The 72089-nt window shown below is 45.0% G+C and overlaps 1 protein-coding gene across 1 annotated transcript; it reads left to right on the top strand.

Annotated features, from left to right (window-relative positions):
* The first annotated feature begins 59389 nt into the window (after positions 1 to 59389).
* On the top strand, positions 59390 to 71354 carry ECRG4 (ECRG4 augurin precursor). Its single transcript, XM_033175559.1, has 4 exons — positions 59390 to 59596; positions 65763 to 65810; positions 67750 to 67907; positions 70954 to 71354. Exons 1-4 carry the CDS (start codon positions 59518 to 59520, stop codon positions 71113 to 71115), a joined length of 447 nt encoding a protein of 148 aa, XP_033031450.1. The 5' UTR covers positions 59390 to 59517; the 3' UTR covers positions 71116 to 71354.
* The last annotated feature ends 735 nt before the right edge of the window (positions 71355 to 72089 follow it).

Below are 72089 nucleotides of genomic sequence, written 5' to 3'. Positions count from 1 at the left end.
TATTTCAGAGCTTTAAGATTTGGCTGTCCTGCTGGATTTCAGACTTGCATAGGTCCTGTAGCCCCTTCATTTTTGCCACTTTCTCGCATTTGAAATGGGTCTATTTACCCAATGTCTGTACCCTCATTATATCTAGGAAGTAACTAACTTGCTGTTTGATTTTTCAGGCTCATAGGTGGAAGGGACTTGGCTTGTCTTGGATGAGACTTTGGATTGTGGACTTTTGAGTTAATGCTGAAATCAGTTAAGACTTTGGGGGACTATTGGGAAGGCATGATTGGTTTTCAAATGTGAGGACATGAAGTTTGGGAGTGGGCAGGGGTGGAATGATATGGTTTGGCTGTGTCCCTACCCAAATCTCATCTTGAATTGTAGCTCTCATAATTCCCATGTGTTGTGAGAGGGACTCAGTGGGAAGTAATTGAATCATGAGGGCAGGTCTTTCCCATGTTGTTCTCATGATAGTGAATAAGTCTCACAAGATCTGATGGTTTTATAAAGGGGAGTTCCCCTGCACATGCTCTTTTGCCTATTGCCATGAAAGATGTGTCTTTGCTCCTCCTTTGCTTCCACCATGATTGTGAGACTGCCCAAGCCATGTGGAACTGTGAGTCAATTAAACCTCTTTCCTCTACAAATTACCCAGTCTTGGGTATGTCTTTATTGGCAGTGTGAGAACAGACTAATACAGCAGGCCAGAGGGATCAGATATTACTTAAGAGATGACATGGGATTGTCACAGAGGGTCGTGACTGAAACTTGTCAAGGTTCTTGGCATTTTGAACAAAGAATTGGACAAAACACCCAGCAAAGCAAAGAAAGAATGAAGCAACAAAAGAACAAAAGCAGGAATTTATTGAAAATGAAAGTACACTCCACAGTGTGGGAGCAGACCCGAGCAGTGGTTCAAGGGCCTGGATACAGAATCTTCTTGGGTCCAAATACCCCTTAGAAGTTTCCCATTGGCCACTTCATGCTCACCACATGTAAGTGAAGTGGTGGCCTGCAATCAGTCTGCCCAGTTGCAGAAAGCAGCCAACCAGAGGCCAAAGTGAAGTTACAAAGGTCACACTCCTCTGCAAACATCTGATTGGTTGCAAAAAGCAACCAATCAGAAGCTAGGGTGAAGTTACAAAGTTGCAAACCAAAACTCCACCCACAATCAGTCTGATTTGTGGCAGATAGTCAATTTCCCATCTGCCTCACAGAAAAGGTCAAAGGGAATAGTCTCTGGTCCTTTTGTTACTTAATTTGGAAAGTTAGGGGTTTTCCTTTCAATTTAGTTCTAGGAAGTTGGCATGAAACAGCCTTAGGTTCCTTGCCTCCAGATCTATTCTCCTGCCTCAGGATGAGGAATTTGATCAGATATTGACAGTGATCAGATATTGAGGTGGGGAATTCTTGGTAAAATGACTTAGTAGGCTTCTCACTAAAATTGAGCTGTGCAGGCATGAGGAGAAGGCCCAACAATGAGGGTTAAATCAGGCACAGAGGAGCTGACTAAAGTTCGGTGAAGGAGAGAGTCTTTGTCACCTTCTTCTTTCTCAATCAAGTTCATCACTCTTTGCCAACAAAGTCATAGGGAGTTTTCACCCCAACTCCAGCCCCCAAAAGGAATATTTATTCTGGCAATAAAGTTGCTGATTTTTGCAACCATCACAACAATGGTCAAATTACCACTTTTGCTAACAAAGCTATGGACAAGGGGGTAGGGAAGTAGCCCCAGGCAATAAGGCCACAGACTCTTACACAAACTCTAGCACTTTTATTAAGAATGTGTCTTCAGGCCTGGTGGGGTGGCTCATCCCTGCAGTCCCAGCATTTTGGGAGGGCAAGGTGGGTGAATCATCTGAGGTCAAGATTTTGAGACCAGCCTGGCCAACATGGGTGAAACCTCATTTCTATTAAAATACACAAAATTAGCTGGGCATGGGCATGTGCCTGTAATCCCAACTACTCAGGAGGCTGAGGCAGGAGAATTGCTCAAACCCAGGAGGCAGAGGTTGCAGTGAGCTGAGGCTGTGCCACTGCCCTCTAGCCTGGGTGACAGAGTGAGACTCTGTCTCAAAAACGAGTCTTCACTCGTTGTCCATCTTTGTTTGACTTTTAGTACCCTAAGGTTGTTATTTCAGACAAGCTTGTCAGTATTATATTAAAGGTTGTTATTTCAGACAATCTTGTGCAGTATTATATGCATTCTTACAGACAGAGATTGCTGACCTCTTCACACTGCCATGATTCGAAGACCCTCTAAAGGCTCTTGGTCAGAGTCTTTTACATATCAAAGCATGTTGTGAATAACCAAATGGACAACATAGAATTGAGTGTTTTTAACCTCTGTGGCAGTAGAACTCTGCCCCACTCTTTTTCCAGGAGCGTCTGATTTATTTCTCAAAGTTTAATGCAGAAGACTTACATGGAAAGGTTAGTAAGACGCAGATTCCTGGGCTCCCACTCCAGAGGTACAGGTTGTGTAGATCTGGGCTGCATACATATGACTTTAAACAGTAGTCTGAAAACCACACCTTGCCCTTTGTTCCATAGAGTGCATCCGTTCATAGGCTCCCACACCTCTCAATAAAAAGGCATTTACTTCTTTTCACTTAGTGTTTAAAAAGCCTGATAGAAAAGAGATGGTGCTATATGTTCACCAAGTCTGTTTTATATTCTTCCTTGATGGGAACATGTAAAACTACACTTACAAGTCCCTTGCAGCTGGCTGGGACGGCATGACTACATCTGGTCAAAGATATGTGAATGAGACAGTAAAGTGTAAAGGAGTTCCCAGAATAACTCCAACCAGCCTGTACACTGGTAGTATGCACTGGGGTAGAGCCACAGAAGTTCTGCCATTTGCAGTCGGAGGAGCCTGGCCCCTCCTCTTCCTGGGTGGAAACTGGAATTCAATCTGTGAGGCAGGAAGCATGTATTAGCCGGACTCTCATTCTGCTGAGAGTCCCTGTTTCCCTTTTTGCCTGATAAATCCCATTTTTCTCACTCTTCAAATTGTCCATGAGCCTAATTTTTCATGGTCATGTGACAAGGACCCTATCTTTAGTTGAACTAAGGAAAAGTCTTGCAACATGAGCAGGAGGAATGAGTGATCACTTTCCAGCCATGGCAGTAGCGAGCCCACGTTCAGTTCTTCAATCTCTTGCCTTCCGTTTGGTGTGAACGGTGGTGGCTTCCTCATATAAAGATGGCAGAGCTACAGGTTTGACAAAAGTCTGGATCCTGAAGACTCGCACAGTCAATAGCTGCCTGTGGAGGATAAAGGGCTTTGGGGGAGCAAGAAATAAGCTTTTAGTGCTAAGCCATTGAGATTTGGAGTTGTGTGTTACCACATCATGAATCTAGCATATTTTGAGTTGGGGTTATAGAAAGGGCAACAGTGAAATTACCTTCTGAAGCAGCTCAAAGGATTGAGGAAAGAAAATATGATTAACAGGAAACCTACGATCTCAAAAAAGAAAACTTAGCATACGCCAGCGTCATTTGATCCTGCTCCTTCCATGGTGAGGTAATAGTCGCAATCCACAGGCCTTTCCGGCAGTTGTTAAGGTCTGACCTTTTAAGTGGAAAACAATGCCTTAGGCCTAATCTAAAGGACAGATGCAAAAAACAAAAAAGTCAGTTAACTCAGCCCATCTATCCAGAACCTGTATTTGTGAATGGTTTTATTTTCAAGATGAAGATAAAAACAAGAGTCTTTCCATTTTAATCTTCCATTTAATCTCCCATTAACCAGCATATTTTGTTAATTATAATCTATAGCCTACCCCTTGGGTCTTTCATTATTTGAGATTTTACCATGCAATGATTTTAACAATAAATAAACACCAAGGAGGGAGAAAATAGGTGGTATACTTCATAATACAAAAAAATAAATAAATAAAATTAGTAAAATTGCTTTCAGCAGGGAAACACTTTAAACTCTCTTTCTATCTAGGAAAGGCAACAGTTCAATTAAATATAACTGGCTGTATTTTCTGTTTAAACAGTGAATGTGAGTCAAAGATTCATGACTTCCTCAAGCTTGCTTCACACTGCTTGCCCGTCCCCCACCCGCATCTAGCACCAGTCTGTCCTTGGCCCACCCAGCAGGAAAGAAATGTGATGTATGTGTGTTCTATCATGGAATTAATCAGCAGACAGTATGTCAGGGTTAGGTTGGAGGAAATTAAAGGCACACTTGCAGCTCATAGAAAATACTGTGAACCCATTTGGTGAGAGTAACAGACATGCTATGAAAGTCAAATGGCCAACCTTTCCTCCCTTTGCCTTTGTTAACATTGACATTTGCATGAAAATTGAATCCTGGTTTCCTGGGGGCTCATCTGCTCCTGCAGCTTTCCCTTACTTGAAGGCTTAATCTTCTGTTGGTGACATGATAATCAGTTCTCCAGCAAGCAATTATGATGTCACAAAGAGGCAATTATCACTTCAGGTGAGAAAATAAACAGCCCACACACATGATGACTTGAAATCTTTACGATTATCTTAATGTAGTTTTTCTTTTAAAAGATTTCATATGAGAAAATGACTATAAGCCTAGATAAAGAACCCACAAGGTAATGGTAGAAGTGTTCATTCTAGGCCCTAAGTTAAATATTTGTACATGTTCCCCAAATCCTTACTGAACATTTCTGAGGTGGCTTCTCCCTCTTCCAATGTCCCCTGCAAAGTGTGGCATACTGACTTCCATGGAGACCCATCTGTTGGTCCTCAGTGCAAAATGAACAAAAGTTGATCTAACTGAATATAATATCATGGAATGGTAGCATTAATCAGGAGGAAAAACAATCCATTGCACAAAAATTGGAGAATGTATATAAGTAGAAAGAAATAATTAAAAATTGTTTATAATCCTACCACCCAGAGGAAACCATAGTATTTTAGTTCTAGTCTTTTCTTTTTTTCTTTCTTTTTTTTTTTTTTTTGAGATGGAGTCTTGCTCTGTTGCCCAGGCTGGAGTGCAGTGGCGCGATCTTGGCTCACTGCAAGCTCTGCCTCCCAGATTCACACCATTCTCCTGCCTCAGCCTGCCGAGTAGCTGGGACTACAGGCACCTGCCACCACGCCTGGCTAATTTTTTGTGTTTTTTAGTAGAGATGGGGTTTCACCGTGGTCTTGATCTAACCTCGTGATCCGCCCGCCTTGGCCTCCCAAAGTGCTGGGATTACAGGCGTGAACCAACTCTCCTGGCCTAGTTCTAGTCTTTTCTTTCTTCAGTGTGTTGGGGTGTGTGTGTGCGCGTGTGGTTTGTCTTACAGTAATTAAATCCCAAAGTACACCCTGTTTTGTCATCTGCTTTTTCATTTGACCATTTGTTGTGAACACCCTTGCATTACACTATTATATTTTAAAGAAAGGAAAATAGTAGTCTTAGGATAAGAAGCTCTCTAGGCAGGCCATTTCTTTTTCTTTTAAAAAAGTTTATTATTTTATTATTTTTTCCAGCTTTATGGAGGTAATTGACAAATAAAAACTGTCAATAATCTCCATAAAAATTGATGTATGTATACATTGTGAAAGGATTACCACAATGAATATGCATCATCTCACATAGTTACTTCTGTGTGTGTCGTGAGAATGTCAGCAGTGTTTGAACAAGAGCAACTCCACCTTGCCTAGGGGCTGGATAAAATAAGGCTGAGACCTACTGGGCTGCATTCCCAGAAGGTTAGGTGTTCTTAGTCACAGGATGAGACAGGAGGTTGGCACAGGATACAGATCACAAAGACCTTGCTGATAGAACAGCAAGCAGTGAAGAAGCCAGCCAAAACCCGCCAAAACCAAGATGGCGATGAGAGTGACCTCTGTTTGTCCTCACTGATCATTATACTCTAATTCTAATTTATTAGCATATTAAAAGACACTCCCACCAGTGCCATGACAGTTTACCAACGCCATGGCAATGTCCAGAAGTTACCCTATATGGTCTAAAAAGGGGAGGAACCCTCAGTTCCAGGATTTGCCCTCGTCTTTCCCAGAAAACTCATGAATAATCCACCCCTTGTTTGGTATATAATCAAGAAATAACTATAAGTATACTTAGGCGAGTAGCCCATGCTGCTGCCCTACTTATGGAGTAGCCATTCTTCTTCTTCTTCTTTTTTTTTTTTTTTTTGAGACAGAGCATTGCTCTGTCACCCAGGCTGGAGTGCAGTGTGTGATCTCAGCTCACTGCAGCCTCTGCCTCTCGGGTTGAAGTGATTCTCCTGCCTCAGCCTCCTGAGTAGCTGGGATTACAGGCACCTGCACCACGCCTGGCTAATTTTTGTATTTTTCGTAGAGACGGAGTTTTGCCATATTGGCCAGACTGGTCTCAAACTCCTGGCCTTATGCAATCCACCCACCTCAGCCTTCCAAAGTGCTGGGTGTGGACCACAGTGCCCGGCCAGAGTAGCTATTCTTTTCTTCCTTTACTTTCTTAACAAACTTGCTGTCACTTTGTAGACTTGCCCTGAATTCTTTCAAGTGTGAGGCCCAAGAACCCTCTCTTGGGGTCTAGATGTGGACCCCTTTCTGGCAACAAGACTACTTGAGATCTATTCTCTTAGCATATTCCTGGTATTCAATATATGATTGTTAACTATGGTCACCCTGCTATATATTAGGTCTCCAGAATCATTCATAACTGCAAGTTTGCACCCTATGACCAACACCTCCTTATTGCCCCTCACCCCCTGGCTCCTGGTAGCACCCTTCCACTCTCTGCTTCTGTGCTTTCAACTTTTATAGATTCCACATGTAAGTGAGATCATGCACTGTTTTTCTTCCTGTGCCTGGCTTGTTTCACTTAGCATAAGGTCCTCCAGGTTCATCCATGTTGCAACAAATGGCAAGATCTCCTTAGTATTCCATTGTGTGTGTGTGTGTGTATACACCCACATATATATAGTGCATATGCATATGTATGTGGTATTATTATATATCTAATCACAATTTCTTTCCTCATACACCTGTCAATGGACTCTTAGGTAGTTTCCATTCTTGACCATTGTGAATAATGCTGCAATGAACACGGAAGCACGGATTAGCGAGGCCATTTTCAATGTCACTAAAGAGACAAGGTTTGATTCTGGCCAGTCAGAGTGTTAAATGCACTGGGTCATTTGGCTAATGACTGGGCAATTGGGTCAAGGCAGAGGTATCCAACAGTGACCACCTATCAAGTAGGACAGACTTAGAGTAAACAGAGCCACTTAGGCCAAGAGTGACTGTGCTGTGACTTCAACCATTGCAGTCCCAGGAGTAAGCTCTGCTCACTCAGTCCTCATGAGCACAGGTCCCTGTTCTCCATGAGTGCTCTCTTTTCCAATACATGATCACGAGGTTTTAACTGTTAACCTTAAAAAGGCTTCTGTACCTGTTGACTTCCCTTTAGAGTATAAATACCTTAAGAGGCTCCTCTGAAAATTATCTACAGATTCTCAAAAGCTAGCGTGAAGAAGTAGAGAATCTTGCCTATAAGAAATTATCCTATTGGCTCTTCCAGAACTTTTTACCATCCAAAGCTGCCTGACACAGCTCGATTAGAGAAGAGGAAGTCTCAGTACCAACCACAGTCAGGATCATGAGACACAGAAGGAGGAGGAAAGAGAACCCACTAGTCCTGGTTTCTGAGAGTGCCGCTCATATACAGCGAAAGACTTAGGGAGTGAGAAATCCTGGGGCAGCTTCAGAAGGCAGGAAAACTGGAGAAGAAAGGAAATTTATACAATTGCTATTGTGCAGAATAAGTTGGGTCATTTAAAAAAATTTTTTTTTTTTTTTTGAGGAGGCAAGGGAGGGCTGAAATTACTTTTAATATATGCCAGGTCCAAAGTGTTTCTTTAAATCTAATGCTCAGATGAGACCGAGCCATGTGGGACCTTGGGTCACCACACACACATCATGGTTCTATTATAGTATCTTTCAAATTTTCTTATTTGTTCACAATTCTGTTTTCTTATTTGCTCACAATTCTATTTTCTTATTTGCTCACAATTCTATTACTTCCACTGGACACTAATCTTTTCCAGAACAAGGCCTTTTTTGTTACTAATGAACCCCTCTTCCTCTCCCCATTGAGCACCTGTATTAATTAGGAGAGTTCAGCTGGCTGGAATAAGGACTCCCCAAAATTCAGTGTGTTAAACAAGCTAGAAGTTTATTACTCTTTCACATATTTGTGAGGAGGTAGGCAGTCCAGGGCTGGTTGGGTGGCCCTGCCATGCTCAAAATAGAGTTCACGGCCGGGCACGGTGGCTCAAGCCTGTAATCCCAGCACTTAGGGAGGCCAAGACGGGCGGATCACGAGGTCAGGAGATCGAGACCATCCTGGCTAACATGGTGAAACCCCATCTCTACTAAAAAATACAAAAAAACTAGCCTGGTCGAGGTGGCGGGCGCCTGTAGTCCCAGCTACTCGGGATTGGGAGGCTGAGGCAGGAGAATGGCGTAAACCCGAGAGGCGGAGCTTGCAGTGAGCTGAGATCTGGCCACTGCACTCCAGCCTGGGCAACAGAGCCAGACTCCATCTCAAAGAAAAAAAAAAAATAGAGTTCATTCTGGGTCCAAGGTAGTTAATTCAGTTCTTACCATCACATACATATCTGAACCAGCAGGAAGGAGAGAAGGTTGTGTCCTTACTTTAAGGCACTCCACTTCCAGCATACATTCCCTCACTCTGACTGGCTTGTCTCTATTTCACATGTAAGGGTTTCATCCCTAACTTCTGTCTTGTCATTATATCATAACTTGCTTTAAAGTCCCTAATGTAATTTCCTGTATCATTGTCTCTTTTGGTCCCTGTCAGTACTTAGCACCATGCTCAGTACCCAAGAGCACACAAAAAGTACTTGCTGACTGAGATATCGGGCTGTTTGCAGAATGTCTGCACCAACAATGGTGCAAGAGCAATATGCATTCAGTAGAAACCTTACTTTGCTTGGATTTTGAATTTTGATCTTGTCCTGGGCTAATGATATGTGGTACAATACTCTTACATGAGATATTCAACCCTTTACTATAAAACAGGCTTTGTGTTAGCTGAGTTTGCCCAGCTGTAGGCTAATGTATGTGTTCTGAGCATGTTGAGGGTAGGCTAGGCTGAGCTATGATGTTCAGTAGGATAGGTGTATAAAGTGCTTTTTCAACTTAATACTTTCCACTTACAATAGGCTTATTGGGTGGGACGTAGACCCGTCATCGTCAGGTGAGGAACATCTGTACACTCAGACATGTATGTTCTGTGTTTTTTCTGTCTCCTCTGAGGGGATGACTTTGTCGCTCAGTTGAAGATATGGCGCTTTGGATTAAGGCATGCATTCTATGGGGTAATTGTCTTAGCTCTGGGAACTGTATCTGGCAGTCAGACATTAAGAGACTAACCTAATTATGTTTCCAGATGTGAAGATACGTACCTGCCCATGTCATCCTTTCCACAGGCATTAGCTACCTATTTTTCCTGATAGAGAAACTCTGGGGCAGAGCTTTCCAAATTAGGTTTTGTATTGTGGAGCTACAAGGAAATGATTTTTACATTTGCTTTATTCTTTAAAAGCAGAGAAGAAATACCCCACTTTGATTTTTCAGATCTCCAGCATAAGCCTGTTCTATATTTGGGGAGAGTTACTGTTGAGTATACAGTATCTGTTTTTCCAATAGTCCATTTGAGATGATACTGTTCTTTTTACGTTTTTTTTTTTTTGGAGACACAGTTTCACTCTTGTTACCCAGGCTGGAGCGCAGTGGTGTGATCTCGGCTCACTACAACCTCCATCTCTCAGGTTCAAGCAAATTCTCCTGCTTCCTGAGTTGCTGGGATTACAGGTGCACATCACCACACTGGCTAATTTTTAATGTTCTTGAATTTAACCATAATTATTCCACAGAGGACCATTGGAAGTAAAATTTGTAGACCAGGTTCAATATGCCAGCTGAGGCCACATGTTGGGAAGACACTGTGAAGTGACATCAGCATGGGCTTTGGAATCGAAGACAACTGGTTAGTAATTCTAGTTACGCCTTCACTAGGAGAGGAACTTGGGAAAACCACTTAACTCTTTGAGCCTCAGTTTCTCCACTATAAAATGTTGACAATAATATCTACCTTATTTTACGGATTAAATAAGATGAAGTGTGTGTAACCAGAACACAGTCATAAAATGACTTTGAGCTTTCCAGTCACTGCCCTGAGTTACGTGACATCAAACCTCTTTCTCCAGCTGGGTCACGCTTCCATTCATAACTTGGGCAGATTCTATAATTTGAGGGTCACTTCCTGTTACAAATTTTAGTTAACTTCAAGGTAGCACCTCCATCTCATATCCGTTTCAAAACTCTCCTCCCCTATCACAGGTCTGACCTATGTCTCCAGAACTCAGGGCAAGGAGTGGGGAGTGGGCTTTGTTCTTCCACTTTCTGTTCTGGGGAGAGGTGGAAGCAGCCATGAGGCTGCTCTGGTGTAACCTGGGGCTGTCTCTGCTCCCTGTGAATGAGTGTGTCATCTCAGCCCCCTCAGGGTCCCTACAGGACTTCCTTTGACACCTGATCACCTGCCCTGGCTCACCCATGAGCCTCTCTCCAGGCTGGGCATCTTGTTATTTAGCCACTACCTGTGGAGCCCACTCCCCGTGTCCCTGGAGTCACCACGTCCTTCCTCCCACCGTCTGGCTCTGGCGCTCCTCTTGTCTGTCTCACTTCCTTTGAAGTTAACATCTTCCATCACCTGGGAGAGGGGAGATCTTTTGACCTATGACTCAAAATCTAGAAGCAATATAGGAAAATATTTATATATTTGATTATATACCATTTTTAAAGAGAAAATCCATTTGACAAGAAACACCTCAAGCAAAGAAAAAAGACAAATGGCAAACTGGCAGTAAATATCAGCAACTCACACCTAAAAGGATCAATAGCTCTAATAAAGAAAAAACTTCTGAAAATAGAGAAGACCAACAATCCTATAGAAAAGTGGGCCAGAGAGGAGAAATGCAAATAAAAACTATCCTGAGTTACCAAGTCTCACTATCAGATTAATCAAATCTCAGAGTTGAGTAGTACACAGTGAGGGTGGGCTTGGAGAAACAGGAGTTTATGAAAGTGAAATGAGGCTTTGACAGTGGCTAATAAAATTCTCTATGCATTCACCTTTTGTTTTTGCAATGTTCTTTCCAGGAACCTATTTAAAAATTGGCAAGACCCTGGGTGCGTGAGCCTGTAATCCCAGCTCTTTGGGAGGACGAGGCAGATTACAAGGTCAGGAGATTGAGGCCATTATGGCTAACACGGTAAAACCCTGTCTCTACTAAAAATACAAAAAATTAGCCCGGCGTGGTGGCGGGTGCCTGTAGTCCCAGCTACTCGGGAGGCTGAGGCAGGAGAATGGTGTGAATCCGGGAAGCGGAGCTTGCAGTGAACCGAGATCGCACCACTGCACTCCAGCACGGGTGACAGAGCGAAACTCTCTCTCAAAAAAAAGGCAAGACCCCACAAAAGACATATGCAAAGGAGTATTCACTGCAGCATTATTTGTGATGGCCCCAAATGTCCACCAGTGGGAGACAGGCAGAGTTGTGTGCAGCTTTCAAAACAAAGTAGGAAGATCTCTAGATCCTACTATGCCGAGTTCTCCAGGATATATTGTTAATTGAAAGAAGCAAGTAGAGAAAAGTAAATACAGGCCGGGTGCAGTGGCTCATGCCTGTAATCCCAGCATTTTTGGAGGCCGAGGCAGGTGGATCGCTTGAGGTCAGGTGTTCAAGACTAGCCTGGCCAACATGGCAAAACCCTATCTCTACTAAAAATACAAAATTTAGTTGAGCGTGGTGGCACATGGCTGTAATTCCAGCTACTCCAGAGGCTGAGGCAGGAAAATAGTTTAAGCCTGGGGGCAGAAGGTGCAGTGAGCACCACTACACCCCTCTGCACCACTACACCCCTCTATCCTGGGCAAAAAAAAAATGAATGAGACTCTATCTCAAAAAAAGAAAAAAAATATAGAAAAGTAAATATAATATGCTGCCATTTGTCTAAGAAAGAGGAGATATAAATAAATAAATATGTATATATATATAAATAACACAGAAGGATCAATTATATAATGAATAGCATCCTTATCTTTAAGAGGAAGGAAGGGAAGATGGAGAGAGCAAGGGTGAAGCTAGATTTCTCTCAGTCTACCTTATACTTCCATTTGATAGAAGGTATGTGAATAAAAAAATTAAAGAAATAAAAACTGTATAATCCTAGTTTTGTTTTTTTCTAAAAATATAATGAAGGAAACTTATTTCCCACATCCTTTTAAATCCCGACTTTAATGGGTACCTAGTAATTCATTACAGAGATGTCCCATGAGTTACTTAACAAGCCTAACTTTGTTTTAGAAGTATCTCAGCTTAACAAAAACATTCCATGGGGAGTCAGAAATCCCAGGCTCTGGGCCAGCTTCCATTAGGCTGAACCATAAGATATTACTGCTGTTGGATTCTTTTTGCCCTGCCAAAACAGCAATGCATAGGGTCCAACCTTGTGGCTATTACTCCTGTGACCCTGGGCCAGTGACTTCTCTCACTTCTGAAAACTCTAGAGGAGTCCTGCCAGGCTCAGGAATGGTTGTGAGGGTCAAAAGAAATGCTGGACAGCAGGTTTTAGGTGAGGTATTGTTAGAATCAAGAGGAGGCGGGTCTGCCTGGTGCAATAAGAAGGTATGAGTGCGAATCCTTTTATAACTCCTTGCAGAACAGTTCTAAAAATAAGGCATAGATTCATTCCCAAACTGCACCAGGGCTGCAGGCACATTCTAAATTATACCAGTTATACAGACAGAACTCTTGCAGTGCCAATGCAATTAAAGGGCATTTGCATGGAATAAGATTTTAGGGGTTTTTTTGTTTGTTTGTTTGCTTGTTTTTGCAGTGCTGTTTACAGAGGATCCTTTGAGTTGTATTCTTAATTTGTGCACAATTTTTTTTTCCCTTTAAGATGGTCTGTGCACTTCTCACTTTTGAGAGGCACTGGCTGGAAAATATTGCAGGAGCCCAGGCAGGGCTTGATTTCAGCCAGAGTTTCTCAGGGCCTTCACACGAGGCATGGCTGGGAAATTGCCTTTTGGGACCTCTGCCAGGCCCCCTGGGAAATGGGAGCAGCCATCCTCCAGTGTAGATTTAGTTGTTCAGTGACCCAGGGTATCCGAAATAAGCAGAGAGAAAGAGCCCTCACTTCTCTTCCAAGCGAGGCAGGGTTGTTTGCACTCGGGCTCTGTAATTAGGAGCTACTGGTGAGATGCTTTTTGGAAATGAGTGAGCCATTTCAATTTGGCCATTTGTGGTCCTGAATTACAGCTGACTGGAAATTAAAGCTGTAAGTGCAGACTCCAACCACGGGGAACGGGGCTGAGGGCCTCCCGGCCACCTGGCACAGCTCTGGAATGCTTATAGCACTTGATAACACTTGCTAGGGGCAAGACAAGGGCAATAAAATGTGAATTAAATGGAGATGAACATGCCATCGGGGGCAGGAAGAAATCCTCAAGCAGATGTGTGTGGAAATTAATGGTGTGGTGATAACAAATGTTGAAGCACTGCACAGTGACCATACTGGAGAATCGGCCCCCTGACAACTGTTTGTTTTACGAAGGGCGGGGCCTCCTGTGGATGGAAGGAAAATGTAGGAGGTAATAGCTTTTGAATTTGGTGCCCTTGATGCATATTAAGGAGATCTTCCAGACTGTTTCAGGAATGCATTTCAACCTGTGCTGCCAAAATCTTTGTTAGCCAGGGTCAATATTCAATTTATTTAAAAAAGTGTCATTCTCTTTCCCCTTTTTTTCCATTTGCTCCTTCTGCAGATAAAGAACCAGGGTAACTAACGCAGAGCAAAAATAACCACCCTCAACCAGGAGGCAACGCTGCAGAAGGATCCATCTCCCTGAGTTATCTCCTTACCCTAGGCTGGGTCTGGATGTTCAGAGCAGGGTTTTAGCAGGCATGCTTTGGAGCTCAAGAACAGGGGTCCCCAATGCCCAGGCTGCAGACTGGTACCAGTTTGTGGCCTGTTAGGAACCAGGCTGCACAGCAAGAGGTGAGTGGCGGGTGAGTGAGCGAGCATTACTGCCTGAGCCGTGCCTCCTGTCAGATCAGCCCAGCATTAGTTCTCAAAGGAGCACAAACCCTATTGTGAGCTGCACATGTGAGGGATCTAGGTTGCACACTTCTTATGAGAATCTAATGCTTGATGATCTGAGGTGGAACAGTTTCATCCCAAAACCACCCTTCCCACCCTTATACTCCCCCTAATCCCTGTCCGTGGAAAAATTGTCTTCCGTGAAACTGGTCCCTGGTGCCAAAAAGGATGGGGAACGCTGCTCAAGAACATAAAAACGTTCAGACCCTAATCCTGGATGCTCGGGTAGGCTGGTGATTGGCTTTTGAAAAGTTTTATTTCTATTAAAACTGAAGATTTCTTCTCCTTTAATATGAGAAAGATACCACTTTCATGACTGTAACAAATTTCTAATATTTAAAAGTGATACCAAAACATAGATTCTGTAAAGTAGGGAGCAGATTTCATGGTGAGAAATACAGCGCAGTGAAGTAGAAATAATCGCAGGGTTTAACATTTGAAGACCTGGGTTTGGTTCCTAGCTGGGCCGCTTTTTAGCAGTCACCATGGTCTTTGAGTACTTCCAGGTTCACCTTATGTTTTTCCTGCTCAACACCCAAATTAGCTATTTACCAAGGAATCCTGGTTCCTTTTGATAGAGAGTGATACTTAGATCCGGGTGAAAGAAACCAAAATCTGGGACCTATATGTGCTCATTGCTACGAGGGCCTCAATGTGTCTCCCTTTCAGTGGAGAGAGCTAAGGAATATATTTTTGGAATCCTGGATTTATACTGATACCTTCAATTCAAAGACAATTTAAAACAAATACACTACTGAGTTCTTCCTCAATATCCTCCACACCATATTTGTATCTCTCTTCTTCCTTACTCATTGCTTTATTCTAGGACATAACTCAAAATATTCCAGAACCACAATATCAATACCGGTACTGACAACAAAACTCCTAAGATCAAGATTTCTTTGCAGCTCTTTTTACCCTTAGAATAAGTCCCACTAAATGTGTATGCTTGGAGCTCTGCTTTTAAGCTACTTAATTCTTTTTTTTCTATGTACTTATGTTACCGGTTTGGTAGATAGTATGATCATTTTGTTGTGTTTATCCAAGTTTAGGGTCCTTCTAAAAAACTTTTTAATTTTATTTTTGAATATGTAAAACACGTAATTCAAAAGTCAAAACTGGCCAAGCACAGTGGCTCACGCCTGTAATCCCAGCATTTCAGGAGGCCATGGCAGGAAGATTGCTTGAGCTCAGGGGTTTGAGACTAGCCCTGGCAACATGGCACAACCCCATCTCTACAAAAAATACAAAAATTAGCCTGGCATGGTAGTGCACACCTATAGTCCCAGCTACTCAGGAGGCTGAGGTGTGAGGAATGGATTGCTTGAGCCCAGGAGACTGAGGCTGCAGTTATCTGTGAGTGTACCACTGCACTCCACCTGGGCGACAGAGCAAGAGCTTGTCTCAAAAGAAAAAAACAAAAGTCAAAACACATAAAAAGTGATAGTCATTCCTGTCCTTTATCCCTTACACTCTGAGCCTATCTCACCCCCCAAATTTTACTGGTTTATGATTTAATCACTAGGTTACAATCACGGTGCTGGCAGTGCTGTCTTCCTTCCAGGTGAGGATCCGTTTCCTCGCCTCTTCCAGCTTCTAGAGGGCACCTGCATTCCTTGGCTGTGGCCCCTTCCTCCACCTTCAGAGCCAGCAAGGTCAGGCTGAGTCCTCTTCTTGCTGCATTTCCCTGGTTCTCTCTCTTCTGCCTCCCTTTTCCACTTATAAAGACCCTTGCAACTACATTGGGCCCACCTGCGTATCCAAGACAGTCAGTTGATTAGCTGTCTTAATTCCGTCTACAACCTTGATAGCCCTTTGACATGCAGCCTAATATATTCACAGGTTCCAGAGATTAGGATGTGGACATCTTTGGGGCCATTACTCTGCCTCCCGTGGATTTCTGCTATCACATTGGTTAACTACTATCGGTTTGTTCCTTGTAACCACTTCGGAGGAGCCAGGAAACCTCCCAGAGGAAGTGTGAGTGTTTTCCCTAGACCTGGAACTGGTATCGGGAAGGTTTTTGCTCACTCTTAATATCTCTGATGAAGCCTGAAATCCCGCAGGACTTAGCAATTGGTCTTGGAGGAAGAGCGACATCATCGTCAGGACTGGAAGACTTCGTGACTGAGCCAGCGTCTGAGTGGTCACAAGCATCCTTGTTGCACACTCTTCCCCTTGAGGAATGAGGACAAGGCAGCACCCACGGGTGTCCTCATCCGAAACTGGGTTATTGTTTTACCCAGCTCAGTTCACTCAAGTTGCAAATCTGTGAATGCAAATTTGGAATGGAATGCATTTATAAAACCAGCTTCAGCTAGCCCAAAGTTGGGGAGTAGAAGGGGGAGGGGAGAATTATGATTTAAACTATGATTTTAAATGAATATGAGGTTGCTCTTTCCTTTCCAAAATTTGAAACCTGCCTTGCATTCCTGGCTAGAATAAATAAGACGTTTGACATTTTCCTGCAAGGTAAAAGGTAGACGTAAGAAGTGTGTGAGGAGATGTGTTCTCCCTCCTGCTCTCCGCCTACACCAGCAGCTCAAGGATTTCCCTGGTTTCGATTGCCTCATTCCCCACCCTGGGCTGTTCTGTCCCTCAGGCAGGGCCTTGGGGCCTGTGAAATCAGGGACCCCGGGAGCATCTAGCAGGTGGCTTGACTGACGGTGTGAAGTCAACAGGGACCTATGGTGAAGGTTGGCTCATGGAATCCTAATTTAGCTCATAAGGGTCCTTCACTAAGCTCTTCTGACCTGATGTTCTATTTCTAAATGCATCCTTCCGTTTCCTTATTCTCTTTTTCTGGGATGTGGGCTGAGTTTGGGGTGTTAGTACAGACACTGTGGTGGGAGAGATCTTTCTTACTTTTTCAATTATGTTCTCTGTCTCTCTCCCTCTCTGTCTGTCTCTGTCTGTCTCTGTATCTCTTTCCTCTGTCTCTGTCTTTCTCCTTCTCTCTCCCCCCTTCTATGTCCTCATCTTTCTCTTCTTCATTCTCTTTCTCTCTCTCTCTCTCCCCATTTGCTGTCCCTCTCTGCCTCTTTCTCTGTCTTTCTCTCTCTCTGCTTCCCTCTCTCCTCTTTTCTTGTTTTCTTTCTTTCTCAACCTCCTCTGGCTCCAAATGAGATCTAAACCAGATTTTAAATCCTGCCTTTAACTTTGTGAGAAACCACTATTCACTGCTTTGGATTTCAGAAATTAGAAATACTGAGCATATGTCCCCCTAGGCATTAGGGAAAAGCATTTTCTTGTTCACAGAGGTATCACCTCTTTTCCCTTGCAGAATTCTGCCCTGGAGAAGATCTCATGTGTGGGCCTGAATAAAAAAATGTGACTAGAAAGTAATAATGTGGTCGACTTTATTTTTTCCCTGATAAATGAGTATGATCCCCTTCAGATAGGTGCTCTGAGAGCCTAAGCATTGACTCCAGTCCACTGCTCTCAGGACATTGAGTTGAGACTCTACCTGGTATTTTGGGGGGTAATTCCCAGTATTAACAAATATTCATCCTTGGGAATGTTTTTATTTTTGGAACCAACCAAAAGCTCTTTAGAGCCCTAGTGAAGGTGGATGATCCGGCAGGATGATGGCACATTTGGTTAGAAAGATGAAGACATGACTCTAGTGCTTCTCAGAGGAGGCTACACCCTGCAGATGGAGGGAGGATGCATAGGAGGATGTACAGTATTATAACTTTATATTGAAAAAAACACCTCTTGGAAACTTAAAATAACATTAAAAGGAGGCATAAGAATTTTAGGTATGTGAAAAGGGGACTATTGGTTTCAAATGTTTGAGAAACTGTTTTAAGATAATAAAGGAAATATTCATGTGTAGTCAGAAAAAGAGCTGTGGGCACAAGTTTCTGCAAGGACTCAAGTACATTGCAGCAGCGGGTGGTGGTGAAGCTATCCGCACTCTGAAGCCTGGTATCAGACGCACAAGGTCAGGCATGCAGGAAATACCAGGACTGCCCACGTCCCTTCACATGAGGTCTCAGCAGGCCTCGGTCCCACCAGGAATTTTAATGGAGCTCATTAGCTAACCAGAGAAGCCCTGGAGGAGGCCAACCTGCGATGGAGAAGAATCTGGAAACCTTCTAATGTGTGGAAGGACTGAAGACATTCACAATGTGTGTCTTTAGGAGAGGAGGCCCAATGGGATATTGGCCAGCTGCCTTCAAATATTTGACAGGTTGATGTGAAAAAAAGCTTTGACTTATCCTGTGTATCTCATGGGGGTATTTCCTTTCTTTTTCTTTTCCTTTAACCTGTTTTATTTCAAAAAGGATCGATAGCAACTTACAAAGATTCACATGACCCAACAAGACCAAATGAAATCCCAGCATCTAGATGGTAAAATCAGAGTAAAGAGAAAAGAAAGGTTGGAAAAAGACATGAAATACAAAGGCAATTAGGACACAGAAGGATGTGGTTAAGTGGGCGACAGGTGGGGCTCTAATGTTTTATGGTAGTAGAACTAAGTCAATGAGTTAAAGAAGGTTGGGCTTGGGGATAAACTAGGAGAAGTTTCCAAATTACCATTGTCCAGCCATGGGAGAGGTCACCCTGGGTGTGGAAAGGTCCTCAGCATTGCAAGATGACCTAACTCAGCCTCAAATTGTGACTACCAGCACACTGGGAGGGGAATCCTGTCCTGGAAGGAAGAGAAGCTGGGCGAAATGAACTCCCAAGTTCCACAAAAATCGTTGGTTTAGGAATCAGTCTCATTACTGTGTACATTGTGATGGGTTCACAGCCACAGTCAACTTACCATACATGGGTCATCTGAGTGTTGTCGAGGCAGAAAAGATGTTGTATTCCTCAAAGGACCTCCCCTCAATTCCTTTCTAAAACCCGTAATCCCCAAAGCCAAGTACTTTAATTCCCTGAAGAGAGATAAGGATGAAATGCAAGACCTAAGGACTCACAACACATTTTTTTTTTTTTTTTTTTTTTTTTTGAGGTGGAGTCTTGCTCTATCGCCCAGGCTGGAGTGCAGTGGCCAGATCTCGGCTCACTGCAAGCTCCGCCTCCCGGGTTTTACGCCATTCTCCTGCCTCAGCCTCCCGAGTAGCTGGGACTACAGGCGCCCGCCACCTCGCCTGGCTAGTTTTTTGTATTTTTTTAGTAGAGACGGGGTTTCACTGTGTTAGCCAGGATGGTCTCGATCTCCTGACCTCGTGATCCGCCCGTCTCGGCCTCCCAAAGTGCTGGGATTACAGGCTTGAGCCACCTCGCCCGGCCTCGCAACACATTTTTAAAAGTTACACCAAGTTGGAAGTGACTGACACAGAGACCTGCCAAAGAGCAGAGGCCATGGGAACTGGAAGAGGCACATGGCTGCTGGGCATCGAAGGAGCATCCTTCAGCACTGCCCCACTCTGATCTCCCATGTCACCAGCATACTTCTCATACCTGGCCATGGGGACCCTGTTTTTATATGAGAAAATATGTTTTTCACACTATGGAGATTCCCCAAAGAACTAAAAATAGAACTACCATTCAATCCAGCAATACCACTACTCAGTATTTGCCCAAAGGAACATGAATCATTATATGAAAAAGACACCTGCAATCGTACACTTATCACAGTACTATTCACAACAGCAAACCATGGTATCAACCTAAGTGTCCCACAGTGGATGACCACATAAAGAAAATGTGGCATAGGCCATGCATGGTGGCTCACACCTGTAATCCCAGCACTTTGGGAGGCCAAGGTGGGCGGATCACCTGAGGTCAGGAGTTCAAGATCAGACTGGCCAACATAGTGAAACCCCGTCTCTACTAAAAATACAAAAATTAGCCAGGTGTGGTGGCACATGCCTGTAGTCCCAGCTACTCAGGAGGTTGAGACGAGAGGATCACTTGAACCCAGGAGATGGAGGTTGCAGTGAACTGAGACCTCACCATTGCACTCTAGCCTGGGCAACAGAGCGAGATTCCATCTCAAAAAAAAAAAAAAGAAAGAAAAGAAAGAGAAAATGTGGTATATATACACCATGGAATATACTATGTAACCATAAAAATAATGAAATCATGTCTTTTGCAGCAACATGGATGGAGCTGAAGGCCATTACCCTAAGTGAAATAACTCAGAGACACAAAATCAAATACTGCATGTTCTCACTTATAAGTGGGAACTAAACAATGGTACACATGGATACACAGAGTGGAAAAATAGGCACTGGAGACTCCAAAAGTGGGGAGGGTCAGGGGGGTGAGAGTTTAAAAATTACCTAACGAGTACAGTGTTCACTCTTTGGGTGATGAGTACACGAGAAGTTCAAACCTCAGCATCACGCAATATATTCGTGTAACAAAACTGCACTTGTACTCCTGAATCTTATTAAAATAAAAATAAATAAATAAACACTTTTTTAAAAAAGAAAATACGTTTTCAGTGTTTCAGCAACCAAGGTATACGCCCCGTGGGTCACTGGATGTGACCAGCATTTCTTTATTTAGTGTACTACCCAGGAAGGCTACACATGGCCACCTTCAACGTCTGAATCTCTCCAACAACACAGTGAAAGGTTTTTTCTTTGTCTGTCCTGGTCAAAAGAGGAGTCATGGCTCTCCTTAAAGGTGTGACTTGGACCTTGTCTCCTACCATCTTTTGAGCCTCCATCGTCACTTGGCCTCTAGGCTTGCCACACAAGAGGACAGAAGGCATACCACCGTATGGCCGCACCTCTGCTCTCACCTCTGTGACCTATTTCCTGTCATAAAAGTTATCATCTCACTAGCTGGCTCCAACCTTCTTGGAGAACCAACTCTCCTGGTTAACTGTTAAGGGAAGGTGAGGTACAGAGGGCATGGGTGTTGGTGGGAGACCAGGCAGCCCCAGAGGTGGCCCAGGCACTCTGGCTGGAGAAAATGAGAGAAATTTTGCTTTGCTTCTGAAAGGGAGGGAACAGTGAAAGGAGCTGGCCTGATCTGGTGAGCCTGGGGCCTTTTCAGGGCAGGGTGAGGGTACATGATGGGGGAGAAGTGCCTGGTGGAGCTTCCAAAGGGGTTTGAGGACATGGACATCTCAGGTTTGATGGAAACTTGCTTGTCTGCATTGATGTGATATAAGCAATCCTGTTTCCTCCAAATTTTCGGCAGGGTTTATTACATTCAGAATTACCATCATCCTGCAAGGTTCCGAGCTGTAAGCAACAGAAACCTGTTCTGGCTAGCTGAGGAGCAAATGCATTTGGTAAAGGATATTAGCTGGATTGAAGAATTCCTGGGGACCAGAGAACTGGGCTGGAGACTTTATGGTAAAGGGTCATGCCCAGATCACCACAGAATGGGCCCGGTGGAGCTCACACTGTGGTGATTTCTAGCATAGATGCCGCAGTACGCACTATCATCTCCTTGGAGGCAGGCCTCCAAGGCCACCTCTGTGGCTGCCTGGTCTCCCATCAACACCCATGCCCTCCATACCTCACCTCCCCTTAGGGTTAACCAGCCGAGTTACTTCTCCAAGACGTCCAGAGCCAGTTGACGAGATAAATTTTATGGCAGGAAATAGGCCACCTCGCCTAAGGCCCTGCCACTGCTTTCTCTGAAACCTGTGTGTAGCTGCTACCACCTTTACCAATGTCACTAGCCCTGATTCAGGGTCTCTGGTGAGTTCATCTCTCTGTCCCTGGGAGATTTGCCTGAGCTCTGGAGGCAAGAGAGGCTGGCACAGCAAACCAGCTCCACAGAGACTCCCAGGTGTTCGAGGTCTCAAATCTAGGAAGCCTGGATTAAAATGCATGATAAATATCCGCTCTGTAACTCCATGTGGAAATCAAGGAAGAAGTTTTAAATATATATACATATTTTTTGTCTGGGAAGAACAGAGATTTGGGACCTTATGAACAGGAGAAGGAGTAGATCCGGACACACCCCACCAGTCCAATTTTCCTAGCAAAAATCTTGGGCAGGGTGTGGACATCCATGGATTGTAGAATGAGGTGTTTAGCATACTCTGACCTACATCTCATGGAATTAGACGGGTCCAGGTGCTGAAATCTGATCAACCCCTTCCAATAAGAAAATACCTTAAAACCTCCCTTTGAAAATAAGAAAACTACCTAGATAGAGGAAATTATCCCAGCCATAGGGAACTAGACAGCATATTCTGTCAGAATATGCCTCTTATCAGAGTCTGGCCCTAACTGGCTGTGTGTTTTCAGGCAAGTCATTTAGCCTCTCTGGGCTCCTGTTCAATGAAGGGCTCTAGGGGATTTCTACCTATTATTTTGCACTCAGTGTTCACAGTTTAGTCCATTCACTTCAGGGAAACTTTCTCCTGTACTTCTCTTCTTTGAGATATAATTCATATAAAGTGCACAATGTAGTGTACAGCTTGATGACATTTTAGGCACACATACACACACACACACACACACACACACACACACCCCTCATGTAACCACAACCCTGATCAAGATATGAAACATTTCCTACATCCAGAATGTGCCATTGCGTTTCTTCCAGCCAATACCCCACGCTCCAGGTTTAACCACCGTTCCGACCTCTATCACCATGGCTTCTTTTTGCCTGTTCTTGAACTTCATATAAAATAGAATCATACAGTATACTTTTGAACGTCTGGTTTCTTTCATATAAAACATGATACTTTCGAGATCCATCCATGTCATTTTAGGTAGATTTTAAAAACTGCAATTGAAAATTCTGGAATAGAAAATTATTCCTGGCTTTTAAAAATAGACATGCCATGTACAGGAAGGATGGGGAGATTTTCTAGGTCAGCAGAGGGTGCAGCGGTGTCTCCTCTGAGACCGGAGATCTTGATTCAAGCTGCAGAATGTGATTGTGTGGCTGATCCAAAGATTTTATGAACGGTGAGTAAGGGGACGAGGAAGGGGAGAGGGGAAAGGAGTGGGAAGGGGAGGGTGGGCGAGGAAGAAGGCAGGGGCGCTGGGGAGCTGGGGGAGCTCACGCTTCCTTTTCTGGCATCTACTGTTCTCTCAGATCAAGTACAGTTGTGTAAACAGATCTGTGCCTGGAATGTAAGGAAGGAGGGAGGGGAGCCAAGTAAGTCAGGGACTGCTGGAAAACAGGAAGAACTTGCCTGAAATAGACTAGCTCGTGCCTTCAGGATGGGACTCCTGGAGAAGCCATCAGGCCTGTGAATCAGGCACAGTGCAGCAGAAGCACTACCTGGCATTGTGCTGTCCAGGCCTGGGGTGGCACTGTCCCTGTCCTGGCCCCTGTACTAAATAGTCAAGTATTAATGGGCTGACTGAGCAACTAGCCAAGCAGAGGCCCCCGTGGCTTAGGGGCTCGTCTTTACTCAGAGAGATGAGTGTGGGATTGGCGAGGACCGTCCCTTCCAGTCCCCACTCATCTTCCCCTCCCACTCCACCCCCAACCAGCTGCTCTCAGCATCAGGGCATTGAAAACGTGCATCACACTGCAGGGAACTTTGTAATAGTGAAATAGTTCATGAGAGATGGAGGGTGGGCTTTTACCTTTGAATCTTTGTTCGTAAACAAATGGTGCTGTACCGAGTGGGAATTCCATACCATCTCCCAATGCATCCCATCATTAACAGGTTTTTGCCTCTTTACCTGCATTTCTCTTAACTGTGATTATTATTTTTTTGAGATAGGGTCTCACTCTGTCACCCAGGCTACAGTGCAATGGCATGATCTCAGCTCACTGTAACCTCTACCTCCTGGGCTCAAGCAATACTCCTGACTGAACCTCCAAGTAGCTAGGATGACAGGTATGTGCCAGCATGCCCCGCTAATTTTTGTATTTTTTGTAGAGACAGGGTTTCACCATGTTGTCCAGGGTGCTCTGAAACTCCTGGGCTCGAGCAATCCACCCGCCTCAGTCTCCCAAAGTGCTGGGATTACAGGCATGAGTCACAATGCTTGGCCTAATTATTTTAATGAAGTATAAAAAAAATTTTTTGCTCTGACCAAAGCTGATCTTGTATTCTGCCCCATTCTCTGTTCACTTTAGTATTTCCTTATAGGCGTTAAGCAACCGGACACTTCTGTTTACATACTGACAAAGCCCACGGACTCAGGTACACTGAGGATTCAGTTGCTGTTGTATCCATTAGGAATTTTGGCCTTGAAAAAAATCTTTAAAATAAAATTTAGACTTTTTTTTTTTTTGAGACAGAGTCTCACTGTCTAATGCAACCCTTGCTCCCTCACTTTCTTCCCCAGTTTCTATTGCTGCCATCGTTTTGTTCATGAGTACCCAAGGTTTAGCTCCCACTTATAAGTGAGAACATGTGGTGTTTGATTTTCTGTTGCTGCGTTAATTCGCTTAGAATAATGGCCGCCAGCTACATCTATGTCACTGCAAAGGACACGTAGAATCTTATCTTTAAAAAAACAATGTCAGCCGGGCGCAGTGGCTCACACCTATAATCCCAGCACTCTGGGAGGCAGAGGCGGGTGGATCACCTAAGGTCAGGAGTTCGAGGCCAGCCTGGCCAACATGGTGAAACCCCTGTCTCTACTAAAAACACAAAAAATTAGCCAGGCATTGTGGCAGGCTTCTGTAATCCCAGCTACTAAGGAGGCTGAGGCAGGAGGATTGCTAGAGCCAGGGAGGCAGGAGGCGGAGGTTACGATGAGCCGAGAACATGTGCCACTGCACTCCAGCCTGGGTGACTCCATTTCAAAGAAAAAAACAAAACAAAACAAAACAAAAAAATCATGTCAAATCCAGGGCCAGTGAAAAATTGTTTCCAAATTGGCCATGCCCCAAAATGGATTTTTAAAAGTGGAATGAACAATAATGGGACACAAGTATACACCTATTAGAATGGCGAAAATCGGCCGGGCGCGGTGGCTCAAGCCTGTAATCCCAGCACTTTGGGAGGCCGAAACGGGTGGATCACGAGGTCAGGAGTTCGAGACCATCCTGGCGAACACCGTGAAACCCCGTCTCTACTAAAAAATACAAAAAACTAGCCAGGCGAGGTGGCGGGCGCCTGTAGTCCCAGCTACTCGGGAGGCTGAGGCAGGAGAATGGCATAAACCCGGGAGGCGGAGCTTGCAGTGAGCTGAGATCCGGCCACTGCACTCCAGCCTGGGCGACAGAGCGAGACTCCGTCTCAAAAAAAAAAAAAAGAATGGCGAAAATCCCAGGAGCTGGCACTAGCAATTTCTGGTGAGGATATGGAGCAACAGAAGTCTTATTCACTGCTGGTGGGAAAGCAAAATGGTTCAGCCACTTTGGAAGACAGTCTGACAGTTTCTACAAAGCTAAGCATACTCTCACGATATAATGCAGCAATTGCACTCCAAAGTATTTACTCGACTGATTTGAAAACTTACATCTGCACAACAATTGGCACTCAAATGTTTACAGCAGCTTTATCCATGATTGCCAAAACATGGAAGCAACTGAGATGTCCTTTAATAGGTGGATGAATAAACAATCTATGGTATATCCATACAGTGGAATACTATTTAACAATTAAAAAGGAATGGACACTCAGTCCAAAAAACAATGTGGATGAATCTTGAAGGCATATTGCTAAGTGAAAGGAGGCAGCATGAAAAGACTGCATACTATATGATTTCATTTTATGATATTCTGGTAAGGGAAGAATTATAAAGATAGAAAACACATTCATGTTCGTCAGGGGATTGGGGAAAGAGAGGGGAGGAATAGGGAAAGCACCCAGAATTGTTGTATGGCCATGAAATTATTTCATAAGACACTCTAGTTGTGGAGACATGACACTATGGATTTATCAGTTAGGAGACTGGTAATCCCAGGATGGAATCCAGCCTGTGGCAAAAGAATCTAACTGTGTTACAGTGTGGCATAATCTCACTGAAGGTGGCAGGAGAAAAGGTGCAGACCTAAGTAACTTTGGAAATGAGTGGAGCCTGCAGGACTAAAGACAAAAGAAACAATACAGAAGTACTATACTCCAGCTGATAAAGTTGTTCTTATTGCTTTGGGTTAACAATTTTGATACTTCTCTACATGTATACCTGGATTAAGAATATTAGTAAAAGATGATGGATGGTGGGAGACAGGTTTCTCTCTATGGGAGTAAATGGTTACAGAAAGCCAAGGAAATGCCTAGAATGAACCATGTGGTGCTCTGTGAGAGACAGTATGAGACATTAGTCTAGACTCATGTTTAGCTTAACGTCAATACAGATGGATAATTATGGAAATAATTCTGGATATGTGTACACACACAGGTAGACACACCCTCATATATTTCCAAACTCTGTCTGCTGAGAGGGCCTAGACTCAATGAACCCTGGTAACAACAAGCACACTCATCATCCTGATTTTGGTTTCTTTTTTTTTTTTTTGAGACGGAGTCTCGCTCTGTCACCCAGGCTGGAGTGCTGTGGCCGGATCTCAGCTCACTGCAAGCTCCGCCTCCCGGGTTCACGCCATTCTCCTGCCTCAGCCTCCCGGGTAGCTGGGACTACAGGCGCCGCCACCTCGCCTGGCTAGTTTTTTGTAGTTTTTTTTAGTAGAGACGGGGTTTCACCGTGTTAGCCAGGATGGTCTCGATCTCCTGACCTCGTGATCCGCCCGTCTCGGCCTCCCAAAGTGCTGGGATTACAGGCTTGAGCCACCGTGCCCGGCCTGATTTTGGTTTCTAACGCCATTAAAGGAACCAGAGCTCCTTGGAGAAATGGCTGAGTTTAAGGCTGTGATGGGAAATGCACCCGGAGATGAACCTGGAACCTCTTATAATCACAGAAGATAAGAAGGACCTCAGAAAACAAAAGCATGTGGCCAGGCGTGGTGGCTCAGGCCTGTAATCCCAGCACTTGGGAGGCCAATGCGGGTGGATCACTTGAGGTCGGGAGTTCAGGATCAGCCTGACCAACATGGTGAAACCCTGTCTCCATTAAAAATACAAAAAATTAGCCAGGTATGATGGCAAATGCCTGCAATCACAGCTACTTGGGAGACTGAGGTGGGAGAATTGCTTGAACTCGGGAGGCAGAGGTTGCAGTGAGCTTAGATCGTGCCATTGCACTCCAGCCTGGGTGACAGAGCAAGACTCCATCTCAAAACAAACAAACAAAACAAATTAAAAATCACAAAAGCACGGGGTTACAACAAAAGAATACAGGAGCCGACAGAAAGGGCTCTCAATGGCCAAATCCAGAACCATTTGAGCAACAAAGTAAATAATGTAATTTGGATTATAACCCAAAGTATAAAAATAATAACTGTGTCTGTAGTTAGATAAATAAGTGATTGAATAACTAAATACACAGGGTAGAATAGACAAATCTCGTATTCAGAATTTCAAATAATGTATGTACATACTTGCTTCTCAAAGAGGTGGGACATAACTTCCCACAAGTAAGTGTAGGCTGTGCCTAGTGACTTCCTTCCAAGGAGTAGGGTGTGGAAAATATCAGGGTTGGGATGGAGACTGCCTCAGCCAGGTCATGAAGGCCAACATCAACAGTGACAAGTCATGCTGGGTTAACAATTGATGTGATGTTGATGTGATGCAGAGAGAATGGCATGTTACTTCTGAGATTTTCCTCCCAAAATCCTAACCCCAGTCTAATCATAAGAAACATGTCAGACAAAAGTAAATTGAAGGGCCTTCTGCAAAATACCTGACCTCTCCTTAAAACTGGAGAGGTCACCAAAGACAAGCAAAGTCTAAGAAACTGTCAGAGCCAAGAGGAGCCAAAGGAGACATGACGACTTAATATAATATATCCTGGATGGGATCCTGGGACAGAAGACAGACATTACATGAAAACGAAGGGGGGGCCGGGCACAGTGGCTCACGCCTATAATCCCAGCACTTTGGGAGACTGAGGCGGGCAGATCACTTGAGGTCAGGAGTTCGAGACTAGCCTGGCGAACATGGTGAAACCCCATCTCTACTAAAAATACAAAAATTAGCTGGGCGTGATGGCAGGCATCGGTAATCCCAGCTACTCAGGAGGCTGAGGCAGGAAAACTGCCTGAACCCAGGAGGTGAAGGTTGTAGTGAGCTGAGATCGCACCATTGCACTCCAGCCTGGGCAACAGAGCGAGACTCCATCTAAAAAACAAAATGAAACAAAACAAAAATGAAGGGAATCTGAGTAAAGCCTGGACTTGATTAATAATAAGTATGCGTCAGTGTTAGTTCATTAATTGTGACAAATGTGCCATAGGAATGTAAGATATTAACAATAGGGGAAACTGGGTGTGGGGCTATAAAAACTCTGTGTTTGCTTTGCAACTTCCTGTACATCTAAAATGAATTTAAAATACAAAGTTTATTTAAAGTGGAATGGATAAATACAGGTAACATTTATGCCAAGGTAAAGAAAAATTTTGTTCACCAGAAATTCTCTAAATTGTATCAAAAATCTAACAATGAATTTGGAAGATGTGCTATGATGGGTGCTTCTGGAATCCAGGCTGAGCCTCCATGCTCCCTACTGCAAAAGGCGAATCCTTATCCTCTAGATATGAGATAAAAAGAGGGATATGTTTTGTACAGGGATAAGTTTTGCTCATGAGAGGAATGCAAATAAGAAGTGGGAGAGGGAAGGCCCAGGAAGTCAAGCGGAGAGTGGTAGGAAAATTGTGAAGGGGTGTGAGAAAGCTTCCTTCTTCAGCAAAGCCTCCTTAATCATTCAAACTCTGGGTGGGTGTGAATTTTTAGAAATGTAATAGAAAACTGATAAAGAGGCTGAGTTTTGCATTGGGGTAAAGAAAGAGGAATGTAAGATGTCAAAGCTTTTAAGCCATTTTATTTAATAAAGACCTACAAGGATTGAAGTTTTTTGGGAATTAACAGGAATCCTCAGTAGGGCAACTCAACCCTAGTCCTGGGATGGAGGATTTCAAGGCAATGGGATCTACCTGTCAAGGGGCAGAGAGGACCACCAGGTGACATCTGGAGAGATGCTGATTTAGATTGTTGACTCAAACTGAAAATTACCTTAATAGCAAAAAGTTGAGTGCTATCTCAGACCATTGGAGGGTTAGTCACTAAATCAAGAGCATCATGCTGAATCACTGCTACTGCTTCTGTCCCTCTTCCCCCACCCTCTAAAACTATGGCCAGACACTGGCAAAGTTGTGAGGCCGTCTAGGGTCATTTCTGGTTTTCTTTCCCCAGCCCACCTATTTTCAATGACCTTCTCCCTCCACTACCCTCTCGAACTCCATCTCTACAAGGTTTCTTGCATCGTTAAGTCACGAACACGATCATATCAACCACTAAGTTCCAATGGCATTTGCCCTAAAAAACAAAATCAGGGGAAAGAAGCAAATCAAGTCATTTCTAAGGCTTTTAAGCTCTGTGGTTTTAACTTAGTCTGGGAAACGTATTCTGAGTAGGCTGTTGGTATTAAAACCATGCATGATGTTCTCACTCATAAGTGGGAGTTGAACAATGAGAACACATGGACACAGGGAGGGGAACATCACACACCTGGGCCTGTTGGGGGGTGGGGGGCTAGAGGAGGGATAACATTGGGAGAAATACCTAATGTAGATAACAGGTTGATGGATGCAGCAAACCACCATGGCAGGTGTGTATACCTATGTAATGAACCTTCTACTGCACAATGTATCCCAGAACTTAAAGTATAATAATAATAATAATAAAAACCATGCATGAATGCAACATTCCTCCAAGTGTGGCTGGCTCCTGGACTGAAAGCATCAACGTCACCCTGAAATGTGTTAGAAATGCCAAGTCTCAGGCCCTGCCCCAGACCAACTACATGAGTGACTTGGGGGTGGGCCTCGGAATCTGTGTCTTAGACTCTCCAGGTGATTCTGATGTTGTCCTAAGTTTAAGAAACACTGATTTAGTGAGTCCCAATTCTTCCCCACAAGGCCAAAGCGTGGGGTGAGGGTTGTGCACTGAGTGGCTCTAAAAGCTGATTGCAGGTAAGAATCACCTGGGAACTTAAAAAAAAAAAAATGCTTTCCTTGCCTGGGCCCCATCCCCAGAGACTCTGATTTATGCCCTACTTTTCAAAGCCCCCCCACCAAGTGGTTAGAATCTGCAGCCAGTGCTGAGAACCCCTGCTCCAGGATCCAATCCCAGGCCTTATCTTTTCCTCTAAGATCCCTTGCTCAAACTTGAGCTATGAAGAGCCAGCATCAGAATCCCCTGGAGGCCTTTTTAAACCACCTCAGAGTATCTGATCCAGGAGGTCTGGGGTGGAATCCAAAATTTTGCATTTCTAACAAGTTCCCAGGTGAGGCCGAGGCTGCCGGTCCAGTGACTCCGCTTTGAGAAGCACTGATGTAAGGTTCAGACCTGAGTGTCTGCCTGTCAACCCCACTGCCATCCGGCCTGCCCCCACATATACATAGAGGGACTTTGAATGAGCAGCAGTTGGATTTGCTTGGAAATATGAAAAAGCTGGAAGGGCCTCCGTGCACTTCCTCACGAACACAGGAGCCTGTCCCCTTCCAATCTCCACATTGGCTCCTCCTCTCACCTCCTGCATAGCGGGGTCGGCTAAATAATGGTTCCCAGAGGTGCGTGTTCTAATCCCTGGATCCTGTGATTGTGCCGTTATATGGCAAAAGAGACTGCAGCCATGATTCAGGATCTTGAGATGGGGAGAGGAGCTTGGATTATTTGGGGGCCCCTAAATGCAATTACTAGGGTCCTTATAACAGGGAGGCGGAGGGAGGTCCAACTCAGAAGGCGATGATATCACCACTGCTGCAGGATGCTCCTCTGCTGGGTTAGAGGAGGGAGACTGAGCCATGGGCCAAGAGGCCACAGAGCAGGCGCTCCCAGACAGCCTCCTGGGGGAGCACAGCTGCGCCCACACCTCAATTTCTGCTTGGAAAACTGACTTCGGACTCCTGACCTCCAGAACTGTGTAAAGAGATGTCTTATGCTACCAAGTTTGTGGTAATTTGTTAGCAGCCACAGGAAACTCTCTCTCTCTCGTTCTCTCTCTCGCTCTCTCACACACACACAGCAAAAGGAGCAAGAGGCCATGGGAGAAATCAGAAATCATATATGAATTTGTCCAACATATTTTCCTATAACCCACTTTCTCTCCACAATCCTGTGAAATAAGCAAGGAAGTAGTAGTAGTAGTAGTAGTGGTGTACCCATTTTACAGATGAGGAATCAGTCTTTGACACCGTCCGTTGCTAGTGGGTAGGCGATTTGGGACTCAAACCCGGAATCCGAGGCCCTGTCTCCTGTTTTCTCAAGCTCTGCCCCTCTGCTCTCTCAGCACATCCCCAGAGTCCATTTCCTTTGCTGAGAATAACGACTCACTCTCTGCTGAACACCTGCAAGGAATTACTCCAGTGCCTCCCTCGCTAACCTGTTGTTCATCACTCCGTCAGTTTGCAGGAATTGAATCACTGCTGCTCAGAAATTGCCAGGACATCTGCTTACCATCACTGTCCCCAGGGAACCAGGCTCTCTGACACTGCAGTCACCTCCACCTCTCTCCTTAGCCAGGGCTCTCAAACGCTTTTGGAGACATTTAGAAAAGGAGTTGGTACAGAAGCATAATGCTGGATGAAGACTGCTTTTCAGAAGACTTCACATTCAAGCCTGTTGAGCCTAAGAGTTTCAAACACGTCTCCCCACCCGCCAGTCACTGCTTGTCCTGATTCAAAGAGACTTGAATCTCTCCAAGGAGTTGGATAGAAAGCAGCTTGTCATTGGTCAGACGTGGTCTTTTTTGCAGTCCAGGCACTGGGACAGAAGCCAGCAAGCAAACTGATCTCAAAGGTAAAATAGTAACATATGGGCTTCCTAGGGGGACGTGTGTCTCAAACACTGACAGAGTTGGCCACATTCTGCAAAGCAGAGGACAAAATCCATTTGCCACAACAGACTGTTAGAGGTATTGGTTGAGTCACCTGGACTCACCCACCTTGCAGATGGGGGGCTTTTTACCTGATTGTGGGAACTTGGCCTGTTAAGAGTCTAACAAGATCTAGGTGATCAGAGAACTCTCTTAAGAGCAAGAAAGGGCCAGGTGCAGTGGGTCACGCCTGTAATCCCAGCACTTTGGGAGGCTGAGGCAGGTGGATCATGAGGTCGGGAGTTTGAGACAAGCCTGGCCAATATGGCGAAACCCCATCTCTACTAAAAATACAAAAATTAACTGTGTATGGTGGCACACACCTATAGTCCCAGCTGCTCAGGAGGCTGAGGCAGGAGAATTGCTTGAACCCGTGAGGCAGAGGTTGCAGTGAACCGAGATCATGCCACTGCACTCCAGCCTGGGCAACAGAGCAAGACTCCATCAAAAAAAAAAAAGCTTCTTGGGGTGCGAGCAAGGGCAAGACTGCTTCATGGCATATCTTGGAGAATGTTTGCTTGTGGATGGCCCTGCGCCCATCTCTGGCTTCTTTCTGAGGAGCACCAAAGGGAATAGCATTAGAAATTGTCTATTAAAAGGGAAATAGAAAAGTTCTTGCAGTTAAAGTTCATATTTAGGCAGCATTTCTGTTTAATAACAGGTAGTATTTTATAGGCTTTATGCTCTTCAATTGACATTTGAAACAGGTCTTAGAATGTCAAGGCTCCTGTACCTGGGGAAGAAAAGTGTGAGAGAGAAGGATGTCTGTCATATTCCAGTGCACTTTGAGACTGGATGAGCACAGCTGTGGCGTGTGCACCAGCCTTGCTTTGATCACAGAAAGCTCTGATCACAGGTCACCCTCACTAGCAGCAGACATAGATGTGAAATTGATCTCAATTCTGTCACTTCATGTGATCTCCCAGAAACTCCATGAGGAAGGCCAATTTCCCTCATTTTATGGATGAGGAAACAGTTTTTTGTTTGTTTGTTTTTTTGAGACAGAGTCTCACTCTGTCACCCAGGCTGGAGTGCAGTGGTGCGATCTCAGCTCACTGCAACCTCCACCTCCCAGATTCAAGCAAGTCTCCTGCCTCAGCCTCCCATGTAGCTAGGACTACAGGTGCACACTGCCATGCCCGGCTAATTTTTTTGTACTTTTTTTAGTAGAGACAGGGTTTCACCATGTTGCCTAGTCTGGTCACGAACTCCTGAGCTCAGGCAATCTGCCTGCCTCGGCCTCCCAAAGTGTTGGGATTACAGGTGTGAGCCACGGCACCTGGCCAACAGTTTTTAAGAAACTTGCCCAAGGTCAGCTGCTAGAAAGTGGCACGGCTGGGATTTGAACCCAATAGCCTTGGCCGGAGCTCCGATCTACTCTAACGTACCATGTCCATAACAAGCACAGGCTTCCCTCTCGCTCTTCTCTGATCTTTACTGTCTGCATTTGAGAGTCAGGTAGGAAATCTAGACTGTCGGTCCTCGGCCCTACCACTTACACTCCACTTTCTTTTCATCAGAGGGTATTTCACTCTGAGAAAAAGAGTGGAAGAAATGAGCCAAAGAAAAGTTGAAGAACTCACCCAAAGTCATCCAACTACACAAACTCCAGTGGTTTGGCTCCAAAACCCAGACTGTTAACTGTTATGCTAAATTAGGGATAAAAATAGAGCCTACGATTTGGGTTATTTTTCACTTTTAATGAGGAAAATGTGTTCCAAGTTTAATGCCTGCCCCAAAATAGGCTTTCAATAAACACCATCTATTATTATTGCTACCACTAAATGTTAATTAACACAAGATAGCCATGCTGAACACTACTGGATTTTTCCTCTCTTCTGTTTCTGCTATAACATGTCACTTTTTATTGCTTCCTCTGTCTTCCTACATTTTAAGCTTTTACTTTATTTTACACACAATTCAAAGGCCTCATAGAGGAGACACATCTTGAGTTGTCTGTTGGGGGCCTTGTTTGTACCTGGTAACCCAGTGTAGTGGGACTAGGGGTTGACCTATGACTCAGTCACGAATCAGGTTGAGCTAATCAGATTCTCTCTCTCAGGAGTTTGGAATCAAGAATATGTGATACTGAGAGAAGATGATTGCTTGACCCGAGGTCTCCTAGAATTGGGTATATCAAAGCCACCTTTACACCAGAGCTACGGTGGAGTAGAGAAGCCACCACTTTGCCAAGAGAGAGGCAGAAGAATGAAACAGATGTGGGCAGAGAAGACAGGCCACGTGATTTCATTCAAGGTGAGGGAGTAGCTTCAATCCTGAGTTCAGTTCCAGCCTAGGGTGGCCTATTTTTCATGTCCCTGAATTCTAAGAGCTTCTCTGGAGTAAACCTCAGCTGACTTCCATTTCTCTTGAGCTAGTTTGAGTGCGTCTCTCTTCCTTGCAATAAACCTGACGTTAGCTCTGCCTCTCCTGCAGAGTGAACTCCTAGAGCCCCATGAGGGCTCTTTGACAGTGACCCTCAAAGAAAGATCTGCAGCCCCCCACAGAGATACACAGACACTTAGGGATCTGCAAAACTGAGCTATTCTTATAATAATACTAAGCATGATGTTACCAAATCATGAATGGGTAAAAGATCGATTCAAAGTGTGAGGTGGGTTTATGGATTTAATGTGACACATGAAAAGTTATTGATACAGTTTGAAATGTCTCATTCCAAGTAACATTTAAGAATTTAGCACTTTTAAGCTTTGGTGTAGTATCAAAGAATATCTGCAATTATCTGGAAAGAAGTATCTAAAATACTCTTCCCTGTACCAACTACGTAGCTAGTACGGATGGATTTTTTCATGCACTTCAGTTAAAACAACAGATGGAATGTGGAAGGAGAGATGAGAATCTACTTGGCTTCTGTTGAACCAGATATTCAAGATATTTTATTGCTTTAAATGAATTCACAAATACTTTAATTAAATATCTCAGTTTTGGGCCAAGCGTGGTGGCTCACACCTGTAATGCCAGCACTTTGGGAGGCCAAGGCAGGCGGATCACATAAGGCCAGGAGTTTAAGATCAGCCTGGCCAACATGGTGAAACTCTGTCTCTACTAAAAATACAACAATTAGCCGGGCGTGATGGTGCATGGCTGTAATCCCAGCTACTCAGGAGACTGAGGCATGAGAATCGCTTGAACCCGGGAGGCAGAGGTTGCAGTGAGCCGAGATCATGCCACTGCACTCCAGCCTGCGTGACAGAGTAAGTCTCTGTCTCAAAAAAAAAAAAAAAATCCGTTTTAATTTTGAATATGGTAAGTATAGATAAGTAAGAGGCTCTTTGGGCTTCTCGATAATTAAGAGTGTAAAGAGGTCCCAAAACCAAAAAGTTTGAGAATGACTTCTCTAGTCCAACCACCCCCATGGCTCAGTAGAACCTTCTGCAGCATTCCTGAGAGTGGTCACTGAGTCTCAGCACAATCTTTTTCTGGAATAGGAAGTTTATTCTTTTTCCAGTGATCCCATTTTATACATTGACCTGAAGTCTGTGTCCTTGTAACCATCCCCTAGTAGTCCCACTTCCAGCCACAGAAATTGGGCATGACGATGTCTTCCAGGCATCTTCACCTATTGGAAGGCAGCCATCTGGCCTCCCCTTTCTCAGAGAAAGCTGCCCAGCTCCTTCAGCCTCTCTCCTGTAACTCGCTTAGTGAATCCTTCATCATCCACTTGCCCATATTTGTACTCATTCCAGGTTTTCACTGTTGCAAGCGCCTTCCTTTGTTATTTCTTCCAAGGTTAAGGGTATTTTTTAGATAGCTGATGTTTTTATAAACCTGGCCTGAGAAGAGTTGAGAGCCCCTGCAGTAATGTTAACCAGATTCAGCTATGTGGTTCTGTGTTTTGTTAGTTCTTGGTATACCTCCATGCGCTTCTGTGAGCACCCTCTCCGTTTACTGCAATGATACACTTGTGGCCTCCTCCTTTGCCCTCCCTGATCTCTTGTCTTTACCCTCCCCTCTCCTGGGAAGGGGAAGACTTCTTCAGACCCACATGAGGCAGGCCTGTACTTTGCCAGGGAAGCCCATAACAGGTGGGCGAACCCCACCCAGGTTTCAGGATTAGCAGCCCACTGGTTTTCCCCAACCCTCTTCTCTGACTTTGCATTTATCTGTAACGAGGATGATATTTTGATCTCCGTATGTCTGTCTCCTGTGTCTGTCTCCCGTGTCATCTCGTACCCAGACAAGGAAAGGGATGTTACTTATTGGTTTCTCTGAAATTCTGATTTTTTTTTCTTAATTATAGGCTTAAAAAACTAATCTAATCTGGCCGGGTGCGGTGGCTCATGCCTGTAATCCCAGCATTTTGGGAGCCTGAGGCGGGCGGATCACGAGGTCAGGAGTTTGAGACCAGCCTGGCCAATATAGTGAAACCCCATCTCTACTAAAAATACAAAAATTAGCAGGGCATGGTGGCACACACCTGCAGTCCCAGCTACTCGGGAGGCTGAGGCAGGAGAATCATTTGAACCCGGGAGGTGGAGCTTGTGGTGGGTGGAGATTGTGCCACTGCACACCAGCCCAGGCAACAGTGTGAGACTTTGTCTCAAAAAAAAAAAAAAAAACACTAATCTAATCTTTGAATTAGCAAACTTTAAATGATCTTAAACTCACAAAGACACATCCTCTGACATTAGCCTTGACCACTGATAGACTCCTTGGGACAGATGTTAGGGAATTATTCTCATATGGAAATGAGAGCACTTTAAAAAGAAGATACGTTTGGTAAGAGGAGAAACATAAACTGTCCTAGAAGTGGGGGAGAGGGAGCTGGGGAGGCGGAGGACAAGGGCTGTCCCTGCCCGTTGAGAACAAGGCCTGTGACACATGTCCACACAGAGACAGCCATCTGGAGGCAGCTGAAATAGAAGCGCCCTGTTATTTGACATTCAGTCCTGCCTTCTTTACTCTGAGAGACTGCCTTTCTACCTTCTAAAACTTCCATCCCTGATGTGCTGCAAGGGTGACTTCATGCATTCTTTTGTTGTTGTTGTTTTTTAACTTTTATGATTGCTGAGATTGTAGCAGCCACTGAATCTCCTATGCTAAGGCCACGCCGTCTAAGCTTGATCCAAAATACTGACCTGAAAACAGCCCGGCCCTTGGATACAGAGATAGAGGGCAGATTCGTGGATATCAGGCACTTTAAAAGGCATGAATATGCAAAATCACAGGTTGTCACGCAAGATTGAAAAGGAAGAGTGAAAAGAGAGGGTAGTCAGGACAAACCCTATGGTATAAACATCAAGCGAGGCGGAAACGAGGAGATGAAAGTCGATTGTGGTGACAATGATCACAAATAAATAGGAAGGGAGAATATAAAGAGAATCCAGCCTATACTGTGAAATCTCTTATTCCCATTTATCATCTGAGGAGATTCCAAGGGCACCCATTTAATGACTTTTTGCACTGTGTGCTCCATCTTGGTTTTAACTGATCTCCTAGAAACCCTGGGTAGACTCACATATCATTTGCTGTCAAATGAGTCTTCGAGAACAAATGCAGCTCCAGCCAGTGTTCTGCACAATCTACTAAAGATAGGTGTATGACTATTTGAGAGGCACACGTTGGCTCTCCAGCAGTCTTGGGCATTCTCCATACAAAAACTGCAAAAATGATTTAGCGCAGTGTTAGCAGCAGCCTGACATTTTCCTCACCAGCGATTGCAATGTGACCTTTTGGGAGGCTGCATTTGCCTGAGGGAGGGAAGTCTCCTGGGACTTCACAGAGATTGCAATAGATTGATTATCACTGGGGACAGTGATGTTTGCCTCATAATAACTTCTTAGTCTCCCGCCATCTCCACTGTGCTTCTCTGGTACAATTTCCTTCCAGGCTTCATGAAGGTATTAAAAAGGTTTAATGTAATTAGAGTAGATTCAAAAGTATTTTAAAGTTCAAACGGAACTATTTGAAAGCAAAATTCCTTATGCAACAGTGGAAAAATGCAGGCTTGGTGTTGGAAGGCCTGGCGGTCATTTTTATGTGTCCCCTATTGTGGGGCTCTGGGCCTCAGGCCCTCCTTGGGTCAAACAGAAATAATGGAGCCTGCTTCACATAATGGCTGTAGAAAGTAAACTAGAGAATACGGTTTTGCATGCCTGGGACAGGGTGGGCACTTAGAAGACCGTCAGTTCTTTTCGTTCCCCCTCTCTCATGCCTTCTCCCTCCCTCTGTCTCACTGATGATCCAGTGAATGATGCAGCCAGATTAAGTTGACCCTTCATTTGATCAAACAAATGGTTGGTGTCTCTGCTTTATATAAAGTGTCATAATAGCAATAACTAATGTTTATATCCTGCCATGTCCTTTAGGATATGCCTTCAAACACATGATCTACGATTGGGTATTTCACCTACACTAAACAAGCTAAAGCTTAGTGTCATCGCACATCACTCCCCCTCTTAGGAACTCAGATATGCCTAATGAAGCCATCCCTCATCTTGCCAGCTCATCTTGTCAATGTGACTTAGTGGGCATGAATGCCAAATACGCCAATAAATGAGGAGTGTGGCTTACCTGGGAGTCAGCCCATTTGGCAATGCAGTGTCTTCTTGGCACAGTGTTGAATTACAATTGCTGGTTCTGGCCGGAGGACAGTGTGGTTGGAATCTGTCTCTGGGGTCCTCCTTACTCTACTCCTTCATGGATCTCTCCATTTTAGTCATTAAGGTGTTCATGCTTTTTCCTCTCAGGAAAAGAAAGAGGGATAGACACTTTCATATTGAAGAGTTAGTAAGTTAATGATTCATCCTTACCGGAACTAGAACCAAGCCCTCTTCATCTTCATCCCATTTCTAGGTTTCTGTAAATGTCAGTGTTTTACTAAGTTCTCTTCTAGACACAAGACTTGCCACCTGCTCCCAGGGTGAACATCCTCATACCATCTCCCGGGGTGAACATCTCCACATCTGGAGTCAGAGATCTCCTCATATCACCTCTGGCCAACTCTTTCTCCTGAGCTCCAGGCCCACCAGTAGATATCCAACTGCCCATTGGCAGCTCCTCTTGGGTGTCACTAGCGCTGTAAATTCAATGAGCCATCACATCTAGCTCCACTCCTGTCACCTCCTGCTGTATGAATGTGGCACCATCCACCCAGATGCTAAACCGGAAACCTAGAGACCATCTCACTCTGCCCTCTGTCTTATTTTCTACAACCAGTCACCAAGTCTTGTCCATTCTACCTCCTAAGTGTCTTTGGAGCTCTGTTCACATCTCTCCATCCCTGCCACCACTACCCTAGTCAAACTTTTGTCATCTCTCACCTGGAATATTACAGTGACTCCCAGTTAATCTCATTGCTTCCTGTCCAGACAATTAAAAACATAGTAGGAGCCAGGCATGGTGGCTCACTCCTATAATCTCAGCATTTTGGCAGCCTGACGCTGGTGGATCACTTGAGCTCCGGAGTTTGAGACCAGCCTGAACGAAATGGTAAAACCCAGTCTCTACAAAAAGTACAAAAATTAGCCAGGTGTAGTGGTGCACACCTCTAGTCCCAGTTACTGGGGGCTGAGGTGGGAGGACTGCTTGAGCCCAGGATGTCATGGCTGTAGTGAGCTATGATTGCACCACTGCACTCCAGCCTCAGGGACAGAGCGAAACCCTGTCTCAAATAATAATAATAATAGTAATAATGATAATAACCATAGTGATCCCCTCCCCCCATACCTTTTATCTCTTTACCCCTTTGTACGGCATTTTGGGAGTATTCCTTAGCCTGACCCTCTAACACATGAATTTACTACTCAGCAGTTTATTTCCAATATATCTAATTAGTTCTTGTCTGAAACCTTCCTTTATTACTCTGAGGATATAAATTGTATTTATTTTAAAGCAGTGTTCTATTTGTTCTATTAACTCAGTTTCCCTAGGTGTAAGATTTTCTGTTAAGTTTGTTGTCTCTCATGGTGACGGTCCCTTTCAAGTTGTTTATGATTCTTGGTTGTAGGCTCAACTTTACCCTTGGAAGTCCCTGCTAGATTGGTCACACCCTCTGTGCCCAGCGGGGAGGGGAGGCAGAGGCATCTGCTGGGGTTTATGGTACCCACTGTTTTCAGGAAGAGCAGAAGAAATCCAGGCCAGGTCACTGGGCTAGGGTGACCCATTCCTTGCAGTCTCTGTCAGACTCTGGGTGTGGCTCCATCTCTTGACCCAGGCACTGCTGGATGTGGTAATAAACACTCTTTGTCAAAACCTAGCTCATGTCAGGGTGTGTGATGCTGGAATGGACCACCTTGGCAGTTCTGGCTGCGGAACCCCAAAGACTCTCCTGGGGCCTCCTCCTGGCTTCTACCAGTCTAGACCATTGGTGTGGCTTCCGCCTTCTATGTTTGTATTTTTCTGTGGCAGTCAATGCTGCCATTAATCCAATATCCTTTGCTCCTAATCTTGGAGCCTTTTTTGATATCTTAATATCTTCTAAGGAATAGACAGTTTTTTTAATGGAATTCAGTATGTCATTATTTTTTCTCTTATGGTTAATGCTTTTTGTCACCTAAGAAATCTTTTCCCTGCCCAAAAGTCCTGAAGATTTTCTCCTACTGTTTTTTCTAAAAAATTTAACTTTTTTCTTTTTAATTTAAGACTCTTATCTAATTCGAGATAACTTATGTGCTGATTGTTTTCCCATCTGAATAACTAGTTTTTGTAAAGCCATTTGTTGAAAAAATGATTCTTTCCCCTAGCAAATTATCTTTTCTTTGTTGAAAATCTACATCTATATGTTGGTTTGTTTCTGGAACACTCATTCTGTTCCATTGATCTACATGTCTATTCTTACAGCAGTACCGTGCTGTCTTGCTTACACAGCTTTGTAATGCATCCTGAACTCAGCTAGGAGTTCCAACTTCCTTCTTTCTTTTTTTTTTTTTTTTTTTGACAGAGTCTCACTCTGTTGCCTAGGCTGGAGTTCAGTGGCACTGTCTCATCTCACTGCAACCTCCAGCTCCCAGGATCTAGTGATTCTCACGCCTCACCCTCCCAAGTAGCTGGGACTACAGGCACGTGCCACCACACCCGGCTAATTTTTGTATTTTTAGTAGAGACGGGGTTTCACCATGTTGGCCAGGTGGGTCTCAAACTCCTGACTTCAGGGGATCCACCCCCCTCGGCCTCCCAAAATGCTGGAATTACAGGCATTAGCCACCACGCCCGGCCCACCTTCTTTTTAATTTTTTTTTTTTTTTGGTTATTCTGGATTAGTTGCATTACATTATCAGGTTTAGAATTATGCTGCCAATCCTTATATAAAAGCCTTACAGAGTTTTGATTGGGATGGTGTTGACTCTATTCACTACTTCATAAGCAGTGTGAGAATCTTTCCACAATACACTTTCATTTCCCCTCCCACTGTTTGCACTATGGTTGTCAGACGTTTTATTTCTACATATAAGCCCCATGATATTGTTATGTTCATGTTAAACTGAACATTTTCTTGTGAGAAAGTGTTTTAAAGAGAGAAAATAAAGTCTTTAATCACATATCTACCATTTCTGATGCTTTCCATTCCTTTTTCATGATCTGAGTTTCCCTCTACAATCATTTTTTTAATAAGCCAGAAGAACTTCTTTTAATATTTATTCTAGTATTCTTACTTGCTGGGAAATAATTATGTCAGTTTTTGTTTATGTGTGTTGTTGAGTGTCTGGGTTGTGTTGTCTTCCTTTGAGAAGCATTGAGTCCTGCTTTGGCAACCAGTTAAGTTACTTGCAGATCGGTTTGATAAAAGAATCCTCAAAACAAAGTCTTGTTTTTAAGGATTGTTATTGTGGGTCCAGAGTGGCCTTTATGCGAGTTTAGTTGAGTTCTACCAACTGCCCTGACCAATCTGGGTCACTGTTGCGTGTTCCAAATATTCAGTGATCTCTCTCCATTTTGGCTGATCAGAGCAGATGTCTCTAAGCCTTGTGCAAAGTTGGGGTGTTCTTCAGCTTATATCTCCCTGGCAGCTCTCCGCACAGCCCTGTGGAGGCTCGCCTTCCATGCACATTCTTAGTATTCAGCAACAGACTCAAGGGAACCCCTATGCAATATTCCTGAGCTCTTTCATTCTGTAGCTCCCTCTTCTCCAGTCCTTGGCTCTGAAAATCCTGACTACTTCATCCTCACCCAACTCCAAGCTCTGTCTCCTCATGTCAGTGAGATTGCTGCCCTCTTTTTGGGTTCCCCTCCCTGGTCCACAGTCTGACAAACACCTCCAAGCAGCAAGTGAGAAGGATGTGGGGCTCCCTCGTTTATTTCCTTTCTGCCAGGGAGCAGTCCCACGCTGGTCATTGTCCAATGTCCGGAAACAATTATCTCCCATGTTATGTCCAGTTTTCTACTTCTTTGTGACAGAAGAGCTTGTCTGATAGCAGTTATTTCGTCATGCCTGGAAGCAGAAGTACCTGTAAAATCTCACATATGCCTGTAATCCCAGCACTTTGGGAGGCCGAGTGGGGTGGATCATGAGGTCAGGAGTTCAAGACCAGCCTGAACAACGTGGTGAAACCGCTATTAAAAAAAAAAAAAATACAAAAATTAGCCAGGCATGGTGGCACATGACTGTAATCCCAGCTACTCAGGAGGCTGAGGCAGGAGAATGACTTGAACCCGGGAGGCGGAGGTTGCAGTGAGCCGAGATCATGCCACTGAACTCCAGCCTGGGCGACAGAGCAAGACTCCATCTCAAAAAAATATATATATATATATATATCTCACCTAAGTGCCATATATATATCTCTGTCACATAAGTGCCAGATATATAGATAGATAGATAGATCTCACATAAGTGCCATAGCTTGAGCAGTGTCTACAGCTCCGTGGTCTGATTCCTAAGGACAGAGAAGTGGTTGACATCCTACCCCATGCAAAGCACAATGCCAGTCTCCATGGGGCATTAAATATTGTTAATTAGTTGTGATGTATAAACATATAAATGTGCAAAATAATGTCTTTGTTAGAATTTTGTTAAAATCGTTAACACACTATGGGATGAGCATCTCTACCTTATAGTTAGAGCTACTTCCCAACACTATAGTTTTAATTTCCATCACATAAGGTTTTCTCATTAAGGTTTTGTTGCTGTTGTTCTGTGTGTTTGTGTGTCTGTGTGTGTGTGTGTGTGTGTGCACGTGCTTATAATGAAATTTTGATTGTATACCAGTGCAGTACACTTTCTACAAAAAATCTGCACAATAATGGGTTGGGTGCGGTGGCTCATGCCTGTAATACCAGCACCTTGGGAGGCAGAGGCAGGCAGATCACTTGAGGTCAGGAGTTTGAGACCTGCCTGGCCAACATGGCGAAACCCCGTCTCTACTAAAAATACAAAAATTAGCCAAGTATGGCAGTGCACGCCTGTAGTCTCAGCTACTTGGGAGGCTGAGGCAGGAAAATTGCCTGAACCCGGGAGGCAGAGGTTGCAGCACACCATTGCACTACAGCCTGGGTGACAGAGCAAGACTATGTCAGAAAGAAAAGAAAAGAAAAGAAAGAAAGAGAGAAAGAGAAAGAAAAAGAAAGAAAGAGAGAGAGAAAGAAAAAAGAAAGAAAGAAAGAAAGAAAGAAAGAAAGAAGAAAGATGGAAGGAAGGGAAGAAAGAAAGAAGAAGGAAGGAAGGAAGGAAAGAAAGAAGGAAGAAAGAAAGGAAAGAAAGAAAAAGAAAGAAAGAGAGAAAGAAAGAGAGAAGGAAAGAGAAAGAAAGAAAGGAAGGAAGGAGGAAAGGAAGGAAGGAAGGAAGGAGAGAGAGAGAGAGAGAAAGAAAAGAAAGAAAGAAAGAAAGAAAGAAGGGAGGGAGGGAAGAAAAGAAAAGAAATAAATCCACACAATAACAAGATTCTGGCTGAAGTTGGTCACCCTGCCCTCACCATGCTGGGACCTGTTCTCATGGAGGGGATGTCAGCGTGTTTGCCATCCAGTTCTGGTTCATTTCATAACTGAGACTTGGATGACCTGCCTCTTGTCACCTCATGCTTATTTACTGTTTAAATTTCTGTCCCACATTTTCCTTCCATTGGGTTTCTGCTTTGGTTTTTTGTTTGGGTTTTTTTTTTGCTTGTTTGGCTGGTTGGATTTTTTGGTTTTGCCTTTAGGCTCCCAGTACAACCTTGTTCCATTCCAGTTTCTCTAGTTTAAAGCTGATGAGGGTTGGGGTTGGCTGTATTTTCTTACTTGTTTTTCAAAATTAATTAATTAGTTTATTTTAGAGGGAGGGTCTCACTCTGTTGCTCAGGCTGGAGGGCAGTGGTATAATCATAGCTCAGTGTAGCCTCAGCCTCTTGAGTAGATGGGGCTACAGGCATGCACAACCATGTCCAGCTAATTAAAAAATTTTTTTTTGTAGAGACTGAGTCTTGTTATGTTGCTCAGGCTGGTCTCCATGTCCTGGCCTCAAGTGATTCTCCTGCCTCGGCCTCCTAAGGTGCTGGGATTGCAGGCGTGAGGCACCACACCTGTCCTGGTGTGTATTTATTCATTGATCTTCATCAGCATCTTCTTGTGCTTCACCTACATCTCACCAGGGCTGGTCCCAGAAAGGAGAGCAGAGCAGGTGGCGCCCCACCCCGCACTCATCTCAGCTTTCTTCCTCTGACAATCTTTGTTCTCCACTTCCCTGTTATCAGAATCCAGCTCTCCAGTTCCACACAGAGGGTCAGACTTCCCAACACAGCTTGTAACTGAGCCTGGCAATGTCCTTTCTTTCCAACCTTTCTCATCTCCTCCTCAGCAAAGCTGAGCCATTCTCTATGCCAGTTATTCCCAGCTGCAGTCTCACCCTCAGAAAACTGGACTGATCTTAAAGATAATGACTGATAGTGGCCCCCAGCACACCTAGTTCCTCAGCGGAGGAGAAACCCAATGAAAGGGCTTCCTGGCGGCATTTCAGGCACAGGAATGAAGAAGCTAAGGGAGTCATTCTGGGGACTGCCCTTCATGGAAGCTTCTCTGTTCCCATCTCCATCTCTGCCCCTTTCAGCATAGTACCAAATTCAGAGAACCACTGAGCCCACTGACTTTACCAAAAGACACTCTCTATGAATGAAAGTAGCAACTCTAATAGTACATCTGAAAGCTCAAAATCATAGTCCTGGAAACTCTATAGATTTTGCCATTCTTGTTTGATATGGAAGTTGATTATGTCGATGAACAAGCTTTAAATTCACCCTTTTCTAGAGACACGGAGCTGGAGTGAGGGACTTGTCTGTACAGCGTAGCCTGGATAACTTTAATAATTGATGTTTAAATAATCTCTCAACTATTTGCATGTCTGATGTCTGTGGGGAAATTGAAAGGCCTTGTTTTGTTGGCAGTGATAATCACTGGATATGCAGCCACACGATATGAATGACTAAAGTCTACTCTGGGCTCTGCATTTTTGCCATCATCAGGACTTTTGATGAAAAACAAAAGCTGATCTGGAAAAACAATTTGTGCCAAAGCTTTATATAAATGATTGATTTCACTCAAATTCATAGTCAGTGGTATTTAATCAGTCCTTTTCATCGAGATGTTTGACAATTAATCTTGGGCCAACTAAACATTCAATTGATTTAGATGTTAGGCTTTCATGAAACTGAAGCCGATTCTTTTAAACTGAGCAAATTCTAGCCAATGTCTTCCTCTCTAAAATTCTCCCAAAGATATTTATTTTAAGTTTCTCTCAATATTGGGGCAGGAGTGACTGGTACTTGGGCTTGTAAAGAAGCATTTATCCTCTGGAATTTTCTTCTATTCTCACAGAGTATCTAAATGCTTATGGCTCTTTTTCATGCTATGTAAAATATAACTTACTCCATATAAAAAGCAACAATATAAGGAATCAAAATGCTTAGTATAATCAACAGGAGCTGCTTCGATGTAAACTCTTAAAGGAGACAGGACTTCTCTTTGCAACCAAGTCTGATATTGAGTAGGACAATGCAGGTCTGGGTGTGGTGAGGGGTGGGAGGACAGTTGGTGGAAGGAGAGCCCCTTGATGTGGACAAAATGCCTTAATGTTGAGGTTATCCAGTGGCCCTGGCCATTTAATGAGGAGGCTTGTTGCTTCTTATTAATGGAAATGAATGCTCTTACTTCTCCCAGTCGGGTTCCAGCATTGCTGTCCATATGCTATTCGAAGTATCTGAACCCTCCCAGATGCCAGTCTCTGTGGGTGTAAGACAGGAAATTCAAAGTGGGTTTGCCCCAAGTACAAAGATATGAACTGTAACAGAGAAAGCTCTGTGGGATGGCCCCTATTATCTCTATACTGTTTCGAGCTAGGTGTTGAATGATGAGTAGCCCGGCTCTGTGGAAATTTTGGAGCATCAGGCCACTTTGTGTCTTAAGTGACAAAGTCCTAATTTAAGGACTAAAATTGAACTAATTTGAGCAACTGATTTAAGCAAGCAACTAATTTAATTCATTGGGAAGATTATGGGATATCTCACACAGGATCAAGAAAGTCACGAGCAGGGCCCAACCAGGTCCCTAGGATGCCCATTCTCAACTCTCCACTTCCTCCGTGATGTCATCCTTCTCTCTTCCTGCAGACTGTGTTCTCCACAAGATTCCACCAACAGGCCCTGGACTTTCCTTGCACAGCTTCAGCTACATTGAGCAACGCTGTCACTAGCATGGATCTGAGTGTCCCCAGGAAGGGACTTGGATCAGCTGTGCAGTCCTGGCTGGCTCCACGGAGGCTGAAGAGCAGGTCACCCAGGAGGGGAAGCACAGATTGGAAGAGAAGGGAGTCCCTGGTGGAAGCAGATAGGAAGGGGGGCACCAGTGGGCATGTGCAAGGCAGAAAAAAACCCTGCAACGTACAGGGCAAGATAGGCACTTAACTCACTCCGGGCCAATAATCCAATTGTGGTTGACCACAGGTTTTCTATGGTCTTTTAACCAATATCATTCTGACATGGTTGTCATTTAATGGTTTAAAACCAAAAAACAGCAAGCAATGTCCTAACCTACCTGTAGCTTTCCATTATACAACCATGGAAAGAGAGACAGAATTTGGTGGGTTTGGTTATATGGTTGTACATCATAGTCTAAAGCAAGGACATAGCAAAATGCATCATTAAAATAGACTATGCATTCGTTGAGGGCAGTGGGCATGTCTTGTTCATCTTGGATTCCCTAACAGTGCTTCGAACATACAAACACGCTATAAATGCATACTAAATTAAATTTGGGGGGGAAAAATGCTCCAGCAATATTGAGGCAGGAAATCAAAAGCAATGGCTACAGATGCAGTGTTCTTAGTAGAAATAGAAAGAAGCAGTTCAATGCTGGAATAAAGCCAGACTCAACAAAGCACCACCATAATGTAACAGCATGGAGTTCACCATGCGGAGGGACCAGCGTGCCTCAGGCAGACAGGAGCCTGATGGTATCTCTTTTAGGAGCTCACCATTGTGACTTTCCCAGGAGTCTGCAGCCGCTAGCGTGCCCAGAGGACTGGGCATCCTGTAGGAGGCCGGAATGTGTTTGAGGTTTGACTTGCTGTGTGGCTCCTGGAGTTTTATTGAGTTCCTTTGGTTTGAAGTCCTCATGACATTACATTAAACTGACATCATCATAAAAAAGTTTTAAAATATGCTGAGATTACTGTAAAGGTAAGATGTTACCCTCATGGCAAAATTTTCCCTATCCTGGAAGCTAAAAGTGCCTCTTAACCTGTGTTGTCCAGTTTCATGTATTTTAAAAATACCACCGTCAGTACCGAAGCACGGATTTCTGCACTCTGCTGCAAGTCGAAACTGAGGCTTCCACCAGTGTGGCCACCCTGTTCTTGGTGCATTCCCATCTATATGGCCCACACAGGCCTGAGGCCTTAATTCATTCAGCAAAAACTTTTCCCTCCTGCTGTTTTCTTCCCCCGCTGCTTAGTACCCTCCTTTCTCTCTGGGGTCTTCTCAGACTCACCCCCGCCTCTCCTCCCTCTTGTCCTGTGTGTGTCTGCTTCTCAGGACTCTGCCTCACAGATGCGCTCCCTGAGGGAGCCCCTGAGCCCAGGCACTGCCTAGCCCTGTGGTGGCACTCTGATTAGAAAAGACTGCTGTTGGGCTACTCACAGCTGCATAACGAACCACCCAAACCAGTGGCTTGACAACAACTCATTATTTCTCACAATTTCTGTGAGTTGGGCAGTTCAGCGGCAGGACTGTGCAGCTGGTCACTCCTGGATTCAGTCAAAGCTAAGAAGGGGCTCTGAGGATCACAGGCTGGGTGGAGAGGGTTAGGCTTACTCCAGACAGCACTGTCAGCTGAGAGTGACATCAGCCCACCCTGGAAAAGAGCTTCCCTCCAGTCAGAGAGCAGTGCCACAGTGGGGATGGCTTCCTGTGGCATGGTGAGTCCCTGATGTCAGGAGCGCACACACTAGGGAGGGATGGCTGCTGCTCTGAGAAGCCTGAATGACATGGGTTCTAAGAACCCATTCCACTCACTCTCTGTCCCTTCAGGAGTTGGCACTCTTTTCTGTGAAATGACCTCCCCGCCAACTGTCAGCCCCTTGAATTGGCTTTGAGTTCCTCATGCCTTGCCTGGTACAAGTTGCTCAATACGCACTTGGGCAATGAATTGGTGGCCTTGCACATCCTCATTATCTCGATGGAGGTTAAACAATGTAGATAAACACAAACTACCATGTTGCTCAGCCGTCATCCTCCCACAGACCTACTAAAGAGACAAGACAACGTGCCCACACAAAGACACGGATATAAATGTTTATAGCAGCTTTATTTGTAATGGCCCCCTAAAATGGACACAGCACACATGTACATAAATTGGTGAGTAGATACATCAATAAATGGCCTATGACGGGATGGGATAGTTCCCTTGACTGCCTTCACGGCGGGAACTGGAGTGTCTCATTTCACTCAGCCTGCTGAGTGCAGGAACCCAAGCAAATGAACTCTGCCACAGGCCGGGCCGGTCGCTCCTCTCCAGTGGGAGCAGGCTCTCTGCAGGCTCCGCAGCAGGGTCCAAGCATGTGACCACCGATGCTCTTTCAGCTCTGCCATCAGGATACAGCCAAGTGCCAACCAGCTCAGTAGAGGGTTGGTGTGGCAGCCCCTGCCCTCTTGGCACCCAGGTTCTTGTCTGGCATCCAGGAAGAATCAAGTCGCACGATCTCTTTGAAAGATGATAAATGCGGAAGACTTTATTGACCCGTGGGTGGCTGTCAGTGGAAAGGGAGGCTGGAAAGGGGATGGGAAGGTCTTTCCCTGATGACCGATTGGGCTCCTCTGGGAAGCCGCAGTGTCTGAAGTTAGCCGCCTCTGTCCGTAGTGTGGACCCTAACTTGCTTCTCTGCTTGCGGCTCAGCCGCTCAATCCTCGACACTCAGCCGCTTGTGTTGCTCTGCCAGCTGAAGTCTTTTATGGGCAAAGGATAGGGGTGGGGCAGGCCAAAAAAGACAACATTTGGGCACTGTTTTCACTTAGGGCCACGGTTTCAAGCTTAAGGGTGGAGTTTAGCCGGGAGCCCAGTCCTACTCTATCAATACAATGGAATCATCAATAAAACTCCTCAATAAAGGAAATCCTCCTGATACAGCAACGCATGTTTGAAAACATTGTTCTAAGTGAAAGAAGCCAGATATGAAAGACTTCATTCTTATGATTCCATTCATATGAAATTCTGGAAAAGGCAAAACTATAGTTGGTAGAGAAAGTAAGACAGCAGTTGCCAGAGCCTGAGGGGATAGAGAAGGGAATCACTACAAAGGGAAGGGAGGAACATTTTGGGGTGATGGAGTGCCATGCTTGTGTGGTAGTTATGCAACTGCAGACATTTGTCAAAACTTGTTGAATGAAAGATTTTAAATATGAACGATTTATTGTACTTCAATTATACCTCAATAAAGTCACTAGGAAATGTGGATGTGATCAGACTCAGTTTTCAAGCTTGAGAAAGTTGGGAAAAGTCATGTTTAAGTAGCTCAGCAGACTGCATGTTGGGGAGTGGGGCTCTGATCAATTCTCTCCTTAGGGCTGGGGTCCCTGGACTGTGTTTCCGGTGACTGTTGCCCAGGGTCCATCATGTGAAAGGAAGAAGGATGACGGCACCCACCCACAATGGCTGCAGGGGGATGACCTGTGGCTGTGCCTTGGCACCTGTCATTCCTGCTCCAAGGCAGGAACTTCCCCACTCCTCAGACCCTTAAAGTGAGACAAGACTAATGGAAGGACTCTGTGAGAGACACCCCTGTGACAAACCCCTCAACCACTGCACCTGGCGCCTCTCCAGCAACTAGGGCCACTCCACCCCTTCCTGCACTACCAGGCAACTCTCCGAGGATGAAACACACCAGTCAGGTGGTAAACAATGACTCAGGACTGTATACCCAAAGCCAGAGGCTCTAACTAATGCAGTATGAAAAATGACTTAAAATACCTGCCCTGCAATACACTCAGGGGGAAACAGAGCAAAGACTAAATCTCACAAAGGAAATACCTCAATTATTTCAAACTATTATGCTAATATGATACAAATGGCATTCTGACCACCAAACGGCAAAGAAATCCTGGAGCAGAATCTCAAGCCGAAGAGGCACGTTTTGGTAGAGGCAGGACCTCACCCCAGAACCATGAGTTTGAGATAATGAACTCTCTGTGTAAAGTATTTTGTAACCTGCCAGTCACTTTTATGAATCTTTATCATTCTTGTTTCTAATAATACTAACCTTGATTGATTTTGGTCCTTAAAATACCAGTTCTGCAATGAGAACACATGGACACAGGGAGGGGAACATCACACACTGGGGCTTGTTAGCGGGTGGGGGACGAGGGGAGGGATAGCATTAGGAGAAATACCTAATGTAGATGACGGGTGGATGGGGTAGCAAACCACCACGGCCCATGTATAGCTAGGCAGCAAACCTGCACATTCTGCACATGTGTCCCAGAGCTTAAAGTCCAATAAGAAAAAAAAAATACCAGTTCTGAGACAGCTTTCAAACAGCTTGCAAAACCGAACTACAGTCGCCGCTGTGTGTCACATTAGAGTTTGTGTGCTATTGCCCAACTAGACAGAAAGCCTCCTGAGGGCTCAGATTCACCCTCATACCCTCCCGAGCACAGCACCCAGCACGGCTTGTCCTCTGAAAGAGGCAAAGATGGCTGCAGCAGAGGGTAAGAGCCCGGGACTGGAAGTCAGAAAATCTAGGCGCTGGTGCAGGCTGCCGACTGGCAATAGCATCCCCTGGCCCTCGGGTTCCTTATCTGTAAATGGAGGCTCTATTCCTGCCCACTCTGCAGGACCCAGGGAGGTCAATCTGGAAATCGTAAAGTACCATTTATAGCAGAGGCTTTACCTGAGCAGGGGCAGCCATAGTACCTCATGGGTGCCTAGACAATTGTTGGATAAAATGCTTAATATAGATAAGGTTGCCTTTGCTGCTTTCTCCTTTCCGCAATGACTGGTGGCTGTGTTATGGTCACTACCTTATCAAACTTTCATTTAAACAAAGTGTCTTGGTGATATAATGCCTTAACAGAAGGACCGAATCTCTAATGCTGATGTGCACTTGCCTGGAGCTGGTTTCAACTGCATGTTCACCGGAACCACAGGATCACTACACATTCACGCTTGCATATAAAGTTGCATTTACATTGGCAGACTTAAAATCCTGTGCACAATAGACATAAATATGTAAATAAGCAACATAAACAAAGCTAAATATGTTACAAAACAACACACAAGGCTGGGCACGGTGGCTCAAGCCTGTAATCCCAGCACTTTGGGAGGCTGAGACGGGCGGATCACAAGGTCAGGAGATCGAGACCATCCTGGCTAACACGGTGAAACCCCGTCTCTTCTAAAAATACAAAAAACTAGCCGGGGGAGGTGGCGGGCGCCTGTAGTCCCAGCTACTCGGGAGGCTGAGGCAGGAGAATGGCGTAAACCCGGGAGGCGGAGCTTGCAGTGAGCTGAGATCCGGCCACTGCACTCCAGCCCCGGCGACAGAGCGAGACTCCGCCTCAAAAACAACAACAACAACAACACACAAAAAGAGAACATCTTTTAAAAGAATGAAAAACAAAAGCTGTCTGGGGGGTGGCTCTGTGGCTTGTTGTGGGTGTAGTCTACACTTAGTTGGAGAACTGGCTCTAATGACTTGGCTCTGCACAGAGCTGAGAAGGGCCCCAGCAATGATTCTCCAAGACCTTCAGGAGCAGTGTGTCTACGAGAACCCTTTCCCACTACTTGGGGTATTGAAGATACCTGTCAAAGCTGAAGAGACTGGTTTGGTCATTCGACAGGCAAGAAATTACTTAGCTGACCCCTGTGGGGTCTTTTTTTCTCTGCCTGCTCCCCTGGTGCCAGGTTGCAGGCTGATCTTGCCCGGTTCCTGGCTAATCAGACTGCAGGCTGGTGAATCATGGGACCCATCTTTGACAGCAGGCATCTGGCTTTTGGTCTTGGGTGTCCAAAGGCTGATGCCCACCACCCATGGAGCTATAAGCTCCTGTCGTGAACCTATGATTTGTGTCCAGTTGGTTGAGTGCTGCTCTGAGTTTTAGATGAAGGAGTCCACCGTGGGCCTCTACCCAACAAGGCAAAGGAAATCAGGAAATGTATGTGGGGAGTGTCTTAATGAGGCAATCTGTGCCACTCTTCAATCATGGCAGGCTGGATAATGTCTTCCTAGTCTCCTCAGATTTTCAGTACCTTTTTAGTTAAAATGCTGAAACTTGAAGTTTGAAAGAGACTAGAAACTGGCCTCATTCAATGTGTTCATCTGTTTGAATAGTGTCATCTCATTTGACCAGAGGACCCTTACAGATGCAGTGGCCATTTATCTCACAATTTCTTTGGCTGTGTCCGGGTCCCCTGGCTGGTAATTTATGTTCATACTCACTCATGGGCCACCCCTCCCCATGAGGTCCTGGGCACAGTCACTCAGGGGCCATGTCTACCCGTGGAGTCCTGGGCACCTCTTTGCCAACCCTTCTCACAGAACCCTTCTGTGAACTACAGCCTTACATAATAAGAACTTTGTGCTTCTCAATATTTTTTTTTAGGCTGAAAGGAAACTTTCCCCCTTTCCCTGACTTTGGCTTCAGTTAGTTATTTCAAATGGCAAATGGCACAAGTTATTAAAATTCCAACATGGAAAGTTGCTTAATAAACAGGAAAGGAGTGTTGAGGACCCACCACTGAGCATGAATGCTAACCCTGTGGTTGCTGGCCCGTTGTTTAGGCAGTTTTCGGGCTGGCCTTGGGCAGGGCTCTCCCTCTGTAGTGGACCTTGCTTGTCACTGTTCCTGGCTGCTGCTGTGAGCTGTTGTTACATGTACCACATGCTTTCCTAATATCAAACTTAAGAAAACAAAAGCAGGGTCATATGGAACAACCTCATTTATATATGATCTGTGTAATCATAGATCCACTTTTAGATGACATTTATTCCCTCATCAGCTAAATACAGGGTGTTTGGTTCTATGAGGTAATTCAAAAAGAGAACAAACAAATTGGGGAGCTGAAACATTAAAATCCAAGGGAGAAAAGAGAAATAAGACACCTAAATCTAAGGTAGAATAGGAAAACATTCAGGGGAGCAGAAGGTTTTTGGGCCAGGATCACACTTTCTTTTGAAAAAGAAAGAAAGATATGTGGTCCTGGCCAAAATGGAGAAGCAGGGAAAGCCTCTAAAGGAGGTAGAATCAGAGCTTGGCCTTGAAAGGTGGGTAAATGTGGCAGATGAAGGATGTGCACAAATCCTTTGACATCCTCCTCTTAAGAAATAGAATCTATACCCCTCTTCCTGAATGTGTGTAGGTTTTGTGAATTGCTTTGACCAACAGAATACAATGGCATTGATTTGTGTCAATCACCAGGCCAAGACCTAAAGATACTGGCAGCTTCCTCTTCCTGTCTTTTGGAGTATCTGATCTTGGAATACTCTCTCTGGAATCCTAAGCCATCATGCTGGAGAGGCCACATATAGGCACTTTAGTTGACAATCTCAGCTGAGTCAAGCCTTCCAGTCATCCTGCCCAAGGTGCCACACAGGTGAGTGGAGCTATCTGGGACTCTCAAGTCCAGCCCATCTGCCAGCTGAGTATGATTGATGATCTCTATCAATACCACATGGAGCAGAAGAACCGCTGACTTGAGCACTTCTTAAATCTCCAGGATTGTGAGCATGATAAAATGGTGTTTGTTCTCTAAGCCTCTAAATCTGGGGTCAATTTTGAAACAGTGATTGGTAACTGGAACAGTAGGGTTTTGAGTAACAGAGATAAGGGCCCAAAGGCATCCCAGAGACTGAGAATGTTGTAGGTAAAGCTATGAACCTGTGAAGATGCAGATAATAGATACATGTATTTTGAGTTTTGGGGAGATTAGGAAAACTATAGGAAGCATAAGAAAAAAAAATCACTGTTGTATATGTTTAAGGGCTAAATAGAGAGTCTGAAGGTCTCTGTATATGTTATGTATTCTTACATATGTATAGTTAATGAAGTGACACTAAGAGTCTATATTTTAAGTTTTTATTATAAAAATGTATAAAGATGGCCGGGCGCGGTGGCTCAAGCCTGTAATCTCAGCACTTTGGGAGGCCGAGGCAGGCGGATCACGAGGTCAGGAGATTGAGACCATCCTGGCTAACATGGTGAAACCCCGTCTCTACTAAAAAAATACAAAAAAAAAACTAGCCGGGAGAGGTGGTGGGCGCCTGTAGTCCCAGCTACTCAGGAGGCTGAGGCAGGAGAACGGCGTAAACCCGGGAGGCGGAGCTTGCAGTGAGCTGAGATCCGGCCACTGCACTCCAGCCTGGGCGACAGAGCGAGACTCTGTCTCAAAAAAATAAAATAAAATAAAATGTATAAAGATGGCCAGGCACAGTGGCTCAAGCCTGTAATCCCAGCACTTTGGGAGGCCGAGACGGGCGGATCACGAGGTCAGGAGATCGAGACCATCCTGGCTAACATGGTGAAACCCCGTCTCTACTAAAAATACAAAAAAAAAAAAAAAAATTAGCCAGGCAAGGTGGCGGGCGCCTGTAATCCCAGCTACTCAGGAGGCTGAGGCAGGAGAATGGTGTGAACCCGGGAGGCAGAGCTTGCAGTGAGCTGAGATCCGGCCACTGCACTCCAGCCTGGGTGACAAAACAAGACTCCGTCTCAAAAAAAAAAAAAATGTATAAAGATGTACAGGGAACAGCATAATACTCCCCTGTTGTCTCAGTCTGTTTGGGCTGCTATAACAAAATACCATGACCAGGTGCCTTATAAACAACAGAAATGGATTTGCCACAATTGTGGAGACTGGAAGTCTAAGATGGAGGCACCCGCAGATCTGGTGTCTGGTGGAGGCTCACTTCCTGGTTCATAGATGGCACCTTCTCACTGTGTTCTCACATGTTGGAAGGAAAGAGGGAGCTCACTAGGGGACGCTTTTTAAAGGGTACTAATCCCATTCATGAAGCCTCTGCCCTCACGACCCTATCACCTCCTAAAGACCCCACCTCTAATACCATTACCTTGGGGGCACGAGTTTCAACAGATAAATTTTGGGAGGACAGAAATATTCAGACCATAGCTCCCGAACATATAATAATTGGGAGTCAAGGACTGTGTAAGTGGTTTCCTGGCAAAAGAATGATCTCTGTTTGCCAATCTTTCTCCTGAACTATTTTAAGTGAAATCCCATACATTGTATCATTTTACCCATAAATACTTCAGCATATAGTTCTAACAGACAGGGCTTTAAAATTGTAAATACAATACCGTTTTCACACCTAAAACATTTAGCAATGTTAAAATGAAGCCCAGTCGGCTGTCGAATCTCTCTTACTGCTGGCTCCTTGGAAGCAGAGTTAAGCTGGACACGACCCTGCTGTGGTTGGTCCCTCTGAGGCCTCTCATAATCAAAGGCAGCTCCGTCTTAGATGTTCCCCACTGTCCCCAGTGTGCATTTAGCTCATGGCACACTCACAGGGTGGTGGCACTTCCTACAGTCCTCTATCCACTATGGCCAGGTATCTTTGAACTGGAAGCCACAGAGGGAGGACCACTGAGGCCCCTGAGGCACGTGGAGGAAGGGGATGCTGTGTCTGGACTGTGTTTGAGAAGGTCAGTCTGACAATGTGTGACAACGATATATGGAATGGATTGGGATTGTCCACAATGAGAGCTCCTGGCCAAAGGAAGGGAGGAGCAGAGAGGTATAAGAGCACTGGGTGGGGAGCTCAGAGGCCAGAGGGAGTTTGGTACTGAAAATAATTTCTAACATTTGTTGAGTGCTTACTGTACACTAGGCTCTGTGCGTGTGATCCCTTACCCCAGTGTGACAGATAATATTGCCCCCATATTACCTCTGGCCTAGAGAGGACAGGTGATCTAATTACACAGTTTGTGCATAATGCAGAAAGAACTGGAACCCAAAGCCCGTGTCCTTAGCTACTGCCACATGGCATAAACGAAGGCCCTGGGGTCATTTGGTATATGGTATATCAAGGCAGAGAAATTGTGTATTATTAAACTGAGTGAGGCCAGGGAGAGACTTTGGGAAGCTGGTGAGTTTTGGTGGAGAGCTGAATGAGCTGAGTTATTCAAAGTACAGTCTGAGGACTACTGATATCAGCATCCTCTAGGAGCCAATAAAAACAAAATGGAGACATCTGGGCCCCACCCAAGACCTACAAAATTCCAGGGATGTGATCCAGCAATCCGCACTAACAAGCCCCTTGGGATTTTCAGACTAAGTTTGAGAAACACTGGAATGAAAAATCAGACCAGACTTAGCAGAGGGAGAAAGGAGGGTCTTGTACATGAAAGGGATGACAAATTTAAGTGACTAGTAAGAAAAGGACCTTTGATAGTGTCTCGAATGTAGTTAGCATTTTGTAAGTGCTACAAACCGAATTTTTGTGTCTCCCCTAAATCCATACATTAAATCCTAATTCCTAAAGTGAGGTGTTGGGAGGTGGGTCCTTTGGGAGATGATCGGGTAAAGAGGATGGATCCCTCATGAGTGGGATTAGTGACCTCATAAAAGAGCCTCAGAGAGCTCCCTCACCCCTTCTACCATATGAGGACACAGCAAGAAGGTGCCATCTAGGAAGCAGGAAGCAGGACCTGACCAGACACCAAATCTGCTGGGGCCTAAGTCTTGGATTTCCAGACTCCAGAACTGTGTGAAATCCATTTCTGTTGTTTATAAGCTGCTCAGTTTATGGTATTTTGTTTAGCGGCCCTAATGGACTAAGATAATAAGTAAATATCGTTGAACAAATAGACAGATGAAAAGGAACTTAGATATCAGTGTAAGAACTGACATAGTGTCTCCAGGCTGAACACATGAGTTCAGCGGCCCTCTGAAGGCAGAGTGAGAGGCTCCCTGCTACAGAACCCTCTCTGATCATATCCCGATTAAGTGAAGATAATTTTTTTTTTTTTTGAGATGGTGTCTCATTTTGTCACTCAGGCTGGAGTGCAGTGGTGCTATCTCGGCTCACTGCAACCTCTGCCTCCTGGGTTCAAGTGATTCTCCTGCCTCAGCCTCCCAAGTAGCTGGGACTATAGGCATGCGCCACCATGCCTCGCTAATTTTTGTATTTTTGTAGAGAGGGGGTTTCACCATGTTGGCCAGGCTGGTCTCGAACTCCTGACCTCAAGTGATCTGCCCTCCTCAGCCTCCCAAAGTTCTGGAATTACAGGCGTGAACCACCATGACCCCCCTTAAGTGAAGAGAATTTGAATGTCATATTAGAAGCAGATATTGGTAGCAATTTGGGGTAAGGGGGGGATGATCTCCACAAGATAAGAGATTATAGCCATTGTGTTTAAGGTATGTTCTAAACCAATCCAAACAGAACATTGACTTTTTATGTGCTTTGATTTTTCTTTGTAATGATAAATTTCTTGTCCTCAGGCAAAAGTAAATATGTGCCTAGTTGCTTTTAAAACTCCTATCCCCTATTCTACAGTTTCCTCAAGGGCTTAGAAGCACTTCTCCAAGATAACTTGATGTGTAACATTATCCTTCTGATTCTCTCTAACACCCTGGGCTGTATCACTATTTAACTCTCAGACCCACTTAGCACTTTTTTCTGTGGTCGGGCACCATCTGCCTTTACTAGCTCAAGGTTAGAAGACTTCTTTCTCCTTCCTGCTGGAGAAATTCATCTGCATTGCATAGAGAGCTAATTATATGGAGAGACAGTAAGCACTTACTACTGGAAGGTATATTAAAAAAAAAACCGACTGGGTGTGGTGGCTCATACCTGTAATCCCAACACTTTGGGAGGCCGAGGGGGGGTGAATCACCTGAGGTCAGGAGTTCAAGACCAGCCTGGCCAACATGGTGTTGTATTTTCTACTAAAAATACAAAATTAGCCGGATCCCCTCGTGCATGCCTGTAATCCCAGCTACTCAGGAGGCTGAGGCAGGAGAATCGCTTGAACCCAGGAGGTGGAGGTTGTACTGAGTGAGATCACGTCACTGCACTCCAGCCTGGGCAACAAGAGTGAAACTCCATCTGGGGGCCGGGAGGAGTGAGAAGCTTGGTGAAGGAAAGAGGTAATCAGCTCAGTCCAGGGCAGATCTGGGAAGACAGGAAAGGCAATCTCACATCACCATCCTTTTGTAGCCCAGGCCTGGAAAGAATAATTAGGTGACCCGTTCAGAGTCCGTTGGGATAAAGTTGTTCTAGTTTTTGTTCACTACCCCGCCTTTTACGTGTCCTCTACATTTGAACAGGCCCGTTACTGGGATGCAGCTCTGCCTTTCCCTTGGGCCTCACCTTAACATCGCTGAAGTGTGCCGGGATTACAGAGCGGGCAATGGGAAGCAGTGGTTTTGCTCACAGCTGCAGGGCACCAGGTTCCTGGTTTCTCAAAGGCTTTTCTATTGGAAAAGTTTGGGTGAGAGATTTCCTGGACTGCAGCTCTGAACCCAGACTGTGGAGTCTTTCAAAATATCGCAAAAAACAGCCCCGCCTAAGGCATCCTTAAGAGCAGCTCTGAACTAAGGAAATTCCAAGGCTCACTTTACAAACCAGGCAGAAGCAAGGCCCCCAAGCAGGGAGGGTGGGAGATGGGGAAGGAAGGGGCGAGGAGTAAGGGGAACAGTGGCGCAGCTGGGGCGGACGGAGAAAGTGGGGGAGCCAAAGATAGACCCCAGCGCTGGGATCCGGCAAGTCCTCCCCTCTGAGTGGCCAGGGGGCCTCGTCCCTTCCCCTGACGCCTTCTGCCCTTCCCTGGGTCTCCGGAACCCAGCTTGTCCTCACCGCTTTAGCTGCGGGCAGCGCTGGCCACGCGGCGCCCAGCCGCTGGCGGTTCTCCGTGGCCGAGCATCCCTGGCCATGGAGCCCAGGCGCTGCGTTCCCCTTGGGGTCGGGGCGGGAGAGAGGACCTCAGCGGTGCTCGCCCGGGCGCTGGGCGCAGCCGCTTGGCCCTCAGCCCTTTGGCACGGCGCCCACCCGCTAGGTCCCGCCCCGGCAGCGACGCAGGGATAACCCGCGGCCGCGCCTGCGAGCTCGCACCCCTCTCCCGCGCCCAGTCCTCCCGCGCAGCGGCTCGAAGTGCGCCCCTCGCCCTCCTGCTCGCGCCCCGCTGCCATGGCCGCCTCCCCCGCGCGGCCGGCTGTCCTGGCCCTGACCGGGCTGGCGCTGCTCCTGCTCCTGTGCTGGGGCCCAGGTGAGCGGGGCAATGCCAGGCTGATTGATAGCGGCACCAGGGGTTAGCCCCGCGTGGGGCTTCCAGGGTGCCCGGGGAGAGCGATCGGTGATGGGGTGGCGGCGAAGGGACCCATCCTTAGCCTAGGCAGGGCCAAGGGGGTGGTAGGGGACCGGGTCCAGGGTTTTGCACTCGCACGAGTGCGAAGTTGTGCGCTTGTGCGGGTGGAGAGTACCTGGGTCAAGGGGAGGGTCTCAGATCTCCCGGGCAACCTTGGGAAAGGAGGGCCAGGCATCCGAAGGGTGGGCAAGTTGTGTTTCGAGGCTTAACGTAAGGGGCAAAGGGGTAGTGGGGGTTTTACGCAGCTGGTAACCCAGAGGAGGCAAATGGCACCATCACCGCGATTCCCTTCCAGGCAGTCGCTTGGCAACAGAGTTGACTTGCGCTTCCCCTCTGGGTCAAGTTGCAATTTGCAAAGCTGGGCACAGGCCTCACACCCCAGAGAGGGGAAAGGCTCTTAAAGGAGTAATGCTTAATCTTTTCTGCTTCGTGGAGCTCCCAGCGAATCGGTTGAAAACTCTGAAAATTCCGCGCTCGCTCTCTGTAAAACGTGCATTCACAGGCACACCCAAATGATGGGTGCTCCGACATCTGACCGCTGGGCTCCACAGGCCCCACTTTAGGAACCATAATCTGAAACTGTGGTTTGTCCTGAGTTACCACCTTCAGTGGGTAAGGAGGAGCCTTTATGGTTCACAAGTGACCTCATGTACAGATGACTGCCTTTGAAGCTTACATCTTGGGGAGGCAGGCATTGTGACCTCAGAGTTACTGGTGTGTGAAGTGACTTGCCTAAGAGCCTGAGACTGGCTCTGTCCCATTGCAAAGCAGCTGGGCACTGCCTAATGTAAAAGGTAGGCTCACTCGATTGCTCAGTTTCTGTATTTTGCTCTTTCAAAACAGGTATGAAAACTAAACTCCAGATTAGAAGAGGCAGGGGACATTCAGTAGGAGCCCTGGGGTTGCCAGAACAGCAGGAGAGGTAGTGGGGTCTGTCCAGGTGGGGGGAATTACTGTTCCACATTAGAATCACAGGCGAAGCTAGTCAGTCATTTCCAATTGTATGGTTTACCTGCCTTCCACTCTTTGTTCTTGCCATTTTAAGAAGCACATCTGGGCCGGCCTTGGTGGCTCATACCTGTAATCCCAGCACTTTGGGAGGCTGGGGGGGGGCAGATCACCTGAGGTCGGGAGTTCGAAACCAGCCTGAACAACATGGGGAAACCCCATCTCTACTAAAAATACAAAATTAGCCGGATGTGGTGGCACATACATGTAATCCCAGCTACTCGGGAGGCTGAGGCAGGAGAATCGCTTGAACCCGGGAGGTGGAGATTGCAGTGAGCTGAGGATCGCACCATTGCACTCCAGCCTGAGTAACAAGAGCGAAACTCTGTCGCAAAATAAAAAAATAAATAAATAAAAGAAGAAGAAAAAAGCACATCAGAATAAGTCGAGTGAGCATTGGCTACAAGTCATTTATTTTCAGGACTTGTATTTTATTTAGTTTATATGTAACTCAGTGATGGAAGTCAGTTAAAATATTACCGCGCTGGGATGGGATGTGAAAGTTCTTATATAATGAATTTTTTTTTTTTTTTTTTTTTTGAGATGGAGTTTTGCTCTTGTTGCCCAGGCTGGAGTGCAATGGCATGATCTCGGCTCGCCACAACCTCTGCCTCCTGGGTTCAAGAGATTCTCCTACCTCAGCCTTCCGAGTAGCTGGAATTACAGGCATGCGCCACCACGCCCAGCTAATTTTTGTTGTTGTTGTTGTTTGGTTTTTTGTTTGTATTTTTAGTAGAGATGAGGGTTCTCCATGTTGGTCAGGCTGGTCTCGAACTCCTGACCTCAGGTGATCCGCCAACCTTGGCCTCCCGAAGTGCTGGGATTACAAACATGAACCACCATGCTCAGCCTACAATGAAAATCTTTATATAATCCCAAAGGTGACTCTTTATGCCACCTCCAAACTTTTTTTTTTTTTTTTTTCCAGACAGGGTCTCACTTTGTTGCCCAGGCAGGAATGCAGTGGTGTGATCATAGCTCACTGCAGCCTTGATCTCCCAGGCTCAAGCAATCTTCCCACCTCAGCCTCCCGAGTAGATGGGACTACAGGTGTGTGACACCATGCCTGGACTTTTTTTTTTTTTTTTTTTGCTTTTAATTTTTAGTAGAGATGAGTTTCACTATGTAGCCCAAGTTGGTCTCGAACTCCTGGGCTCAAGTGATGCTTCTGCCTCGGCTTCCCAAAGTGCTAGGATTATGGGCTTGAACCACCATGCCCTTCCTCACTCACAAACATTTAATAAAGAAAATGACAGTGGCCCTTTCTTGATCAATGTATTAATACTAAACACCTTCAAAGGGGCATTTTGCAGCTCTGAATTTGCTGGGAGAGCTAATACTAGCCAACTGGATTGGATAAATTCAGGAGTGCTTATTATTGCAGCCTAGAATGAACAACGGATGATATTGGGTGAAAAATCCATAATACAGAAAAAAATCACAGCTGTTCTATTGTTCCTTATTCTTTTCCTCAAACAACTTTAGTGTAGTGTCCAATTATATGTACTGATATGGAGTTCGGTGTGTAGTACCTGGCACAGTAGCAACATTCATAATTCATAATTTGGGACTTATTTGTGTTTTTCAGTCTATAGCTAAGGTTTGGCGAGGCTACATTTGCTGCAAGAAATTGCAGCCTCATCGCAAATGCCTAAATCAATGTCTATTTCAACATCAGACCACATTTCATTCATTAATTGTTAAGCACTTTTACAGAAGGCAAACAGATGGAGGGGCCATACTTAATTCTGTATGCACTACCCTGTGAGCTGTTAGAGACTGACAAATGTTAAGACATTAATGAATGCTATTGTTAGTGCCAAGGATCATATCTGTCTCCCTTGGCAAATATTTTCATAGATTTCTTCATTGAATTTAAGCTTGGAAGAGAAGTAGAATGTTTAACAGTAGTCCCACCCCCATCCAATTAGAAAATCCCCTCTACAGTAGCCTGGTCAAGTGCTCATCTTTGTTTATTTATGTTCAGATGCCTCCAGCAACTCTTAATCTCAAACCCCCCAGGGCCATTTGTCCCATCTTGGGTGGCTGTCAGGGTGTTAGAAACCTTACTTCATGCCCTAACCTATGGCCCAGTGGCCCCTCAAAGCCACTGCTCTACTCCCACAAATTTCCTTCCTCCTTCCTTCCTTCCTTCCTTCCTTCCTTCTTCCTTCCTTCCTTCCTTCCTTTCTTCCTCCCTCCCTCCCTTCCTTCCCTCCCTGCCTCCCTCCTTTCTTTTCTCTTTCTCTTTCTTTCTGTTTTTCTTTCTTTCTCTCTTTCTTTTCCCTCCCTTCTTTCCTCCCTCCCTCCCTTTCTTTCTTTCTTTTTCTTTCTTTCTCTTTTTCTTTTCTTTCTTTTTCTTTCTTTCTTTTTCTTTCTTTCTTTCTCTTTTTCTTTTCTTTCTTTTTCTTTCTTTCTTTCTTTTTCTTTCTCTTTCTTTCTTTCTCTTTTTTTCTCTTTCTCTTTCTTTCTTCCTTTCTTTCTTTCTTTCTTTCTTTTCTTTCTTTCTTTCTCTTTCTTTCTTTCTTTCTCTTTCTTTCTTTCTTTCTTCTTTTTCTTTCTTTCTTCCTTTCTTTCATCTTTTCTCTGAGATGGAGTCTTACTCTGTCACCCAGGATGGACCGCAGTGATGCTTGGTTCATTGCAACTTCCATCTCCCAGGTTCAACCGATTCTCCTGCCTCAGCCTCCCAAGTAGCTGGGACTACAGGCATGCACCACCACACTCGGCTAATTTTTTGTATTTTTAGTAGAGATGGGGTTTCACCAAGTTGACCAGGCTGGTCTCGAACTCCTGGCCTCAGACGATGTGCCTGCCATGGCCTCCCAAAATGCTGAGGTTACAGGTGCGAGCCACCACACTCAGCTCCACAAGTTTTATTTCTCTAGGTTAAACACCTAAACTCCTTTAATTTCTTCTCATGTAACATGTGCTTGGGCCCTAGTCCTCTCTGGACACTCTCCTTTGACCACAACTCCAGTTTTTCTATGACCTTCTTCAAGTGAGATGATGTGAACTGAACTAAATAGTAGAGGGGAGGTCTGCTCAGAGCTGTGATGGAACAGAGACAGGACAGTTACTTTCTTTTTTTAAGTATCCTTTATTGAACAGCCTAAGATTGCAATGGCTTTTTAAACAACTACATCACTGTAGACCCACCTGAGCACAGACAGCAAAAACCACTGCAGCTCTCCCACAGGCTGCTGTGCACTACGCTGATATATTAGCTCATCGCCCAGCAGACTCCCAGCTCTCATAGGGAAGGTGCGAGGGAAATCACAACCTCTATTCCCTGGCCCTTCAGTGTGGTCCCTAGAGATCTTATGAAGCCATTTCCATGCCATTAAACCTCGAAAAATTGGGTGGCCGTGTAATTTATCATCCAAGCTGAAACACTTTTGAGAGCAAAAGGAGGCACTATCATTAGTTTACAAGGACAAGAGGTATATACCAGGGCTGTCCCTGGACAGCCAGAAAGTGTGGCCACCCTACCCGTGAATTACCAGGGAGGCACTTAGCAGGAAATAGACTTAATAAGTTCTAGCAGGTTCCCTGTCCCATCCCAGAGGGCAGGCCAGCAGGCTCCCTGGATGGCCCAATGACTCTGAAGGCAGTTAGGTAGCACTTTAATTCAAATGCTGCAGGAGGTTAGTAGGTTAGGTGGCTGCTTATGAACCATGGGTGTGCTAAGTGACTTGGGCTGAGAGGCATTCGTGTCAACACTGGGTATGCTAATAAAATGCATCCTCAGGTAGGGCAGCCAGCTTGTCACTCTTGACTATGGATATATTTTTCTCCCCAACTCTATAGTAAATTCTTTATGCAGAGGTTCTCTTTCAAAACATTTATTTTTCCCCCCAGCTTTATCGATCAATTTATTTACTGATTCACAAACAAAGCAGGGCTTCTTAATTTGATTTGGGTCACAGACATTTTTGAGAGTCTGGCAAAAGCTATGGTTCCTATTCCCAGAAAATTTGCCTTTGCAGATGCAAACACAATTTTACATGCCTTTCTAGACCCCCTGGAGCCTATCCATGGAAGGAGAGGCTAAGAACCCTGCTGAGAAAGTGGTCACCATTACCTCCATCCCGGGGCCTGACTCCAGTTCCTTACACCCGAAGATGTGCTACTCACTACTTACGATGTCAGCACGTCTGCATGCAACAGTTAAGGGTCAGAAGCTTCTATAGGTCCGCAAGCCAGTGCGCTGGGTGGACATGTGTGTTCTATCAGGCCAGACAAGGTATTTTCTATTAAAAATTATTGAGCTGATCAGAAACACTTTTAAAAGGGAATACAAAGGACAGCAAGTAGTACAAATCATGCTTGATTTTAGGATGATCTGGGCAAGATACAAAACTCGGCTGCACTTTTAGAGCGAAGGCAAGTTCCCCAGCGTGTGGGAGCCTTGCTCCCCTTTCTGCCTGCCTCTGTCTTCACACGGGTGACCTCTCTGGATCCTCCTTCTTATAAAAACACCAGTCACTGGATCTCTATGCCTCTAAATCCCATACAATAACATCTTGAGACTCTCTCAGTGATGGGTCAGGCTGGAAAAAAAAAAAAAGAAAAGAAAGAAAAAGAAAAGAAAAAAAATTTTTTTAATGAAAAATCTTGAGATCCTTAATGGATTATATCTGAAAAGACCCCATTTCCAAATAAGCTCACATTCAGGGGTTTCTGGTGGATCGGAGTTTCAGGAGGACACTATTCAATGTATTACACCACGAAGCGAAAGTTTGCAGGAAGATAAGCATGACAGATGGCTGCCCCTCATAGTAAGACACAGGGCTAAAAGAACCGCGTCACTCTGACTAGCACAAATCGTAATGCCCTTAGTCTGCTGTGGTCATTAGCACCACTATTAGCCATGGGCAGTCTGAATTGTTTGTCCTGCAGGACAGGGAATACAACAAGCATTAAATACTGTGATGTTACCAAGTTGCCAAATCAAGCCAAGGGCCCACAGTTCTTTTTTCCCACTCTGATTTCTGCCTTTGACAAATTGAAGGGAGCAGTGTAACTCTGATATGGATTTCAATTTTCATTCCTTTAGGTGGCATAAGTGGAAATAAACTCAAGCTGATGCTTCAAAAACGAGAAGGTAAATATACCCCAAATGGATAAGGGATGCATTCTTAACCGGATGGAAATGAAGTGGCAATATGAAATGTGCTCACTGGAGTCTTGTATTTGGAAAATCAAAAGTGTTTACTCCTTAAAAGGTTAGCATATATGAAGGGCTTATTCTGTGGGTATGTGCTATGGTATTTTATTAGATAAATACTGCCAGTAAATGTCTGAAGGTTATTTTTCTGAAACCTGTCAGTGTGGACTCAAAAACAAAAGAAACAGTGGTACAGTTAATTGCATGCTATTTATTTTAGGATCATGAAGCACTTTAGAGACTATCTTTGGAGCACATAATCCTCAGCTGGTGGGGCAGGCGTGGAACACCATTGTTGCCGTAGTCCGTGTCTCCAATGAGCTCGTGGGGAAGGGTTTCAAACAGGAAAGCCTTTCTTGTTATTAGCCTCTGTTTTGAAAAATGCATCTAAGATAAATGTGACAGTGGCAAAATGTCATAGAAATTGAACAGTCTGGGGGTCCCAACACACAGGTTCTGGACCTGCTGTAATCAGATCAGGTGAATCAATTGTGGGGTCTTGTGAATGTCATTTCCCCTCTCCCAACTTTCATCTCTATCTGTAAAATTAAGAATCCCTTAGAAATGAAAAAGTGTGACCACACTTCTGATGTGACCATTTAGTCACTTATTCTTTCCCTCCTAGTTTACGGGGGATTCTAGCAGGCTAAACTTCCTCCCTGAAGTGGGGTCTTCAGTCGTTCTTCCCACACCCCCTAGTTGCTGCTCAGGGACTCTCCCACAGGTGGCTGGAGAACAGGAGGCCACTCTTGCAGGCAAGGATTTCCTTGGGGGCGTTCCCAGCATCTTTCCCTGGGTTTCCAGCCACCTGTGAATCCCTGGTCCACTCCCAATCTCTGAGGCGGCTCAGAGTGTCCCCTCCCTGTGCTGTGTGGTGGTGAGAGCCTCACCTCACCGATGCCCAGGGATGAACAACGCCCTCACAGAACCAGCTTGTTATAGGTGAGCAAGTTGCTGAGGCAGTCACAACTCCTAGGTGTGCATCCCGCAGCCTCGTCTCAGTTCAAACCAAGAAACACATATTGAGCCCCTACTGTATACAAAACAGTGTAACAGTCCCTGAAGGGACTGTAAACAAAAAACCCTGCTGATATTTATCCATATGACCAACAAACACATCAACCCTGCATTTCCATGATCCTGTGCATTTTTCCTGACGTCTTTGAGAGGGACTGTCCATCCACTTTTATAGATAAGGGGACAGGGGCTGAGAACGTGACAGCAGGGGCAGAAAGCCTAATGGTACAGTGGCTTCCTCGGGCACATCCTGCAGAAGTGGTTCCGTTTCAGCAATTGAGACTGTGATGGAAAGACGTTAGCAGCAGCAGTGTGAGGGTGCGGGTCAGTATCCTGCATCAGTGGTCAGACTGTGAGGCGCAGACAGGCATTGGCTTAAGGGAATTCTGTGTCTCAGCAGCCTGGTGTGAGAATCAGCTCTACTGTTGGGCAGCGTCTGGTCCCTGCTCACCCGGGGCTCGTCATTCCAGTTCCTTTCTCTTACATAATCTCCTGAGCCAAGCACAACCCTCTTGTGTTTGCATATGCAATGGACATGCCCGTATACCTGTGTGGCACTAGATATCCAGTCTGTTTCCTGAATGACGAGCTGAATTTCATTTCTACCCTGAGGACCCAGAGGTTGAAGTTTAGTCCATGCCTCTTTATATGGCTGTGCCAAATAAAACTTACTAACAGGAAGCATGGTGATGGATGCTACGAGGCTGTGTCACATTGCCACATGCAAGTAAGAATGCAGTTGAGAGTTAAAATCTTCCTACACATGGTGGTGGGGGATGGAATGTATAACAGGGATTCACCGAAAGTGAGGAAGGAAATCATTCTTTGTGCTTTGGGGATGGGGAATGGATGATTTCAGCACCTGTTCCGACTAAGACTAAAGTGGCTGTTGATGAGAACAAAGCCAAAGAATTCCTCGGCAGCCTGAAGCGCCAGAAGCGGCAGCTGTGGGACCGGACTCGGCCCGAGGTGCAGCAGTGGTACCAGCAGTTTCTCTACATGGGCTTTGACGAAGCGGTAGGTGTTGCAGGCCTGGCTTCCACAGGGCAGGGAGGCAGGGAGGAGGCGTGGCTCAGGGAAACAGGAAGCAGAAAATTCAGCTTTGCCGTTCATTCCTAAAGTAATGGCCTCATCATATGCCAAGTGTTATCAGGCACTGGATCACGTTACCTATGGTGTAAAGTCAATGGCTGGAAGTTTCCACCAGGGCACATTCAGGAGGCAGAACCCAGAGCAGTCATGAACGAAAACAGCAGGGACCTAGATTCATCGAGAATCTGACTTTCTTGGCAACCCTTTTAACTTGGCTGAACAGTTTTGCCAGGGTATCCTCAAAATAACTCACAATCCCCCAAAATCTTTTCACTTTTACCTTGAAGACTGTCAGAAACAACAGGGATGCCAGGATCTATGATGATAATGACAAGAGATGAAAAATGACCTGTAAAGAGAGGATGGGTCTGTGTAGAGGTTTGGGGGAAAATTTGTCAATGCACTTAAAGGAAAAGATGTTTTACAGTTCATGCGCCTAGATGGCACTGGTGGACGCATTCATTGAATGAAAGACAAGAAGTTTATAATCTTAGGCTCCCAGCTGGAGTGCATGTGCAGATGAGACGGCAGCCCATGGAAGTCACAGATGTGGCCACATGGATGTCCGTCCATGGTGACTGACCTCAGGTGATCCACCCATCTCGGTCTCCCAAAGTGCTGGGATTACAGACGTGAGCCACGGCGCCTGTACCTGCATGTTAAACTCCCAATGCCCATTTTAATGATGGTCATCAAAGAAATGCAAATTACTGAAAGAGGATATAGCATTTTTGTCCATCAAACAAGTAAACGTATAATTTTAGTTTTCAATGAGAACACCAGATGCTGCTGAAGATTCCAGAAAACTGTTGCTCTTACATGTGACTCACAGGAATGTGCGATTTGACAACACTCAGAGATACTTAAACGCGATGCCGCCCTTGCCCCAGGAACCTCACTAGGAAGAATGTGGTCTAAGTAAAGGGCAAACTGCACAGAGATGTAAATAACAGCAACTGCCTTTTGGATTGTTGTGAATGTGAAGTAAGTTCATACCTCTAAGTACTTAGAATCATGTTCGGCTCAGAGTTTGGCTCTACGTGTTCAGCTATCTGCACAGAAAAAGAAAAAAAGGCGAAAAGACACTTAGGCAACAAGTAATATGTCCGATGGTTGGAAATGTGAAAGACATTATGGTATAGCCACATGATTTCATTTTATGTAGCCACTAAAAATGATCTGTCTAAGGGGTTTAGTTTTTTCTTCACCTACTGCAGTATTGTGTATACACCGTCTAAATGAATCAGGTGCGCACCGTGAAAAACACTTCCAACTGCCCAGTTGGAGGTCCTGCCCATGAAAAGCCCATCTGCTCCCTGGTGGGGCTGCACAGGCCACGAGTCCTCCCTCTACGTCTCACACAGGGAGGTATGAACTTACTTCACATTCACACATGGCGGCGGGCGGAGGTTGCAGTGAGCCGAGATCGCGCCACTTCACTCCAGCCTGGGTGAAAGAGTGAAACTCCCTCTTTAAAAAAATAAATACATAAATAAAATAAAATGAGAAAACCCAAGAAGCAAGATTGTTTCACCGTGGCCAAGAATGTTGTATTATGGGAGAAGCAAAACTAGAGACAGAGCCAAGGAAGTCAGTGTCCTCCTTCCCAAGGCAGAGGCTGAGGTGGGCTCAGATGATTCAGACCCCAGGTATAGAGAATGGCAGTGAGAAACTGGAATCATGCTCTTTAATCCAGCACTAGCTGGCCCAGTACCCACCGAGACTGGATGACCACTGAGACCCAGAGACCACAGTCATGGGCTAGGTTGGGGATTCCAGCCTCACAAAGTTCTCAAATATTAATTAAAGTTCTTAAAAATTAATTTAAAAAATCACAAAGTTCTCAAAGAATTAATGTTCATTGGCAGTCTTGTTAAAATAAAAACAAGTTGCTGAGACCCAAACATCAGAAAGTTCCATGCAGGAGGCATGGAGTAGCTGGTGCCTGAGAACCTGCATTTGTGATTTGGATGCAGGGGTGCATGGGCCATGCTTGGAGAAAAACTGGCCCTGCACCCCAATAGCATGACCCGTTCACCCGCCCATCTGTCATCTCCCTGCCTTTTTGCTCTCACACTGAATCTCTTGCCACATCCTGAGCATCAACACACATGAGTCCTAGTCTAAATTAATCTTGCACCTTCACCACCACCAAAGAAAAATTAGTCTCTTCTTTAAAAAAAAAAAATGTATTAATAGCCAAGATCAGTTGCCCAAACCAAAAACCTGAGCATCATTCTACACTTCTTACTCAGCTTTAGCTTCTCTATCCCTTTTATTATCTGTAACTGTCTGTTTTCATATCTGTCACTCAGGAACAGTAGGCTTCTTGAAGGCAGAGACTCTGTTTGTGGCAGCCTTCCAGTGTCCAGCACAGGCCATGACACACAGTGCCCATCTCAAAGCATTTGCAGAATAAATAAGTGCATCTGTGTACACTCTAACCAACAACATAGGTATAAGAGTCACCATAAAATATACCCCCAGTTCTCTGCCCTAGCACTATAATAGGCCAGTGCAGTGGTTGATCTAACTCAAGCAACATTTATTAAGCATCTACTCTATGCAATATAAAGGGCCAGGCACAGGAATGGGTTAGGAAGGTAAGACAGTGTTTGCCGCAATAAGATGTGGCCTAAGGGTCAGGCCAAGTTGTTACTGCATTTGGGCAACTGTCCATTTGATTTACAGAGACAGAAAAACGTTTAAGTCTGGAGTACATTTAGCAAATATTTTACAAAATTTGCAAAGGTATGGGCCTGCACTCCTTTGGGAAAAGATCGCTTTTATCAGAGTGAATACTCCTGACTGTGTTGGCCTCTGAGCACAAGAATATGATAACAGGGAATTACTAAGGGTTGTTAATCATTGAAGAAAAACCACCAAGGAGAAAAGCCACAGGTAAGATTAGGTCTTAGGGGACTGTGTGCCCTCAAATCCGTTCTCTATCATTCTCTCTCTTTTCCTCCAGAAATTTGAAGATGACATCACCTATTGGCTTAACAGAGATCGAAATGGACATGAGTACTATGGCGATTACTACCAACGTCACTATGATGAAGACTCTGCAATTGGTCCCCGGAGCCCCTACAGCTTTAGGCACGGAGCCAGCGTCAACTACGACGACTACTAACCATGACTTGCCACACGCTGTACAAGAAGCAAATAGCGGTTCTCTTCACGTATCTCCTAATGCCTTACACTACTTGGTTTCTGATTTGTTCTATTTCAGCAGATCTTTTCTACCTACTTTGTGTGATCAAAAAAGAAGAGTTAAAACAACACATGTAAATGCCTTTTGATATTTCATGGGAATGCCTAACAATGCATCTCATTTAAAAATAGAAATAAAGCATTTTGTTAAAAAGAAAAGTCTCAGAAGTCATTTGGGTGCAAATTAAGCTGGTGACATTTCTCATTCCCTTGATGTTTTGAAGTTGCATCTGAGAGGCACCTCTCCGTTATCACCCTGAGATTCCTCACCGCCACCCAGGCAGACCACGGGACTGAGCAAGAGGTCTTCCGTTTGTTAAAATGCAGTCTACATGAAATGCAAGACATACGATTAGCAAGAAAAGCTAGATGAAAATGATCTGTGGTTACAGAACGTGGAGGATTCCAATCATTTGACAGAGAATCTTTCTGGTTCGGAGCTAGAGCTGGACCTGTTGAATATTACCATCCAGGAAATGAAGGGCAATAGAAAAAAACCCTGAAAATTGGTTGATTTCAGAGCCACAGTTATCTAAAAAATAAAACTTTGTTCCATGAATTTAAGACATATTTAAGAATATTCTTTGCATTGTAAACAACCTGAGTGAATGAAAGAAAAGGTAGTATTTGCGTGAGGAGAGGGAGGATAAGAAGACGGCGAAGTGATGCAGAATCTGCGCCTTTGCTGATAGGAGGGGGTCTGGTTCCAGCCTATGCAGAACTGCAGGGGGTGAGGTGGGGGAGGAGATTAACAGCATGAGGTGGGCAACTCAGAATGAGTCTTAGACTTTTGTGTGTCACATACTCCTCTGACAGTCTGGTGAAAGCTTTTTGCTCTTTTCCTCAGAAAAATCACATGCAATTTTGCAGAGAGCCTCTGACACACACCCCCAT

Source organism: Trachypithecus francoisi, unplaced genomic scaffold, assembly GCF_009764315.1.
Source record: "Trachypithecus francoisi isolate TF-2019V2 unplaced genomic scaffold, Tfra_2.0 Lachesis_group17, whole genome shotgun sequence".
Lineage (NCBI taxonomy): Eukaryota > Metazoa > Chordata > Mammalia > Primates > Cercopithecidae > Trachypithecus > Trachypithecus francoisi.
The sequence above is the reverse complement of the archived record's forward strand: the minus strand, read 5'-3'. Positions and strand labels throughout refer to the sequence as shown.

What these genes read in the sequence shown, in the direction of transcription:
- ECRG4 (XM_033175559.1), top strand. Translation starts at nt 59,518, where the DNA reads ATGGCCGCCTCCCCCGCGCGGCCGGCTGTCCTGGCCCTGACCGGGCTG. An exon ending in GATGCTTCAAAAACGAGAAG is followed by an intron (nt 65,811 to 67,749) that starts GTAAATATACCC and finishes GGATGATTTCAG; the next exon opens with CACCTGTTCCGACTAAGACT. An exon ending in ACATGGGCTTTGACGAAGCG is followed by an intron (nt 67,908 to 70,953) that starts GTAGGTGTTGCA and finishes CTTTTCCTCCAG; the next exon opens with AAATTTGAAGATGACATCAC.